General features: G+C 32.4%; 5 protein-coding genes across 13 annotated transcripts; 2 read left to right on the top strand and 3 right to left on the bottom strand.

The window, feature by feature from the left end:
- The first annotated feature begins 15,889 nt into the window (after nucleotides 1-15,889).
- On the top strand, nucleotides 15,890-17,641 carry LOC102601808 (cinnamate beta-D-glucosyltransferase-like). Its single transcript, XM_006346297.2, has one exon. The coding sequence runs from the start codon at nucleotides 16,019-16,021 to the stop codon at nucleotides 17,480-17,482; it is 1,464 nt and encodes a 487-aa protein (XP_006346359.1). The 5' UTR covers nucleotides 15,890-16,018; the 3' UTR covers nucleotides 17,483-17,641.
- Nucleotides 17,642-28,683: 11,042 nt separating this feature from the next.
- Nucleotides 28,684-33,291, top strand: LOC102601472 (methylthioribose kinase). Its single transcript, XM_006346296.2, has 6 exons — nucleotides 28,684-29,009; nucleotides 29,206-29,515; nucleotides 31,045-31,219; nucleotides 31,340-31,541; nucleotides 32,242-32,456; nucleotides 32,876-33,291. The coding sequence occupies exons 1-6, from the start codon at nucleotides 28,824-28,826 to the stop codon at nucleotides 33,048-33,050; spliced, it is 1,263 nt and encodes a 420-aa protein (XP_006346358.1). The 5' UTR covers nucleotides 28,684-28,823; the 3' UTR covers nucleotides 33,051-33,291.
- A 259-nt stretch (nucleotides 33,292-33,550) lies between these two features.
- Nucleotides 33,551-34,431, bottom strand: LOC102601131 (uncharacterized). The gene is made up of 2 exons (XM_006346295.2): nucleotides 34,123-34,431; nucleotides 33,551-34,038 (listed from the first exon to the last, which is right to left on the bottom strand). The coding sequence occupies exons 1-2, from the start codon at nucleotides 34,428-34,430 to the stop codon at nucleotides 33,633-33,635; spliced, it is 714 nt and encodes a 237-aa protein (XP_006346357.1). The 5' UTR covers nucleotide 34,431; the 3' UTR covers nucleotides 33,551-33,632.
- A 6,624-nt stretch (nucleotides 34,432-41,055) lies between these two features.
- LOC102599689 (DNA repair protein REV1) lies at nucleotides 41,056-61,291 on the bottom strand. Of its 9 annotated transcripts, none has more exons than XM_015308260.1 (27): nucleotides 60,972-61,290; nucleotides 60,629-60,773; nucleotides 60,146-60,261; nucleotides 59,972-60,048; nucleotides 59,372-59,871; nucleotides 58,115-58,258; nucleotides 57,794-57,926; nucleotides 57,618-57,706; nucleotides 57,463-57,513; nucleotides 57,183-57,386; nucleotides 56,298-56,417; nucleotides 54,780-54,872; nucleotides 54,219-54,278; nucleotides 54,052-54,138; nucleotides 53,835-53,918; nucleotides 53,674-53,746; nucleotides 52,979-53,047; nucleotides 52,777-52,875; nucleotides 52,044-52,274; nucleotides 51,860-51,930; nucleotides 51,139-51,731; nucleotides 49,016-49,076; nucleotides 45,963-46,260; nucleotides 42,366-42,467; nucleotides 42,045-42,259; nucleotides 41,828-41,913; nucleotides 41,056-41,720 (listed from the first exon to the last, which is right to left on the bottom strand). In XM_015308260.1, the coding sequence occupies exons 1-23, from the start codon at nucleotides 61,154-61,156 to the stop codon at nucleotides 46,204-46,206; spliced, it is 3,342 nt and encodes a 1,113-aa protein (XP_015163746.1). In that variant the 5' UTR covers nucleotides 61,157-61,290; the 3' UTR covers nucleotides 41,056-41,720; nucleotides 41,828-41,913; nucleotides 42,045-42,259; nucleotides 42,366-42,467; nucleotides 45,963-46,203. The 9 variants fall into 9 exon arrangements, with proteins under 9 accessions (XP_015163746.1, XP_015163748.1, XP_015163749.1 ...); XM_015308262.1 differs by lacking the exon at nucleotides 42,366-42,467 and having other exon boundaries at nucleotides 45,963-46,035; nucleotides 46,167-46,260; XM_015308263.1 differs by lacking the exon at nucleotides 42,366-42,467 and having other exon boundaries at nucleotides 42,045-42,208; nucleotides 45,963-46,035; nucleotides 46,167-46,260.
- A 3,827-nt stretch (nucleotides 61,292-65,118) lies between these two features.
- On the bottom strand, nucleotides 65,119-67,073 carry LOC102600345 (transcription factor bHLH113). Its single transcript, XM_006346454.2, has 5 exons — nucleotides 66,673-67,073; nucleotides 66,474-66,587; nucleotides 66,330-66,395; nucleotides 66,123-66,251; nucleotides 65,119-65,552 (listed from the first exon to the last, which is right to left on the bottom strand). The coding sequence occupies exons 1-5, from the start codon at nucleotides 66,937-66,939 to the stop codon at nucleotides 65,400-65,402; spliced, it is 729 nt and encodes a 242-aa protein (XP_006346516.1). The 5' UTR covers nucleotides 66,940-67,073; the 3' UTR covers nucleotides 65,119-65,399.
- Nucleotides 67,074-70,647: the final 3,574 nt, after the last annotated feature.

The following is a 70,647-nucleotide window of genomic DNA, read 5'->3' as shown; positions in this document are numbered from 1 at the left end:
TTAAAATAACAAATCAATTATGTAAAAATACATGTGTAATTCTTATAAAGTTATAATAACTAATTTCTTCAAATAAATAATTAAATGAAAGAAAAAAAAGTAATTAAGAAAATAATATAAATAACACTAATTATGAGATTAATAGCATTGATGAGGAAAGGAACTAAATATGATCATCTTTTTAAATTCTTTTTTAAGAAAATATATATAAACTTTAATTAAAGATAAATAAGAAAAAAAACCTTTAATTAAACATACAAAAAATCAAGACAAAATTAAAGAAGAAAGAAATTAGAAGAATAATGACATTGAAATAAATAATATCTAATTTTCTCTCTTTTTAAATCACAAAATAAATTTTTGCTTGTTCTCCTCCTAATTTGATACGAATTCCATAAATAGAATGATTTTTTCTCCGAATAATTTTTCTTACCCTTTCAAACACTAATCAGACTTCTTATAAATTTCTCAACCACAATGAATTTTCTCTCCTTGTAGGAGGAATAAACATTTTTTCAAAAAGTCTTTTATTTTGAAAATAATTTTTTGTTACATAATCTCTTTCTTTACATCAATGTCTTCACAAGAATAATGAGATATTCTCTCTTTCTCTTTTGTTAAAAAAGTCACATGACCTAGAAATTTGATGGACATCTTAGCGACAAAAGTTGATACCATATATTGATCATTATCGTCAGAAGAAGAAGAGCCAAAGTGAAGAAATTTGTTCTTATTTGTTACAAATGCTCAACTATTTTGTTTTTATTTTATAGGCTAAATAATTATAAACAGTTATAAAAAATGAATAGTTTTTATCTTTTCATCTTCCATTTTCATTTACTTAAATCTATATTAGTGTAATGGATGTTATAAAGGGCATAATTAATCGGGTATGACATAAATACTTTTTTTTTAAATACAAATAAAAAATACAAAACACAGATAAAATGTCAAAAAAAGGAAAAAAAAGATGAATACAAATACTGGTCATAGAGAGATGCCACATCAAATTGTCAATATTCAGCTTTATATATACATATATAGGTTCATGTCCTTAGATGTTATTTTATTACTTTAGCTGGCATCGACATTTTTGTAAATCTGATATCTACTTTGGAACATTTTATAATGTGGCATAGGCTGACAATTGAGATCATAAATTTAAAATAATAAAATTTAATTTATTATAATACTAATATCAATATCATAAAGATATATATATATCATTTAAAAAATATATAAAAAGTATTATAAATTATAATAATTAACCGCTTTTTAAAACAAATTCATATAACTAATTTGATTTACACTCCAAAATTCATAGGTGTCACATAATTTACACATTAATTCTTCATTACTTAATATATGTAATTATATCAATGACATATAAATTGAAATTAAAAAATACATATTTTATTTGAAAATCACGTAATAGTACTATAAGGTATAATAATTAACAACTCAACATATTTTAAAATTTTAGTTGACTCTCCGAATTCCATATGTCTCATGTAATTGAGACAGAGAAAAACATATATTGGTTTAAAATTAATAAAAATATTATAAATTATAATAATTAACAACTTAAAATTTATAAAAAAAAACCTTTAAAATTTTTTAGTTGGCTCTCCAAATTCAATCGGTATTACAATAATTAAAACATAGAAATTAACATAAATTGGACTCCTGCTGACATTTATGTTTCCTTTTTCTAAATTTTCTCTTTTATAATTTATATAAATATTGGACTCCTGCTGACATTTATGTTTCCTTTTTCTAAATTTTCTCTTTTATACTTTATATAAATAATTTTTTTATGTAAAAAGTATTATAAATCATAATAATTAATAGCTTAAAATATTTCAAAACATATAAACAGTTTTTGTTAACTTTCAAAATTTCATCTATGCCGCATAAATTGAGAGAAATATAGATATATAGATATTTTAAGTTGCTAATTATTCTGAGTTATAGTACGTTTTATGTAATTTTCATATATATTACTCGGTCCTGATTTATGTGATACAAATGAAATTTCAAAAGTCAATGAATTTTTTATAAGTTCTTTTTTATATTAACTTGTTAATTATTGTGATTTCTAATATATTTACGTAAAACATACTCTAAATACAAATAATTAGCAACTTAAAATATATAAAAACATACTAAAAAATTGATTCACTTCAAATTTCATATGTACCACATAAATTAAAACAGAAACAGTAACATATATTGGGCCCCGTGCTGGCACGGGGTCCTATATCTAGTTAATAAATACATCAAATGTTTGACATAATCCACAATAACGGTACAAGTAACACGTATACGTTTTTGTCTTCTTAAGAGTTAAGTTTTATTGACAACTTATGTACTTATAATTGCACTATAATAGTATAGTATATCGTATATTCCTTGACTTTTGCATGAAATGAACCACCGACAATAAGCTTCTTGAAACATAGGCTAAGTTTGAGTAATTTTATAATTACTTGTGTCCCTCATTAGGACTTGGACCAGAATTATGTCCAACATCAACATTAACATCAATAGGTTTCTCCAAATCTCCATAGTCATGATGGCCAATTCCAGGACTAGGACCGGAGTTTTTCACCACAACATGAAAATGTTTTTCTGAACTTTGCACCATTATAAATGGCCTAGCTTCCGTGGCGCGAAACAAAACTAAGCTCACCAAAAGGAGATGAAGAAAGAAGAATATTGTGACGTATTGAATAATAACTCGAGCCATGAAAAGGGTTTATATTCGATTTTTTATTACGTAGTTTTTCTCTCTTTGATATTGTAAGAATGGTGATGCTATAAAAAAAAATTATGCATGGGTATTTATACAAAAATATTGAATGAGGAATTTGCATGTAATCAATAGGGACATAAGTTTTGACTTAGAATATTGACAAGTAGCCAAATCTTGAGTATAGAAAAATGGTACATTACCCAAAGAGTGTATTTAAGAATGTGAAGTAAAAGATTATGTTTGGAAGATGACTACATCAATAAGGTAAGATCAAAAGGTATTAAAAAATTTCTGTGGAATATAATACTAGCTACTTTTAAATTGCATTATTTGTCAACGTTTTGTTAAATTTCAAGATTACGTGGAACCTAATTAGTTACTATGTTAAGCATGAAATATGTCATTTTCTGAGAGAATATTGATAAATTTTGGTAGCTAGAGATTACAATTATATCGGAGGAGCTCATTTCATTATTGTTTAAACAAAAAAAACAACAAGACGACTATCAAACACATCTGGAGAGAGGCAAATCAATATGTCGATTTTGTAAAAAAATGACACAAACATGATGAAGATTTGATAGTCTAGGAAAATGCATTCTAGGATATGACATTCTTCTCTCGACAGACCTAATTAGTAACATTGCCTTTTAAAGGATCGTAAATATATATTTTATTTTATTTTTTGGATGTAGCAGGAAAAAAAAAAAAAGCAATCGTAGCAAATTTTCCGGTGGCATGGCCAGGCGAACACACCAAAGCTGCCTATGTAATTTTTTTTATCTTTTCTTAATTCATATTGTTCAATTACCTATTTTTTTTACTTATTTCTTGTATCATTATAATTTTATACTAGTAATTTGATCAATTCAATCATGTGTTGTTAAACCACGTAAATAAATTCAATTGTGACGTTTTAGGGGTAAGGAGCTAGTCTAGTCTTTTTTTCTTAAGAAAAAAATATTATTATTACTCCCTAAAGAGTAGTGAATGATTGGTACTCGTTAATTCACAAAGAGGAAGTGATTTAATTAAGAAGCAATGTACCGGGCCATGTTATTGAAACTTGCAAGTCGTTAAAACTTAAAAGGAGAAATGACTTTAGAATATATAAATGGCAGACCAACTAATTATCACTGTTTTAACATGAAAATTGCAACCCCTTTAATTACCTTTTTGGCTGCTGAGATCTCATTTACGATTTAATAATCTTATAAGTTAGATAATTTATAAGGAAAAGGACCTAACTTATTTTATTGTGTGGTGAAGAGAATTGATTTTGATAGCAAATATTTTATAAAATGATTTAAGTTATATGCCTTCTATGAATGTTTAACGTGAATTAGTCAAATTAACTTACGTCAATTTTGATATATCTGATAAAAAAAAATTAAGTTATATGCCCTCTATGAATGTTTAACGTGAATTAGTTAAATTAAATTACTCCAACTTTGTTATTTCTCATGACAAACTTAATAACATAGCATTAAAAAATATAAACTAATATGCTGTATTTATCCATTTAAATAGCACCAGTTGTATAAAATATTTGCAATGTATCTATCTATTGAATAATCTTATTGGGATTATTTTACTTAATGAAGAAGATAAAAAAAATTAGTGTTTTTATTTTTAAAAAAATCTACATAATTGCATAGAAAGATTTTAATTACTTCTTTATACGTAAGAAAAAGGGATAAGGGTCTGAAAAATATCCCAACTTTGGCCGAAATTGTTGTTACGATACCAAACTTTATGGAGGACCTATTACCCCCTAAACCATTTAATAGTGAATTTTAAAAGTATATATGTGCCCACATGGACGCATTACTATTTATAATTTTGCATTATTTTTTATGTCCACGTGGGCAAATATATATGTTTAAAATACGGTACTAATAAATAGTCTAGGGGTAATAGGTCCTCATTAAAATTTGGTATCATAGTAACAATTTCGGCCAAAGTTGAGATATTTTTCAGACCCTTATCCATAAAAAAAATGAAAAAGATTCCGACGAACCATTTCATATTAATTAAGGTCAAGAAGGGTTCTCAATTAATCAATTTCATTGAATAGGGGAAGGGGGTATGAAACTACGAAAGTTAACAAAATAAGAAACTACATCGGACACATGAAACACAACTTATTTTTTTCCTTTTTAATATACGACACCTATTTGTTTATTTATTTTAAAAAGGAAAGTCACATGGTTAAACAAATATATACTAGTTAATTAGTTATCATAACTATAGTTTTAGCTAATTACAACTCGCGACCAACATTAAGTGATATTTACATGGGTTGGGCTTTTGAGTTTGTATAATTCGCACGTTTGTATAATTCAAATTTTTATAATATAATTTGTATAACTTTTGTATAGTGTAATTTTGTATAATATAATTTGTATAACTGTTTAAAGTTCGGGTGTTTGTATAAATTTGTTATTTCAAAATTATATAAAATAGCTCAATTATACCAATGTATCCGCGAATTATACAAATTCATCTGCAAATTATACAAACCACGAATTATACAAACGATGCAGCTTAAATTGTAGCTACAACCCGTAAATATGCAAACTATTGCGAAAATTCCCTTAAAAAATGTAACTCTTTTTACTCATTTGTTATAATCAATTTAGAGAGTTTTTTTTTTGTCAATATTAATCTTATTACTATAAGTATTTACACGTGTCCCTTTGTTATAATCTTTTTGCATGACCCATTAAACTTGAGGAATCAGTCGAACAAAGAGGTGCATGAATCGTCTAAACCAAAGGTTGCAAAAAATCCCCCAAAAAAGGGAAGAAAATCAGCACCCGCTATTTCCCAACCTTCATTGCTTAGAGTGTGTGTTTTTAATCTTTATTAAACTTGTTTGTGATTTGTATTGCGTTTGCTATGTTAGATTGAAATTAACTGATACATTAATTACATGTGTTATGCTATATTGTTTATTGGGGCAAAAAATGATACATACAAAAACCCCATCTTAGTTTGATACATACTGATTTTAGATTCGGTCGACACATATAAAACCCTTGTTTTATATGTGTATCGAAGAAGATGATACATGTAAAACCCCAATATGAAAAAAATATTGGTCAAATTTAACAAAAAAGTCGTTAATATATCAGACAAGTCATCCTTTTGTATAATGTATCAAGTTATACAATAAGTTCAACTAACATTGATGTATGAGACAGTTGAAGATTGGTAGCATGTATTTTTTTTATGAATCAAATTGTTTTTATTATGAATCATTTACTCTTAGTGGTAGTAAAGTGTAACTGTTAGTGTTAGTTAATTGTTGTTTAGTGTGAACTGGTGTTTTTATTTATGTATCATAAAACATCACTATAAATAGTATGATTTTTCTTTTCATTTTGCAGTCAATGAAATATGTTATAAAAAAGGTATCAGCACATGCCTTAAGGTTTTGTGTCCCTTTTAACACAAATTTCTTGGAGGAGTTTCAGAAGTCTATAGGGGATGATGTTATTGAAATGTTCAAAGCTACAATTTTTGGACCATATTTAGACATTCATAAATGTAATTTTCAGGATCAAATCACTAAATGTTTGTTGTTGTTAGAGTTGGAACAAGGCAACTCAAAGGTGTTGCATATTAGACATGCTAACGGGGGTATCTTGAATTTTGATATCATAATACTCTCATTTATATCTGATATAACACATATTTTTTCGCACTCGCCAAATGCATTTTTGAATTGTTCGAAGAACCATGTCCACGAATGGTCATTTTCAGTGTCCACAACACCATATGCCAATGGCAATATGCAACCTAATTACAGAACAACACACATTATTTCAGTTGATACATAACATTTTACAAACAGCTCATAACTAAAAAAATTACATACCTGCCCCATCAAGTGTGCTTGCTGATACAAATGTCCCTTTGTAAGCTCCATCAAGATGTGCACCATCGACAACAACTATTGGTCTGCAGTAATCGAACCCCCTCATCAATGGTCGTAAGGCTACGAACAGATACATAAATTCATCTTCCTCAGTTTTTTGCATCCTTATATAAGAATATGGATACACAATATTTAGCATGTATATGTATCTCATCATCTGCCTATATCCATCAGATGGTTTACCCCTTATCATTTCTAATGCACGTTCTTTAGCACGACATGCCTGCTGATACGATATTTGAACACCATAGAATTCTCTAATATCAGCAATTATATCTTTTGGAGTATGAATTCGTTTATGGTTGACCAATTTTGGAGCAGTCACACCACTTACCAACCCGACTGTTTCTTGGACTTTGGTTGGTACCCTATCCCTCATTGGACACGTAAGTTCGCTATTGAAGTATCTAACTTTGAAAACATCAGATTTTTTCCTGCAGGAGGCCTTCATAGTCCAGCCATATCCATCTGAAAAGTATACCAACACATAGTTGTACAATTTTTTTCATCATATTAATACATATAGCAGTTACATTTTATAATATATAAAACACTAATGTTCAAAGTAATCAAAGAATGATGTACATTAATGTATCAACAATTTTCAAAAACCAACACAATTAATTTAGTGTAGTTTTATGTATCAGATTCAAAAAATATATATTTATCCACGTATCACAAAATTTTCGAATGTTTCGACTACATGATTGTTGCGACTAAATAATTTAATGTTTCAACAATGTTATCTTAACGTATCAACAATATTAACTCAATGTATCAACAATATTAACGACCAACACAAAATAATTTGTATCAAATTCAAAACAAAAAAAAAATTCCACATATCACAAAATTTTGGAATGTATCGTCTACATAATTGTTGCAACTAAATTTTAAAATGTTTCAACAGTATTATCTTAACGTATCAATAGTTTTAACTTAATGTATCAACAAATAATGTATCATTATTAATCTACCACATATCATATTCAACAAACTAAATAAAAATCAACATCACCATCAAAGACTTTCTAAAAAAAATAATGTATCATACAATAAAATAAAATAAATGTATCACCATTTATAGATCTAAAAAAATCAAACACAGTTCTTCACAAAACATATCAAATACTCCCATACCTTTGTCTTTCAGACCTCTTTACTTTGCAATTGAAGTTGTTCTTTATCTTATATTTCGCCATCACATCTACGAGTGTTGCTTTATCCTTATATAGACTTGTCTTCACCTCTATACTTTTTGAATCAATTATGTAATTTGTAACTTTCAATTCTGGAATATAATACGAATCACAAATTCTTTATTAAACCACTGCAAGAGCTTTTGTATCAAGTGTTGTGCCTTTTACACACGTAATTTCTCCGCATGTTCCATCAACGTTATGTACATCACCGCCAATCTTCTCACTTGTGTCAATGCATAATGGATACATTGCAAATCCTGGCTCATTTTGTTTCACTTCTAAATATAGTTTAACACCCATGTCGTTCTTAATTTTCATCGGAGACGAGTTACCTTCTACGATATAACGAATCTCAATGTTTTTCCTTGATACATCGATATCTAACTAAGCTGAAATTGTTGCTTTGAGATTCAAAAATGAAATTGATTGTCCAACAACGATTTTGTCACTTTTATAACCTTCATAATTCACTTCGCTCACCCAAATTTTTGAATGCCTCAGTAGAATTGATATATTCATCATGTATCAACAAAATTTCAGAGTTTTATTCAAATTTCTAACTTTTTCGAAATCGATGAATTTTCAAAAATTGTTCTTCAATAGAGAAGATTTAATTTTGAAATTTGAAATTTGTAATATCTTAATCGATTACCTATTAGGATATGGATTGTTTAGAATCAGTTAGGTGTAAATCAAGCTAATTAAATTAACAGAATTAATTATTATATTTTTTTTCCTTTTTTAGCGCAACAATAATCTGTTTACCTTGTATCAGATATAATGTATCGAAATGTTAGCTATGTATCATTCGCCTAACTTTTTAAGGGATTTTTTGTAAAATGAAAATTAATTGGGATAAGATGTAATTTATATCTTACACTATGGGATTCCTTTAATTTTTACTAAGTAAGAAAAATTATTTAAACACACGTCTTATTTTATCATAATATCTAAAATTCTCTACCATTTAAAATTTTTTCAAAAGTCCCCTCTCGCTGATGCATCCTTATCCACCTCTTGGATACATCCCTCCCCTTTTTGAGATATATATCTCCCCTCTCTGATGCATCTCTCTTCTTTGTAAGACTAGGCACCAGACCGGAATGAACCGGTACTGGGATGGTTTGACCGGGTTGTTGATTGGTACCGAATGAATCGGAGCGAAATTATCAGGATGAAAACTCGATTCTGTCCTGTCCCACTATATACTAGGATAGAATCGGGACGGACCGGAATGGAACGGGATGGGATAAACGAAACGACGCATATAGCTATTTCAAAAAATAATAATTTTATTGAGTTATTTTGAATTATGAAAAGATGAATGTTTTTTTTTCTTTCTAAGTTTAATAGTTTATAAAGTATTTAAGTTTTGAAATTTATAATGTTTATTTGTAATTTTACTTAAATTTATTTTAAAGATATTTTTAAAAAAAAATTACTTATAAGTTTGTAAGTTAAGTTTAATAAAGTTATTTTAAAAAAAATATTTTGAGTGTATGTTATAATAATATTTTGAAGTTTATAAGTTATAACTCATAACTTGTAATTTAAATAACTTAAGTTTGTAATTTGTTAAATTTATAAATTTTAAAGTTTTTAGGTTTATATTATTTGAAATTATGAATTAAGTTTGTAATTTTAAAAAATTAAATAAACAAAAAAGAGAAATGCTAATAAAAGTTTAAAACAATGACAATTTTAAAAAAAAATATCAATCCAATTTATTCAAATTTGTATTACAATTACAAAGATTTCATGGACTGGATCGAAATGAACCGGTACCGGTATATCGATACCAAATCATGATACCGTCCCATTTCGAGTATCGGTTCAATGTATCCCATTCCATCCTGAATACTTTCGGGATGGAACAGACCGGAATGTAATCGAAACCAATCGGAATGGTACCAGTATAACCCGGTTTGGTGCCCAGTCTTACCTCTATGTATATGGATGTCATATTCCCTCTATGATCCATTCCTCCCCTATGTATATGAAAGTTTGTTGATGTATACGGAAGTCCAAGTGATGTATTCGGAATTCAAAAAATTTAAGAATTTTTTATAATTTTAAAAAGAGTAGATAAATAATGTAATTAGCTCTTAATATTATGATATTTAGGTAAATTATACCAAGTACTATGAACTCTAAGGACTCATTTGGTATGCGGTATTAAATAGAATAGTCCATGGATTAAAATTTAGTCCATCTAATACATTGTTTGGTTACTTTATTTTATTTAATCCACGGATTGCTTTTACACCATTTGTGGTCTTATTTTGTCCCTATTAAATGGAAGGATAACTAATCCAAGGTTAAACTTTGGATAAGACTCCTAAATGACAAAACTATCCCTTTATTCATTTTCCTAAATTTCTTTTGTAATTTAATTTTCTTTTTATTTATATTGAAATAATTATAAATGTTCTTTTTAATTATCCAAATTCGTTTAGTGTAATTAATTTATTTCACTAATATTTTTTTCTTCCTTTTTTTATTCAATATAGTTCGTCGATTAACCACTTGAACTATTTTTTAATAAGTTTTAGCTATTGAACAATATAAGTAGTCTTAAATCTATGTTAAGTTTAAGATATATTTGACCAATAAAAAATTAGAAAGGATCACCTTAGTGGTACATCATACCTCAAAATTATATATATAACTTAACTAGTTAAATGAAATAGAAAATCCTACAAAAAAATAATATTGTCCGGCGGTTATCTATCTTGACTCAATTACATGAAATAAACAATCCCATAAAAACAAAAGGGTATAATAGAAAATAAATTTTTTGTAGAGTTTTAAATTAAACACAAAATTAAATGGGAAGCAATGAACCAAACACTTGACAAAAAATTATCCCTGCACTACTAATTCCTGCATTACTAATCTCGGTATTACTAACTCCTGAATTACTAACTCCTGAATTACTAATCCCTACGTTATCAATGTTTGTACCAAACGACCCCTAAAGGTACAATACAACCGATCCATGTCTTAATGGGCTGGAAACGAAGACATGGATGGGTAGTGAGGAGCCCATAATACTAGTCTTCTTTTAGAAAAATCAATCATCAACAGAAAAGAAATTGATTATTTGACCGTACAAACAACTCATTGTGGGGAAATAACTATCTTTAGCACATAACTAAAAAGTCAAACTAATCCCTTTTAATTTCACATCCTTTACAAATTAGCAAAAGTCTACAAGATATAGATATGACAAACGTAGGATATTATAGTAAAAAAAATAAGATGCCTTGAACATGTGGGGAAAAGATATTTAAAGCGGAGGAAAAACTTTCTTTACCAAATTCATCAATCTAAAGTGAAGAAATGATTGATTCTCTATAATCTCCAAATTACACGAAAAATTATTAATGAAATGAATGTTTTATTGTCAATCCATCTCTTTCTTTTAGTCGGATATCATGTGTGAAGCATCTCTCAAGACTTCACTCTCCCAACTGAAGAAAGACCAATATTATGAAAATAGCTACACATTTATAACCTACAAAGAAATTACATAGTCATGTTTTGTCAACAACCGAAGTCATTCCAAATGAGTTTATTGCGGGGAATTGCACACCTTGATTTAATTTGAATTTAAATTTATTTTCCATGACAAGTTTTTATAGTGATATAAATATTACAAAATATTTAAAATTATAAATTTTAAAATCTCATAATCACGCAAAATTTGTAAAACTATAAGCTTTGAAAACTTTATAATTTTTTATCAGATATATAATATTTTTCTATAGCTTTGACATCTCAAAAAATCAAATTACAAGATAAAATCAGGTTGGAATCAAACTACACGATTCATTGATTTTTAAGTTATATACAGTCTACAATAATATGATTGTATTTTCTAGTTTTAGAACTCCTTATAATGAAACACACCTACCATTAAGGGTGTGCGTAATTAGATATATAAAAAAAAATTATATTTAAATTCATGAGTTACATGACTTATTAAGATTTAAGGGTATAAATGATATTTCAATTTTATGGGTTCTCGATTTTAAAACGATTACTTCAAGTGCTCACTATCATATTTGACTTAATTTTTTTTAAAATATAAATATTTTATTTAAATAAATTCGATTAAATTTGTATCCAAACTTCTAGCTCTGTCATTTCCGCCAAATTACCTTGCATGTTTTCCCACCGTGATATTTGTCCTGTTTTAGTTTGTTGTGGTCCATTTGTAATATAGTACCGAATATAATACTACTTCTAGATACTAGGCTCTAGCTAGTACTTCATAAAAAGACACCAAACTGATGACCATTTTATCAATCTACTGCACAAATTAATTGAATCTAAACTGAACACCTACCAAACACCCTTCCTATTGGATGTATTTTTTCTATTCGATGTTTGATACTCATATTAAATTTCGATTAAAATTAAATTCACGTATGGAAGTCTCACATTGGAAGGTAACTGAATAAATGATGAATGAGTACTTATCAGTCCATCACAACCTTAGTTGACGACAACCCTTATTAATGACGTGTTTATTTAGATCTTCTTAATTCACGCATGAAAGTTCCACATTGGAGGGTAACTGGATAAAGGATGAATGAGTACTTATCACTCCACCACAACCCTAGTTGACGACAACCCTTATTAATGACGTGTTTATTTAGATCTTCTTAAATTATACTCCCTCCGTCCCTTTTGGAGGGTAACTGGATAAAGGATGAATGAGTACTTATCACTCCACCACAACCCTAGTTGACGACAACCCTTATTAATGACGTGTTTATTTAGATCTTCTTAAATTATACTCCCTCCGTCCCTTTTTATGTCACATTTTTACTTTGCACTTGCATTAAAAACCTTTTTACTTTGTACTTGCATTAAGAAATGATGTAACTTTGCCCTTCTACCCTTATTTAATTTTTTTGAAACTCAAATTTTCAATCAATGAATATGAAATAATTTATTTTGATTAATTAATTTAACCAATGAACATGAATCATTTACTTAGCTTTTCTAAATGCTTCAAATGTCTATTTTCAAGGCTAATAACTCACAATGGTAAAAAAGGAACAATATGGTAATTAATGCATTGATTTTATGAAATGATAAGTATTATGTATCAACTATTTATAGAAAGGGATGACATATAAAAAGGGACGGAGGGAGTACTTTATTGGGAAAAAAGTCAAAAATATCCTTAAACTATGTGAAAGGAACAAAAATGTCTTCCGTTTATAGTTTGGCTAAAAAAATGCTCTTACCATCAATACTTTGGTTCAAAAATTACAAAAATTCTTTACAATTTGGTGGAATTTGTTACATCCCAAAATGTTTTGATACATCACGTTTCGATTTCGGATACATCCCGATATGTCTCGATATATCGAGTCTCGATTTCGAATACATCACTCAACATCCCGATACATCACGTACATCCCGATATATCGCATAAAGTGATGTATCCGAGAATATGAGAGAACACATTTTTTTGTAATTTTTTAAAATGATAGGAAACTTAGAGTATTAATAATAAAATAGATTGTGTATTTATGTAATTTTTCCAAAGTTAAAAGTCATAAGAGCCTGTTTGGATAAGTTGAAAAAAATAGTTTCTAAGTCAAAAAAATAAAAAGTCAAACTTTAAATGAATTTAAATAAAAAATAAAAAGTAGGAGAAGTCCTACTTTGGGTTATTGAACTTTTTCTTAATTCATTTTAAATTTATTTTAAGTTATTTTAAATTTTGTTAAACATTCTCAAAAGCTAAAAATGACTTAAAAGTAAGTTTGATCAATGTTTTAGTCAATCAAGTAGTCTCTAAGTGTATGATACCCTACTTTTGATTTTTGATTTATTTTAAAACTTTTTTTAACCTAAAAATGGGTGTTTAAAAACACTTATAGCCTTTGCAAACACTTTCAAAACAAAAAGATTACTTAAAAATTAAAAGCACTTAAGAATAAATTAATCCAAACGATACTATAACTTGATTGCGATCGATATCCAATAATAATCACTTTTCGAATGGCTAATTACTCAAGTTTGGAGAGTATATTTTTATTTTTATTTTTACTCTATACTAGAATAGGGAATATGAGAGGAGCTTGGGTCAAGACTCAAGAGGATAGTTTGATAATTTACTAAATTTTTGGGCCAACTGAATTCCTCTTGGTCATCATCCCTTCTAAACGGCACTTCAATATTTTTTTGGTCTTTTCAATGATGAAGACGTGGACACTTTCAATTTCATTTGTGCCATATAAATTAAAATAAATGAAGTAATATATATTGATCCCGTACTTATACAAGCTATTATATTTAATAGAAATATAGTAGAGAATATAATATGGGAAGATTTGTACCATATCAATGCACACTAATTTCATTGTATTGTATTTATATATGTATAGATATATAAATTAATGGAGGGCAGAAAATTCTTCTTCTAAATCCCAATAGCATTTCATTAATTAGTCATAGAAATTAATCCCTAGAGTATAAAGCATATTTTTCTCTAATAGGTCATGTGACTCGTGAATCTAAATCGATCATGTCAATAAGTATTGATTGATTATAAGAAATAAAATAAAAAAGTACACACTGCAAGTATTAAAGTTCCCAAAAGTGTTTTTCATTGTTTTCCCTCCGTGACTTTTGTCCAGATACATTTTTCTGTTTGTTAGTTATGGTCCATTCTTTTTTTTCCACTCGGTGTCCGATATTCACATTGGAGTCCGATTAAATTTAGATTCGCGCCAAAAAGATATAGTACTCTCCTAATTCTTTTTTAGTTGTGATTTATGTGTGTTAATTAAATTAATTTTTAAAATCAAATTAGCTTATATTAATTCAATATTTTAAAATAAAAGTTTAGATAATCAAAAACTATACGAAAAGTACTATAATTTGTAATATTTTCATATCAATATGATGAAAACACATCTTAAAGTATTAATAAAAATTCATATCATTTGTTTCTCTAAAAGAAAATTATGACAATTAAAAAAAACGGACGAAGTACTAATAAAATACTACCTTTAGATACTAGTATTTGATTATTATTTTTAAAAAGGAAAAAAACACCAAATTGAGCATGTATATATCTACTATGTACGACACAAATTAAATGTATATTTCTGCCACACAAATCAATTGAGTCTAAATTGAACACCTAGCAAACACCCTTCCTATTTGACGTGGTTTATTTTCATCTTCTTAAATTATATTTAATCTTAATTAGTTTTTGTATTTGATTTTTTAAAAATAGTTACCATTTCAAACAATAATTGATTCCTAATTATTTGAGATGGTAATGATTATTAAAAATAAAAGTAAAAAAATTGAATAAAATATGTTAAATTTAGAGCGATGGGATTCCTCCAATGACTTCTATTTTAGTAAGTAATGCTCAATGGTTAGTTTTTCCCTTTAATAAATGATACTCCCACCGTTTATATAATTTATATAGTACTCCCATGTTTACTTTTTAGTTGTCATAGTTTCCATTTTAAGAGTCACACGATATGAATATGACTAACATTTTAAGATGTATTTTTTCATCATATTGATATGAAAAAGTTGCAACTTATAATGTCTCTCTTATAGTTTTTGTTTGTTTTAAAATATCAAATTAATGTAATTTAATCTGATTTAGCTTTATAAATTAACCAAATTGACTCTCAAAAAGTGGAACAAACCAACTAAAAAGGACTAAAGGGTATACTTTTCATATATTTTTTGAATATCTAATTTAGCTTTTGAAAATTAGTCAACTTGACTTTTGAAAAATATAATATAATAATTAAATTAATGTAATCTAATTTAACTTTGAAAATGAGTCAAATTAACTTTTGAAAAATCCTATATAATAACTAAATTAATGTAATTTAATTTAACTTTAAAAATTAATCAACTAATTTTTTGATAAGCACCTATCAGTATCTAAAAGGCTAGATTATATTATGCTGCTTTTTGCTTTTTGAAGGCGGCTATGCCCTTTCTATTTTCTTTTTATTTAAACAGCTCTGTCTATTTACTTTGTGAACTCAGAAATTTTCTTTGTTCTTAAATTCCAAGAAACTTTCTACAAATATACCAAAAAAAAAGAAAAAAAGTATCATGGGTTCTCAAGGCAATAAGCCACCAATTCATGTCTTTATGGTTTCATTCCCAGGCCAAGGACATGTGAATCCTCTACTTCGACTGGGTAAACACCTAGCAGCCAAGGGTATTTTCGTCACATTTTCCACAGCTGAAAGTCATGGTGCTCAAATGAGAAAAGCTAATAAAAACTTAAGCGATGAGCCAACACCTTATGGTTCAGGTATGATAAGATTTCAGTTTATTGATGATGCTTGGGATTATTCGAAGCCCGAGGGTAATGACCTCGGGCTTTACATTCAGCATCTAGAGTCGGTAGGTAAACAACTCCTTCCTCAAATGATTGAGGAAGAAGAGAAACAGGGTCGCCCTGTTTCTTGTATTATTAACAATCCCTTTATCCCTTGGGTTTCAGATATTGCTGAAACCCTTGGAATTCCTAGTGCTGTCCTTTGGGTTCAATCTGCTGCCAGTTTTTCATGTTATTACCATTATACCCATCAATTAGCTCCTTTTCCTACTGAATCAAACCCCAAGCTCGAACTCCAACTTCCAGGTATGCCCTTGCTTAAACATGACGAAATTCCTAGTTTTTTGCATCCTGCTTCTTGTTACTCTATGTTGAAGAAGGCTATTTTAGGTCAATTTGAAAAATTGTCTAGTCCATTTTGTATACTAATGGATACATTCCAAGAACTCGAACTCGAGCTCGTTGATCAGCTTTCCAAAATTTGTCCAATTAAAACTGTTGGTCCATTATTCAAGTACCCTAAATTAATTTCCCCCAACGGAGAGGATTTTCGTGGCGATTATTTCACGTCTGATAGTGGCATAATACAGTGGCTCGATTCGAAATCAGCATCCTCTGTTGTATACATTTCATTTGGGAGCATAGTCATGTTGAAACAAGAACAAATTGATGAATTGGCCTATGGATTGTTAAATTCAGGGGTGAATTTTTTATGGGTATTAAAAGAACCTTCAGTAGGGACAGGTTATTTACCAGTAAAATTACCAGATGAATTTTTGGACAAAGCTGGTGACAGGGCTAAAATTGTCCAATGGTGTCCACAAGAACAAGTTTTAGCACACCCATCATTAGCCTGTTTTTTAACGCACTGTGGATGGAATTCGACAATGGAAGCAATATCAATTGGTACGCCAGTTATTGCGTTTCCACAATGGGGTGATCAAGTTCTTGATGCTAAGTACTTAGTGGATGTGTTTAAAGTTGGGATTCGATTGTGTAGAGGTGAGGATGAAAATAGAATCATTCCACGAGAGGAAGTGGAGAAGTGCGTGAGGGAGGCGACGAGTGGAGCAAAGGCCACGGAAATGAAAGAAAACGCGTTGAAGTGGAAGAAAGTGGCGGAGGATGCGGTGGCTGATGGTGGCTCCTCCCAGCAGAATCTCCAAGCATTCATCGATGATATCGTCACAAAGTGTACTGCCGAAAAGTTCAAGAAAGCTAGCTTGCAATAAGTGTTAATTTATTATAATTACGTCATTTAATAAGATTATACTCATATATTACTCTAGTAATTATTGTTAATCACGCAATGACAATTTATGTCAAGTCATGTATTTTTCATTTGCGTAAACATTGGCTATGGATATAATTTTTAGTCCTCACTGAGAAAATTGACAGAATATCTAAATTTAAGTATTTTAAGTCATCAGTCGAATTGTTTTGAAAAATAACCTCTCATAATAGGGTATTACAGCATATAGTTTGTTGTAGTGAATATTTCAAACATGGAGTAAGACTATTTTCTCTTATAATAAATCATCGGCCTACATTTGTCCACTTGCCTGCTAATTCTGAAGCAAACTCACGTGAAATTTCTATTTTTTCAGTAAATAAACATGTTAAGTTGGGTTATAGATTCTATCAGTCATTCGGTTAACATTTTTTCCCAAATCTATTCCAATCGTATTTAAAGGAGATTATGGGTTTTCAATCATTGGGTTAACATTTTTTTAATTTAGATTTATCTTGTTATTGGGAAGTACGATGAGACCAGAAAGATGCACATATCTTTTTGTTTTTTTTTGGTTGATTAGATTTCTAAGTATTACAAGTCATTTAAGTATTGAATATTCATAACATTAATAATAGGAATATAATAAATATAAAATAATAAATTATTTCTTGATTTTTAAAATTGAACAAATAAAACTTTTAGTATAATAGAGAAGTAAAAATTAACGGAGGGAGTAGTTCGGTAATTGTGTTCATGTACGTTAAAATTACATCTGAATAGTACTAGTTCCTAAATGCCTATCACTTTTTTTGGGTGGGTAAAAATATTCTCTTTTTTCTTCCAGTGAAGTTAAGGTTAATTGTAATTGTTTTCAATTAGTTACTATATTACATAAAATATGCATAGTGGTCATATATATTAGGAGGTAGGAACCTATACAACACATTAAAGAAAGGAAGGAGCTAGCATCCAAATACTAGAGTAGTTGATAAAATGATAAACAAGTTTCTGACGCTAGTGGCACCATAAACATTAATTACACGGTACCTATGTTCATGGAGTAATTGATGCAATCTAGAAATGTTGGGAACAATGAATCTAAAAATAGATCTGTCACGTATTTCCTCCGTCCATTTTTTATTGTTATAATTTTCATTTTTAGAGTCAAAATGATAAGAATTTTGATAAATAGTTTATGGTGTATTTCTTCATCATATTGATATTCAAAAGAATTACAATTTATAATACTTCTCGTATAGTTTTTGAATATCTATTTTTTTTTTGTATAAAATATCGAATTAATGTAATTTAATTTATTTTTAAAAATTAATTAAATTAACTTTTAAAAAGTGTAATATGATAAATAAAAGTGGACGAAGAGACTATCAAATTAGATATATATATATCCAAATGTGAACCTCACTAACTTTTTGTTTGTTTGTTTTTCGTCTACCGTTTGGTACTCCAATGAAATTTGCATGTATTCCATATTCATAGGATCACTCACCATAAATCTTGACCTCACTAACCTTTTCTTTGTTTGTTTCCCTTCAAACGTTTGGTATCCACGTTGGAGTTCCACGAAATTTGGATATATGTTTTATATGCTGCAGAGGAACATGCACCATTAATATGGAGTTTCCCTAACCTTTTCTTTGTTTGTTTCCCGATAACGTTTGATACCCACAAAGTGTTTGATATTTTGTAATATATAGAGGTTTTAAATTAAATAAACACATTTATTTGTAAAGGAACATGACTGTTTTGAAAAGTCATTTGTTCATGAAAGAACACTATCTTTATGAAAAGTTATATGTTCATGAAAGAACATGACTCTTACGAAGAGTCATCTCTTAAGTTCTATAAAGGGAAAAGGGTCAAGAATACCCCTAATCTATTGAAAATGGCTCAAAAATACTTTCTTTCCACCTTTTGATCTAAAAATACCCCTTCCCCTTTGTTTTTGGTTCAAAAATACCTCACCTTCTATCTTTTGGTCTAAGAACTCTTTACCCCAATTTAATAAATTTATTATTTTATTTTTCGACTTAAATATTTTTATATATATGGGATGACCTAAGAATTTAAATAAATAAAAATTATATTTTAGAACAAATAAAAGAATTAACTAATTAGTAAAGAAATCAATTTACTTAAATTAAGGTTAAGGGTATTCTTAGGCCAAAAAATGGAAGGAGGGGTATCTTTGAACCAAAAACAAAGATTCAAGTGGTATCTTTGATATTTTTAGACCAAAAGGTGGAAGAAAGTATTTTTGAGTCATTTCCAATAGGTTAGAGGTAGACTCTCTAAAAGTAACCTAAGAAAAATTTGCATGTATAAACAAAAACTTTGTTATATATATCTTTAAAGAGATTTGCTTGTATTTATCCCAATATATATATATATATATACGAGCAGTATCTCTTTGAAGAAAGTGATTACACGCCTCAAGGCCATCTTCTTCTTTAATTATATTTTTCCTACTATTATTTTTCTAACCCGAAATTCGATGAAATTTGGATTCGCACATTATAGGGTCATTTCTGAAGGCAATGCTTAACATGATTTTGTTCCATTTTTAAAGGTTCTAACCTGAAATCTCTGATTATGAATAAATGAAGAGATCTCATCCATTCCACCACGATGTATATGATCACTAACTTTACTAACTCACATGCTCTTCTCAAATTTGGAAACCTTATATATATCCATGCACTTTAGAAATTGCATACTTTTTAAAAACTCGACAAATTTAATCTTAAAGATTATTAGTAATGGCATTTATTATTTCTTTGAAACTTGTGTTCAAATTTAGTTGAAATTCTTGAAATTTCAGTACGTAAATCCTTGTGGATTTTTATATTCACGGTAACAAAAATAACTTTTAACGGTAATAATATTCACATTAAAAAAGAATTTTAAATTTTTTATCAGCATTAGTTATTATTATTAAATTCAATGTCGTTATGGATTTTAGGAATAATATTTACAAATAATATTAATTACCATTAAAAATATATAATTTACGATAATTAAGCTATTATTATTAATAAATTGACGCAAAATATTTTTTTGGTATAGTGATTAGATATACGTACTGAGTTTATATGGAACTTCTTTGCCATGTCAGTAGGATGTGTCGCAAGCAGTAACATGTGACAAGCGGTGACATGTGAGTTACGACGAGTAATGTCAAATGGGCCTAACAAGTCACAATAGACTCAATTTATTTAAATTACGACAAATTCATTCAAAACTCATAAATTATTACGTATGAAAATTGATTGATGCTGTATTGGTAACAACTTTTCTAACACATAAAAAAGAAAATAAGATCATTTATATCTTATCGTCTTATTATTATGATGATATAAATTATAAGTGTCTCTATCTAAAAATTATTAATACAATTTCTTTAGTACAATTACATTCAATGAAGTAATACTTAGAGAAGTCCCTAACCGAAATTAATTTTAAATTTCAGAAAGTACAGAGTTGTTAGACATACGTAAAGAGATTGAGAAGATCCATATAAATATTCTTTTGAAATTTAAATATATCAAAACTCACAAAAACTGGAATATTATTATTACAAATATGTTTTATCAGTAAATTCTCAGAAGACAATAAAACACAGCTAAGAGCCCTTTATTTCTGATCTATATATAAATAATAAATAATCCTTGACCTAATAAGAATGGAAATATGTAAGACGGACGAGAGGGAGTTGCTCGGTTGGTAAGCATTCCTCACTTCCAACTCGAAGGTTGCGAGTTCGAGTCACCAGGGAGTAAAAGGGGTGGGAGCTCCCAGGGAGGGTAAAAAAAAAGAAAAAAAAAGTTATATACATGACGAGAGGGAGTTGCTCAGATGGTAAACACCCCTCACTTCCAACTCGAAGGTTGTGAGTTCAAGTCACCAAGGGAGCAAAAGGGGGTTGCGAGTTCGAGTCACCAAGAAAGCAAAAGGGGTGGGCGCTCCTAGGGAGGGTAAAAAAAAATTAAAAATATGTAAGACGAAGAGGTCTAACTAAGATATATATGAACTTCCATGTTTTTTTAAATCAGGTGTGTAATAATACTTCATTATTATTATTATTTATTTTATTTATCTTTTATAAGATTCTTATTATAGCTTATACGGCGAACTTGTGACTTTCGGATTCGATGGATACTATGTTTTGAGTTTTGACCGCTTAAAATAATTGAAATATTCTATTGTTATCATTCATTTTTATTTGTCCATAAATTTAAAACACTTTTTTTCTATTGGGAGGTTGACAAAAAAAGTGTTTTCAATTGGGAGGTTGACAACTTAATCAAGTTACGTTTTTTGATCTTGCGTCTTATCGTTACAAAATATTATTAATTTGTGTGACTAAGCTTTTAAAATTTGTTTATTTGAACAAATTTTTTTTGTTGAAAATGTTTATAAAAAAGTACTTATAAAGAATAATAATTTATGTTTAATTAATCAATTTTTAAAATAATTTTCTTGATATTGAAATAATGATTTATGCTTGATCAAAATTTCAAAAATAATTATGTGATTTTTTTTAATTTCTAAAAAACAGCTCATGTTACTAAGCTACTCAAAAGTATTTATTTTGTCAATAAACATTTGGTCAAACACTCCAACTCTCCAAAATAAATATTTTACTTTAATAATAATAATTAAAGTAACACTTTTAACTTTCCATGAATTTGATCAAGCGGGTCATATGTGTCCATGGATGATGAGGTGGATCTAGCCTTACAATTAGTGGTGGCAAATGGGCGGATTGGGTCAAATTTGGACGGGTTGAAACTAAGTTAATATAAAATGGGTAATAATTCAACCCGTTCATATTTGATATGGGTAAAAAAGGATTGGGTAACAAATGGGTTGGGCAAAATACTAGTTTATCCATATTTTTATTTGTAAATAATACTATATTTAAGAATTCAACGTGGAGAAAATATTTTAGTCTTCTTTTAGATGAAAAATATTGAAAATGCTTCATTTAATTTTATTGCATCATAAAAGTAAAAAAAAAACCCAACTTTTCAATATAAAATAAATTTATGTAATAACAAGGGGAAAATATTTTTAATTTCAAAGTAAATGAATAGTTGCATTTTAGGACTAAAACATGCTTAATGCACTTTAAGCAATGTCAATACTAATGCATGATTTGCTTATTTTACACCATTATTTATTATCCAATATAAAATTTAACAAAAAAAAAAATATAATTATAATTAACAAAAAAAACGTACATTTAAAATATTTTTTTTTGGAGGGGCAAAGATTTCACCTTTTCAATTATAGAGAAAAATAATTAGTTCTATAGAAGAATATAAAAAGGAAGAGAAGTTACAAATTTTTTTAGTGATATCATGAATTTTGAGCGAATAAAAGTTAGAAGTTTAATCCATTTGGCTAATCCATACTTTACCCATATTTTTATGGATTGAATATGGATATCAACCCATATTTTACCCATGTAAAAAGTCACTCACCCAACCCATTAAAATATGGACGGGTTGGGCGGGTTACCAAAATATGGGCTCATTTTACCGGCACTACTTACAATCAATAAAACTTTTGTTTAAGCTCTGTAATTATTCTGAAAATATACTAAATATTCGTAAAAAGATAATTATAAAATTAATTATTATTTTATATTAATTTAAGAACCTAGTAGAGTTTCATAAATTTAAATTCTGGATTAAGATTAGCTTTGGATGTGACTCATATGGGCATTTTCCATTGTATTTGTAGGCACCAATTTCAGTGGAATGGACCACTGCATTCATTTTCAATAGACACTTTTTTTTAACGAGTTATCTCGAGATAAATTATTTCATAATAAGTTATTTTGGAACTAGTTATTTCATCATGCATATGAAATAATTTATCACATCACTAAAACATAAATGGTGGATAAATAACCCAGGACTGCCAAATATTTCCAACCAAACACATTATAAAATAATTTTTCATTTTATCCATTAAATTAGTATACCTTATAATTCACACCAAACGACTTCTTAGTACTAGTTTCTGTAGAAATCTCACGTCTAGGATTAGAGAAATCAAGGATTGTATTGATGATTAAAATTGTTAAGTACATACTCCTTATATAGGGAGAGTATTGTAGAGTCCTAAGTTGGTTATACTTAGAGTCCTACTACAATACCTATTACTACTAAAATAATAATAATGCAATTATAAATAATATAATCCTAGTTGTACTATAATCCTAATCGTAATATAATCCTAGTCGTAATATAATCCTAATAGATATAAGTAGTCTAATCCTAATGTGACTCTAATTCTACAGCAATGTTGTAAACTCGTCAAACAACTTTGTTGGACCTGTTCCTTTGACATGTTCCAATCATCAGCTTCCTTCATCTTCAACACTTGTTGTAGATTCGCCAGTCAGCTTCGTTGGGCTTGTTCCTTTGACATGTTCCAATCATGAGCTTCCTTCATCTTCAACACTTCCCCTCAAGCTAGAGAGTAGAGGAACGGCTACTCCTAGCTTGCTTCGAATACCCAGCAAAAACTTTGAATACCCAGCAAAAACTTGTTTTGTCAATGCTTCAGTATGAATGTGATGTCTAGTCGTTGCTTGTGATAGTTAATTCATCTGCAGATTGATACGAGTAGTCCCACCAGTAAAAACACTTAAGAGCGGTATGATTATTCCTACCACATATTTGACATGACTTATTACTATTCTTATCCTTATTTTCACTTCTGAAACTTTTATTGTTCGGAGAACCTAGTTCATATTGACTATTCTGAGAACCCGTTTCCTGTCCAGTAGGCTTGAAACATGTTTCTCTGGAGTTGATGTTGTTATTTCCTCTTCCCTTACCTTTTGGGGCAGAGAATACCATGTTATGGTTTTGTTGTGACACCTCTTCTTTATCTTCCCTTATATCAAAACTCGTGAGAGCATAAACAAATTGATTAAGGGTGGGATATGGTGTCTTACCTAATATGACAGCCCTAAAGGTCTTGTATTTGAGACCTAAACCCCTAGCAAAATTAATTACTTTTGTTGCTTGATTAAAAGCTTTTTCCAAGCATTCCCACATTTCCTTGGCAGTTGAGAAGCCCACAATTAGGTTCATGTTTTCTTCGATCAAGGTGCTTGAGATCCAACTTCTTAGTAACACATTTTTCTCCTTCCAATCATCAATGGTGCCACTATCTTTTGCATCCATCTTAACCGCTACAACTTTCCCAACAGTCTGTCCAGTGGAACAACTGTTTTTACTTGTTCATTTTCTGTGATAAGATAGGTTAGTCTTATCACATGAATCAATTGGGATATTTGTGTCCTCCATATGAGGTAATTTGTTGGCTTAAGTTTAATGGAGCAAGCGTCAATGAGTTGGTGAGGTGAGGAAGTCAACATAGTGTTGGTACAAGTGGTCATTGCAATTTAATGTGTTTTTATTTTTTAATTTTTATCAATACTCAGAGAGAGGAAGAGCTTTTATGCCCTGATACTATGTAGAAATCTCACGTCTAGGATTAGAGAAATCAAATATTGTATTGATGATTAAAATTGTTGAGTACATACTCATTATATAGGGAGAGAATTGTAGAATCCTAAGTTAACTATACTTGGAGTCCTACTACAATACCTATTACTACTAAAATAATAATAATGCAATTATAAATAATCTAATCCTAGTTGTACTATAATCCTAATCGCAATATAATCCTAATAGATATAAATAGTCTAATCGTAGTGCGACTCTAATTTTACAGCAGTGTTGTAAACTCGTCAGACGGCTTCGTTGGACCTGTTCCTTTGACATGTTTCAATCATAAGCTTCTTTCATCTTCAACACTTATTGTAAACTCGTCAGTCAGCTTTGTTGGACCTGTTCCAATCATCAGCCTCCTTCATCTTCGACAGTTTCTTGGTTATATTAAATAAGGGTAAAATTATTAGAACAATATTTATATTATTTCAATTATGTAAAAAATCACTCATCGTAAAACAGAATAAAAAAAGGTAAAAATACCACTTGCTTTGAAATGAAGAGAGTTTTATTGAGCCATAAATACGTAATTAAAGTTCATAGTCCCTCAATTTCAAAATAAGTTATGTATTCTCTCTTTGTCCCTAATTACTTGTCCATATTTGAATTGACACACTTATTAAGAAAATAATGATTGACATAGTGAGTTTACCATTTTACCCATATGAATTATGAAATGGATGAATTAAAAACTTAGGATTTTCAAGAAGTTCTACCTTTTTCAAAGTAATTAATTGAGGGTATAATAGGTTAAAAAATTGTTCTTTCTTGATTTGTCAAAATGGACAACTAACTAGGGACAACTAAAAAATGAAAAGTAATTAGGGACTGAGGGAGTACTCCCTTTGTCCCTAATTACTTGTCTACTTTTGAATTGACACATATATTAAGAAAATAATGATTGACATAGTGAGTTTATTTCACCCCTATTAATTATGAAGTAGATGAATTAAAAACTTAAGATTTTCAAGAAGTTCTACCTTTTTCAGAGTAATTAATTGAGGGCATAATAAGTAAAAAAAAAGTTGTCCTTTCTTGATTTGTCAAAATAGATAAGTAATTAGGGACAAATAAAAAGAAAAAGTGGACAAGTAATTAGGGACAAAGGGAGTATTTGATCACACCTCTTAAAAAAGAAACTACTCAATTTTGAAAAATAAAATCTCTACTAACTTATTTTTAACAAACACTTTGAAAAATCCTCCATAATGTTGATAACTAATACGAGGAACTTTCACATATAGCCACTCAAAAATAGCCTAATTACTCTACATAACTATAGTTTGATAATTACAATTCGTAGCTACATGTTATAGAGAGAGAGAGGCGAGCGAGACTGGGAGAGAGGCGAGAGAGAAGGCAAAGAGTGGGAGAGAGGTGAATTGTATATGTATATTAGTTAGATAATTCTATATTATACATATGTATTTGTATATATGGAAAGCGGATTGGGAGAGGGAGGAGAGAGGTGAGCGAGATTGGGAGAGGGAGGACAGAGGCGAGCGAGATTGTGAGATGGAGGATAGAGGCGAGCGAGAGAGGGCAGAGAGTGGGAGAGAGGTGAATTGTATATGTATATCGGTTAGATAATTGTATATCATACAAATGCATTTGTATATATGGCAAGCGAGATTGGGAGAGGAAGGAGAGAAGCTAGTGAGATTGGGAGAGGGAGGAGAGAGGCAAGCGAGAGAGTGGGAGAGAGGTGAATTGTATATGTATATCAGTTAGATAATTGTATATTATACATATGCATTTGGATATATGGCAAGTGAGATTGGGAGAGTAAGGAGATAGGCGAGTGAGATTGAGAGAGGGAGGAGAGAGGCGAGCGAGAGAGAGCAGAGAGTGGGAGAGTAGGTGAATTGTATATGTATATCGGTTAGATAATTGTATATTATACATATGTATTTGTATATTCTGGCGAATTATAAATATATAAACATGACTAATTATACAAACTCGAAGTCAGCCCACGTAATTAATATATAATGTTAGTCGCGAGTGGTAATTATAGAAAATTATAGCTATGATGAGTAATTAAATAGTATAAGTTTGCTTAACCGCGTAATTTTCCCAACTAATATTAGGTTTAAGACCATTTTTTTTATAATCCTCTATTTTTAAATTTAAATATAAATAGAGACACGAGTGATATGTGATGCACTTGTTAACATAAGAAAGGTTATATTTGGAAAAATATTAGTCCTATAAATATCAACAGGGGCGGATCTATGAAGGGGTGTGGGGGTGCCACGCACCCCCCGAACTTCGACGGAAACTCTATGTATACATAGGTATATATATAATATTTATATAAATATAAAGCGTGCCACCCAGAGAACAAAACTGGCTTGTGGTGCCACGGTAGGAGGGCAACTTTAGAAGGTTGATGTTGCGGGTTTGAATCCCATTTGTACCTATATTTTTGAGAAATTTGCTGCAGACGTTTTTTAAGGAAAAAAAAAGGCTTCAAGCATGCTTTTTTAAGGAAAAACAGCTGGCACATTTTTATTTTATTTTTATAATTGTTAATCGATAAGTCTATTTGGCACCCACGGATTCTAAATCCTAGATCCGCCACTGAATATCAATTATAAAATTTTCACTTTCTCTTTCCCTCTAGCCTATGGCCTCATAGAGCTAGGCTGAATTGGGCCGGTCCATTTTGAAAAGATGAGTGTAATGTCAATTTCATTTTCTGTGGCAATAATGGCTTTCCACATCTTACAAAGTTAAAAGTAAAATCTCGCTGTGAATAATTTGCTCGAGAAAAAAAATCAAAATTTATCGGTAACGAATATTTATATCAAGTCATACTAGCATACTATAATTAAGTGATAAATTAAGGTCAAAATATATATAAGTTAACTATGATGTACTGATAATCATGTTTGTAAAGACCTATCATGTATTTGAATTGATTGGTTGTATGCTTGGAATCATGCTAAACAACTAACTGATCTTTGAGCACTAATTTAATAAATTCAACCCTTATAATGTGTTAATAGTAACAGGAAAAAATTAAAATAATTATTCTCTAAACTTATAAAACTACATTGATCATAATAATACTACTCCTATTTAATAGCTAAGAAGTAAATAAACAGTTAATACACAAAACATTACAATTGATATGTCAATTTCTCCGATCAAATAACATTTTACAAATGAAAGCCAAAGAAATACATAAGCTTGGATAGATTTGTAGAGCCTGGAGCCTAAGCCCTAAGGAACCACTTTTTCCAAGCTAAAAGATCAAGGGAAAATGAAATTTGAAATACAACAGAAAAATTAATCGGTAGAATAGCAACAACAAATGAATTAGTTAACGTCTTAGACCAAACAAATGGATTAACCCAACTTATTTTTAATTGAAAGTCGCCTCCTTATCCAAAACGTTTGAATTTGGATAATTCTATTCTTTAGGCTTATTTGAAATTGAATTACAAGTAATTCTTCTGATAAGCACTAAGTAATACATATTGGAAAATAACTAAATATACTACCACAAGTTAAAATTAGTTAAATTTAAATAGTCATATATAAAACTTAATTTCTTTGTGAGAAAGCTTAGAAATTAAGCTAAGAGTTGGGAATCTCCTATATTTATACGAAAGATGACCAGGTACAATGTAACTACAAAAACTCAATATAGCCAATAGCTAGGCATGGTACATGCGTCGTTGATATTCAGGTCAACCTAAATACTTTCCAACTATTAATGACACAAAAATAAAAAAAAGCAGCATTTTACTCGTGCCTCCCCTTTGCCCCAAATCAACAATGGCATCTGATGGGTTCAGGCCGTTGGACGAGAAGTCACTAGTGGAGTACATAAAATCGACTCCTTCTTTGGTTTCAATTTTGGGAAAACAGTTCGATAAACTTGAAATCAAGGAAGTTGGTGATGGAAATCTCAACTTTGTCTATATTGTTGTTGCCCCATCTGGTTCGATTGTCATCAAACAGGTGCCCTTCATCCTTTTCTGATAGGATAATTATTCTTCATCGTTTAGTCCACTCGTAGTCAATGCTGGGCTATGGAGTTTTCAAGTTATTCAATATTTTTCCCCCCAAATTAACTTAGGGATTCCCCTATTGAATGGCAACTAAACACTTTTCCTATTATGTTGTTTATGTTTCTAAATGGGGATTGTGTATGCAGGCTCTTCCTTATATTCGATGCATAGGAGAGTCATGGCCAATGGCAAAAGAACGTGCTTACTTTGAAGCCACTGCACTAAAAGAGCATGCTCGTCTGTCTCCTGAGCATGTACCTGAAGTTTACCATTTTGACAGGACTATGTGTTTGATTGGTATGCGCTACCTTGAACCTCCTCATATTATATTGAGGAAGGGATTGATTGCTGGGGTTGAGTATCCATTGCTTGCACAACACATTTCAGACTATATGGCAAAGACTCTTTTTTTCACCTCCCTGCTTTATCTTACGACAACGGATCACAAACGTGCAGGTGAGCCATATTAATATCAATGACACTGCATATTAATCTCAATGGCACCTGTGTTGTTTATGCATTAGGCTTTATGAAGTTGTTCACAAAAGTTTCAGTTTAGATGGATAGATGTCAGTTGTGTGAATTTACATGATTGGTTGTTCTATAATCATACTTCTTACAATGGTTGAGCTATATTAGTGAAGGTAAGCGACATTACTGAAAGTTATCTAAACTTCTGGTAAAAATGGTAGATATTGGTTGTGAAGCATGTGCTCTGGTTTCTCCTTGTTTAGTAAAAGTTGTATCCTTGGGGCCACTTATCAGCTAAGTTGCGTGGACTCTTCATTTTTTCGATGCTGCACTCATGTCGGATTCTTCAAAAATAAGCTACTTTTGGAGAATCCGACCATTTTTGTAGAGTCCGAGCAACATGGCTTATTAGAAATCAGAGTTTGACCAGGAGAGCTTTTGCACTTTAATCAACAAAGTTCATCTGGTGATTAACAGTTTATCTATTTCTGATTTAAACTTGCGGTGATGAGCTCTGTGTCAGCCAGCTTTTTGTCACTGTCATTTATAGCCATGATAATAGACATTGCCAATTCAAAATCTGGATCTTTTAGCTCATTAATACATCTTAACTTGCTCATCTCATCCTCCATGTTAAGGAAAGGGAAACATCGGTGTGGCATTGCTGCACTTGTCATCAATAATAACTTGCATTTGTGGTGCATTCCGACTGATACTTTGTCATTGTTACTGTCCCTGTCTTTTAGTGAGGCAGTACTTTTATTGAGGATGAATATAGTTAGTCAAAAGATCAGAAACCACTTCATGATCAAATCTGAAAGTTGGTCGAGCTATCTATTTGCCTATATATTCTTTTTGACAACGATGGTGTCCGGCCTGCTTGGATGCACCTCAACTACTGCACTGGGTACCTGCTAAGTTGGTTTAGCTATCTTACAGAATTGGTTCAAGTCCTTGCAAGTGTTTACAGTTCTACAAGTTCAAGTGTATGGTCTTTTGTACTGTTACAGTTCTTGAGCTTCAGAGATTTGTAATGGCGGACAAGAAAAAGGAGAACAAAAGGGAAAATGCGAATCTTTGGCCAAAATATCTGAGATTCTGATTCAATGACTTGTGGATTAGAATTACAATTATCTATACAAGTTCAGCTAACCACCTAATTGTCACTAACATCCATACTAATGTATGGAATTCAGTTAGTAAGTGCCAGGTCCAAAGTGTTATTCCTAAAACTTTTCCCTCTCATTCATTTTAAAACAGCCACATGCCCTTTTCATTTCAAATGCAGTACAACACCTCAAGCCTCACCTACACTCACTCATAGCATTTACACATATCTTCAGCCTTATAAGGGTGTATGTATATGATGAGTGGCTTCTGTTGGCACATTCCAGAGCCAATTCATTATTATGGATTAGAACTATTTACTTTTGGTTTTTGATGGCCACTGGCGAGCTATATCATGGCCATGACTATTATTTCTATTTGATTTTGACTTCTATTCATTTTTGCAGTTGCTGAGTTTTGTGGAAACGTCGAGTTGTGTAGGCTCACTGAGCAGGTTGTCTTCTCGGACCCCTACAAAGTGTCAGAATATAATCGCTGTACATCTCCTTATCTTGATGCCGATGCTGAGGCAGTTCGCAACGATAATGGTTTGAAGATTGAAGTTGCTGAGCTTAAATCCAAGTACGTTTGTGATTCTTTGAAGATGTTGCTTTAGTGCATCTAACTGATTTGTTTGACTTTTTTCTGTTTTTGATTTCTTTAGCTGGAAAATCACAACAATCTTTATTTAATACTTTACAGGTTTTGTGAGAGAGCCCAAGCTCTTATACATGGTGATCTCCATACTGGTTCTTTGATGGTCACTCACGATTCAACCCAAGTAATTGACCCAGAATTTTCTTTCTATGGGCCAATGGGTTTTGATATTGGAGCATTTATTGGAAATCTAATTCTGGCGTACTTTTCCCAAGATGGACATGCAGATCAGGCCAATGACCGCAAGGTATATCTGTTGCAACATTTGCCTTTTTGTTCTCTGTTTTTACGACTGCAATCTCCTTGATTCATAGAAAAGGCCTTTGTATGCCAGAAACCAGTTTTTTTTTTTAAAAAAAGATACATGTCCTAATGTCATCACGAGAAATTGAGGCTTGTCTTTAGGCTACTCTTCCAAAGATATGATTATAAATTTAAATATTCATCTAGAGATTTCAACGAGTTCATAATAAGTGTTCTGAATATGTAATCTTTTCAAGTGTGGTTTCTTGACTTTTAAATTCTTTAAACATGTTCAAATTAACTTCCTGTGAGATGAAAGATCCTTATATAACCTTCATATGCTCTGATGAATTCTGCAATGATTGAGTATGAAAAGAAACTATCTGCGTTGTGAACAAAAGTTAGCAGGTCACACCCTAGTCTCCCTACAGATAAGGTCTTAAATTAGAGGGATGGACAAAAGTGAGAGATCAGACCACCTTTATTTTCCTTTCACGTCTGCTGTCCATTGCTTCTTGCTTAAATTTTAGTGATGCATTCCTCATCTTATTGGTTTTTGTATTAGATTTTTTATCCGGTGAGGACATGTTGATGTGATTATGGATTTGGTAGATTTGACATTTGTTTCTTTCTTCAATATTTGAGAAGTCAAGAATGCACTGACATATAAAGTTTTTGGCACTTGTGAACTTGTTTGTTTTCAGTCATATAAACTTTGGATTTTGAAGACAATAACAGAGACTTGGAACCTCTTTCACCAAAAGTTTCTTGCACTCTGGGATGAGCACAAGGATGGTCCTGGTGAGGCATATCTTCCTGAAATATACAATAATACTGAGCTTCGACAACTGGTAAAGCAGAAATATATGAAAGAACTCTTTGAGGACACCCTTGGATTTGGTGCTGCTAAAATGATAAGGTGATTGGTGAATTCTTGTTTTCTAATCTTGCTTCTATGCATTTTCTCTCTCTATGCCTTTTTTAGAATAAAAATAATAATTAAATTTAACAACCCCTTGCACAGGGAAGAAAGCAAGTAGCTTGATTCCCACGACAATTTTGGTAACTCAGACGGCACAAAGGTGCTCAATGAACAATTATATACGTGTCATGTGTGTGTGCGTATGTATACAGATGTATGTGTGTGTTTCTTTATGAAGGTGGACAAGATGCAATGCTAAATATAATGCCAAATAAGTTCTTTTAGGAATAACATACATTCATGTCAAGCAATAAGTCTTGTTCCGCAACTCAAGACCAATGTTCTTCTTAATCCCAAGAAAGTTCTGAAGTCTTGGTGCATGTGATTGAATGTCTTATTTTCTTAATAATACACAGGAGAATAGTTGGAGTGGCTCATGTAGAAGATTTTGAATCAATCAAGGATGTTGCCAAACGAGCTGATTGTGAACGACAAGCGCTCAGCTGTGCAAAGAAGCTTCTGAAAGAAAGACGAAACATCAAGAGTATTGAGGAAGTTGTTTCCACAATTGAGCAAGTTCAGTTGCAGTAATGTCTTAAGTTAAAATGGATGATCATGTAACATGTTGGCCTTTTGACTAAGCGTTGATATGTTTGCTTTATGACTAAGCATTTTGGAGTCTATTAAGATATATAAAATGCATATTGACAATAAATAATCCCCTTTTAGGTATACATTATGCATAAAATGGTGAGTTTTCTTTGCTCAATTGTCATTCTATTGGTGGAGGAACATTATCATTTCCAGTTTATTTCAGCACCAACTTCATATATTTTCACATTCTGTTCTATTTAGTCGATCTTGGTAACTCACTCCAGCTAGCATGACTTTGCTTTTATGGTGACATGCTTCTACTTATTTGCTATGGATATCTGAAGGCATGGAAATAATCCTATAATCTTTTGAAGGCATGGAGAAGTACCAGGCAACATTATTTTGTGGACATTTAACTAAACATATAAAAGAGGAAACAATAGTTGGATAAATTATATTGTAGCTTCATAATTAAGTCATATGAGTGAGATAACTTGTAGTTAATCCTTTGTGCTTATTATTATTATTCAACAACACATATAGCCTTGAATTTGTACAAAGACATTTAGATAATATTTTTCATATTTGGTCTAATAAAACAAGTTCATTCATTGTGGGGAATTTAGCTTTGTAATCCCTCCAAAGTTGATCAACCGTCTTTCCCATCAAGTCAACAAAGTACTGATTACTATATCCAGTTCTCATCTTCTTGTTAAGCTGTGCTACGAACCCACTTTTCAAGCTGTTACAATAATCAAGAAATCGAGCAGTCACATCGTATCCCTGGTCCCATCGATCACCCTGCCCTGGTTTCACCCAGTGGCTAGGTGCATAACCAGCTTTGAGCCTCACATAATCAGCAATCCCTTCAATCAATCCACCTGGAGCCCGTCCATTCCCGTTCCACTGCCAAATGTGAGTATTCTCGTGGTATAGTACTCCAGTAATCTCTCTTTTGACGTTACCAGAGTAACTCTGAATGTACCTACAAAACATGAATTTATGTGGCACAGTTGAAATTTCATCACGTGCATCAGTTCTTATTTATTGAATCAACTTTTAAGCATACCTGGCGCTAACATGAATCTCGTTGCCGCTAGTATAAGCTACTCCACCCATGTCATCGACGTACATATTAATTATTTGCACGTTTTTGCGGTCAGCAGGAGAGTTCTGCTGGAAAATGTTCCATATGAAGGAAGTGGCTGCTGCCAATGTTTGTTTGCTATATTGTGCACCAATATCTCGGTTGAAACGGGCACCGCCAGGGGTGTTTACGGCCCTGTTGGTCACCGTGTAATCGACAGCATTGATTTTTTGGGTAAATATTGCAAGGATAATTATCAGAGAAGCAAGAAAAGAAATTATTTTAGCCATATTTTTGCTCAAAGTTTATAAAAAAAACAATCACTTATATAAGTTTTTCTATAAACATAAAATATTTATACTGGGACTAAGTCAGTTGAGTATTCACAATTTTTTTTTCTTTTAAAAGGAGAAGACAGAGTCAGTTGAGTGTGATATGAGGTTTTTCATTCCTTATTCCCATTTATATATTACAGTTTCTTTCCTGTTTTAGCAACCTTTTTTTATTTTATTTTTCGATGAGATATTTATTTAAGAATTAAGATAGACAGAAGTTCTTAATAGATATACTATGAAAAAGAAGAAAAGTGGGGAAAATATAATTTTTAAATTTTAATAAATTATTCTTCGTCGGGTCCTTTACAAATATGTTTTTGAATTTTTGGTATACTCAATAAAGAAATTATATAATAATAATCATCATACGGATTATTACTAAATTATCTTATATCTTTCTTCAAGAAATAGTAGTATAAATCATTTATTGAACAAAATTAAAATGAACTAATTAATATCTTTTTTATTTCCCAAAATTGACATTTGGTTTAGATCAATTTTTGCTTGGCTAAAGGTGTAAAATATGAAAATATATAAAAGGCTTGCTTCAGATGCTGGTGAACATACGTATCGAATTTGACCATGGAACCAATGGAATTTCTCTTCTTTTTTTTTTAATAAAAAAGAATAAATATATAAAATTGTCGTTAAAAGCCGCCGAGTAAGAGAAATGGAAAATTCAAACTGCTTTTTAAATAATAAAGCTTAAAGTTTTTAATGATTTGCTAAGTTTGGCAGATTTGACCAAATAGTGTATCTACGAGATGACACGGTTAGAAATCACCTATGTGAGTGTGACGTGTAAGCCGCTTCAAAGAGAATTTTATGTTAAAAGCCTATTCTCTATACACTCATGAAACCAGGAGGTGTTCATGGCTGAAACGATCACAACCGTAAGAACCATAAACGGTAAAAAGGGTTAATTGTGTGACATATGGTTGTCTAGGTATACACCAAAGCTCGACGGTTCAAAGAATATCGCAACTATCGATTGACCGAGTATATCCGACATATGTTCACTACGGAAAAGTCCAAGGGGAAACCTACTTATCCAGATGCAATTTATCCTTGCTTGTAAAGTACACACTCGTCCGTGCATTCCTTATGTTATAACCATTCCCCATTCATGTGGGGGATTGTTGGGTATGTAGCAAGAATTAATGGGAAATGGAGGAAAGATGAAAAGAGTGGAACTTGGAAAGTTGGGAACTTGAAAAGTCCTCTTATGCTTCAGTGAAAAGGCATTTCTCCCTCATCGGTGGTGGAAAGAAAAATAGAAGAGTTTAAATATAGAAACACTCATATTAATTGTTAAAAGGGTTGGAAAGAGGGACCCCCCTCGAGCCGTCATCGCTCGCTCAGCTTTGGCTTTGGAAAATGATCTGAGAGATTATTTTTTGGACAAAGTTTGTTTTAATTAGTTAATTCACCGAAACGTTTCGATTATTCAGTTAATTGACCGATCCGACTCGGATCCGCGCGCGACCCATTTTATTTAAATTTTCCGTCGTTAGAAGTGATTGTTCTGAAAGGGTGCAACTTTCAGGAACAGTCATGACCATTTGAAATGTTGCAAACTTTCATGAATGGTCGTGTGGATTCTGAAAGAATTGCAACCTTTTCAGAACCAGTTCCTCTTGCCTATAAATACATTGATTCTTCAGATTTGTTCCTTACGAATTTTTCTGATTTCTTCTTCTTCTTCTGCACAAAGTTTCTTCGTGTACTTTACTGTTGTTGAGTGGTTTGCTGACACTAGAGTTTTGGGTATCAATACACTGGTGATTGAGATCATTCTATCCTAGGAGGACATATTCCAAATCAAACCTCGGATACTAGAGGAGAATAATTTCCTTAAGGGGACACTGTGCATTCAATGGGCTTGATTTTTTTCGTTCTATCTTTTTCCAGATTCTGGTATGTTTTACAGATTTTAGTTGTTCTTAATTAATTTATGTTCTTCTGTTCTTACTGATTCATTAAAACTTTGGTTACTTTGTGTTTCTGCAAAGTTTATTGGAATCAGTAATTTTGTTTTAAACACAAATTGCTAACAAACAATTGAATTCCATTCACCGTTCAATATTATTATGTTTATCACTTCCCTAATTGAATTCCAGTTAACTAAGTAGTGGGAAAAATATATGTATGTACGGTATAATTTACTTGAATAACAAATGATATTAAAGGGATCAATAGGATTTCGATCCTAAAAATGTGAACACACATAAATTTTGTACTAAGAGATTAAACTAAACAACCCAACGATCATTTCATGAAATATTATTGAACTAATTCATGGACCAGATCCAACTGGTACTTGCATTTATATTTGTTTTTGTACTTTATTTTTTTGGTCAAAATGGCATCCAAAAGATCCAATTCCATAGCCATTTTATTTTTCCTTTTCCTTGTAAACTTTTCCATAGTTGATTCATGGAATAAAATTCGTGCACGTCGCCCTGTAAAACTTCAATTTCTTACTTCCATGACATAATCTATAACGGTGAACGTAAAAAAGGCAACATCTGGGAGCTCCAGCTAGCAGGGAAAGTTTTTGCAACATTGGCTGGTCAAAATTATTTTGGAGATTTAGTTGTATTTGATGATCCAATTACTTTGGATAATTAATACTAATATTCATTCAAATCCAGTTGGAAGAGCATAAGTTCTATAAGCCGTATATACTTTTAATAATAAATTTAGTTGAATGATTTTATTAATATAAAGACCTAAATTGAGTGATTTTATTGATATAAAACAAAGTTTAATAATTTTACTAGATAAATTATTAAAGTTGAGTGACCTTTTGAGATATTAACTCGTCAAAATGAGATGTATCGTTACAGTTATCTATTCCACAATTTATTACAGTTATCTATTCCACAATTTAATGGTGGGCTATTCTTAGGTGATTGGTTTGGTCCCTCAAAGTTACTTGACCTCATGTTTTGGTCCTTAATAACACAAAGTAGTAGGGCTAACTTTACAAGTGGATTAATGGTCCAATTTCAAATCAGACAAAAATATAATTAAGAAATAGCCATCTTTTAAAGCTGAAATAAGTTTAGATAAAAATATCGTTAGTTAAATACGAAAATATTTGTTCGAAGTTTGACAAGTGAAAATAGTTTAAACTCCAAACTCTAGCCACAAGAAGCTTTTTGGATAAATTTTAGGAATCACGTAGTTTTAATATAAAATTACAATCTATTCCTCTTTAGTTTGTAATTACATTAATCCCTTAAAAAGTAACACAAACCGGATACATAGTATGTAGTTCGAATACATTAAAGAGTATCTCGGATACATTATAACATAAATCGGATACATAATATGTAGCTCGAATATATTAAAGAAATAAGGGATTTTAGAGGTTTTTAGAAATAGAAGGGGATATTGAAAATAAAGGAAACATAAGATGTATATTTCAGTAATTTTTCCAAACTTTTGTTTCTCATTAATCATTCACTTTTCTTGCATGGACCAACTGATTCCGATCCGTGAAAAGCTTAAATGTTTCGTTAGGCCCAAGTCCAAGTAACATATATCTGAGGCCCAAATCCCAAGCTTGCTTCTAAAGGAAATACTATATGATCATCTTTGACAACCTTTTTTAGTTATCATTTTATTTATTTTTTTGTCTATGATATTAAAGATATGTATTTTATTTTTACTTGTCACTTTTAACACATCAAGAGAAAATTATATTTATTTTCTCTATTTTACTCTCAACATTAATTGTTTATTCCCCAAGTCATTTTTTAATACGAATATTGTAGTAAAATATTCATGTCAATCATTAGTTCTTTAAGAAATATGCAAAAATCCAAGTAAAAACGGCCATAAGTTTACTGCACTGATACTGTAAGTGACATTGCCTTCTTTTATGCCCAACTAAGTTTTTCTGGACACTTTAACATATATATTGTATTTTTTTTATAAGATGCTTTAGCATATTTTTAGTAAGATCAAAAAGTTAAATGTCATTATATATAACCTTTATCATATTCTCTTTTTTGAGTTTTTAATTAAGACAGGTCTAGAGCGAGTAAGAAATGAGATAAGAAAAGTACTTTTTTAGATTATATTTGAGTATCTATGTTTTATATAAATTACAAAAAAGAATGAAATAACTATTAAAAAGAAAAATCATCCAGCAACACGCGAGATGTTCTGTGCATCGGACTTTATCAAAATCTTTTAATGCTAAGTTAAGTTGCAACAACAACAAATATAGCTCTCGTACATCAAACCTGATATATGGTAATCTAAAAAATCAAGTAATTTCATCAAAACTCAATATGACAATCTCTCTTTTTTCCACTAGGATCACAAAATTATGACATAAAAGAAGATTAAAAAGAATGAAACAAACTTGAAGCTTGCTAGCTAACTAGTGACCTTTACCCCTATGACTTGGCCCAGAATATGCTTTTTGTTTAACTAAACTCTCTACCACTGAAGTAATCAAAGAGTGTTCCTCCTTAAGGTTTCTTAACCCCTCCACTTTGATGCAACTTGAAAGCCACACAAAAAGGAGTATCATTGCAAAGGCATTTAGAAAAGACTTGAAAGTACTCTTGTTCATTTTGCGGTCGTTGTATTTTTTTTGGTAGACGAACACTTGCAAGAGAGCGATCGACCCGAAAATGCTAAAATTCTAATTCTTGTTGTTTGATTTGTGTTTCAGAAAGAAGGATTTGTCAATATATAAAGGTGACAAAAAGTAGCATGGGGGTTGGTGTAACAAAGGTATGTTTCTTGGACTTTGGATGTCCTTGTACTTTGACTAATATTTAAGAAGAATTGAACGTCTCTTTTTCAAAGATTGGAATAATTTTTGGTTTGAAAACGTTAAATCATACAGGTATATTAAAATGTGGTGCATGTTATGAAAGAATTTTACAAAAGTCAAACAAAGGAACATTCAGTATAATTATATTCCTCCATCAGCTCCAAAGGAATGACGGAAAATACGTACCATAGTCAAAACTCAAATATTAAACTCTTTTGTGCAACACCGCCCATGGATGTCTCTTTTTTATTTTTAAAAAACATATTTTTTAAAAAAAAAAAGGAATATTTCAAAATTGTAACTATAAAACAATGATAAGCAACAAGTTAAGCACTTACGCTACTGTTTTAATGGTGAATAATATATTAATAAAAATGATTGTTCTGTGATCACGGATATATAGTTTATACAGTAACTTTTTATGTGAAAACTAATTAGTCTAAAGGATTTTTTTTTTATCTTTTATAGATGCGTCTATCCATATTCTATCGATCACGTAAAGAATAACACGCAAATTTCCGAAATTTAATAAAGTCAACCATTAAGTTATGTCACAGTTATAATTATTTTTATCACCGCAACAAACCAAATAAACGCTACTTTGTTCTTTTCCTTGACGCACCCACCTGGGAGCTACGGTACAAAATTATTTAAAAGGTATTACAATGATCTCCGTTTATAGATAGACTAGTCATTTTGTAACACATCGCCGCTCTTTTTATTTATTCTTTTCGCTTTTTTTCTTTCTTTTTTTATGACAAGGGAAACCCGCAGCCGCTACCCTTTTGGGTGCGCACAGGGTAAAACCCCGCTCCTATGCAATAGCTCGCAAACCGCATAGGAGAGGTAACCCGCACTAGGCAAGCCTGGTGTGACGAGCTCGACCCAGAAGGCAAACCCTTTGCTTTCGCTGGCAAGGGGTTTTGAACTTGAGACCTCCAACATGGAAGTTTCAAGCCCAAATCACTGGGCCACCCCAAATGAGTCTTTCACATTGCGATCGAGTGAGTCTTTCACATTGCGATCAAATAAGAAGAGTCTACCAAGACTTCCCCCACAAACACATTGGTCGAAAACATGCCTCCCTTCCTCCAACCCACACACAAATTGGTGTTCTCACAAATGTACACGTTCCCCTACAAAAGTTTCTTTCTTGTTGTACAAAGTCCATGTTGTATGAGCTGGTTTGATACGACAATTTTGACCAAAGATTAGTTGCCTCAGTTATCTACCTTTCACCCAAGTGTCGAATATAAATTGGACTAAAAGTTAGATATACCGACTACATTGCAAATGTTAATTTTTTAGTATAAAGTCTATTATCCTTTTACCAACACAAACTATCAAAATGTGTATATATCCATTTACTACCATCAGATTTACCAAGTTATTAATTACTGTAATTTTTTTTCAATTTGACAGCACGAATATTAACTCTTTAGTCTTCACACGTTCTTTCCGTCTAGAAATTTCTCTCCACGGATTTTTAAACCACCATGAAACACATAATAGTTAATGAAATGTGAACATTACAACAGAATTCCTTCGACGGCATGTTAGGACACAATCCAAAATTCAATCAAAACGACTACCAAATCCATGTGACTATTTAATAAGAAGAGAAAATTATGCAGAATAACAAACATTTACCTTAAGTACTATAGCTACAGTTTAAGAAAATTGTAAATCGCAGCTACAATTTCCCCAATTCTTGCTATTCACTTAATTTGTATAAATACGAAATTTGCATAATTCAATTTCTGATGGTATAAATACAAAATATTGGATATGTTAACCCCCGCTATTTGTTTACAATTTATGAAAAATACATAATAAATTACCATGTTTGGCAAGTAAAATATACAAACGAGACTCTAAAAAAATCCTTAAATGTATAAATACAAAATTTGTATATACTTACCCCTATTTGTATATTCACAAGCGAAATACACAAATCGCAACCTCCATAGCAAACGGAACTATATCTATGAGGCACAATTATCGAAACTATAGTTATAGAAGTCTTATTATGTCTTTATGTTTGCTATTTCTAAAAGGTTCACAATTATCGAAACTATAGCTATAGAAGTCTTATTATGTCTAGTACGTTTGCTATTTCTAAAATTCTCTTTGAACTATATGTTGGGCTGCCACCAAGGAGGAGGTAGAAGCTCAGATACGAATTCATTTGAACCCAATAACTTCTCGACAAATGTAATGGAATCAAAAAATTTGAAAAGCAACCGTACGGTTTCAATGGGTCAACAGTCCCAACATATGCTGCACGCTGTTCGAAAAATGCAATGGCAAAACGTGAAGAGTAATATGAGAGCACGAGCAGGTATTCTTTAATTTTCATGGTCAAACCAGGTGATGGATTACCCTTGCATATAAGCTTCAATTATGAACGTGACAGGCCACCGTTTTTCATGTAAACAAAGTTTCACCTGAGTCGGCACAAAATAGCTACCCAAAATTCAGAAAATTATCTACCTGACTCGGCACAAAACAAACAGTGCTCAGTATAAAAGATATATTCCAAAAAACGACATACCTTCTGAAAATTTCTCGAACAGTAAAGATGGATAATAACGTTTATGTGTTGACTGTAGCAGTGCTATGAGTCAAAAAGTTACGTACCTACGAAGAAGAATAACTTCAGTCGAAAAGAGAGAAAAGTCATTTTCTAATATCTTATGACATGCAAACACAATAAAAATGACTTATTATACCAAAGTTTGGTATAGTCATATCAGATCATAAGATATTACCGTCCAAGAAGTCTAATGAACTCTAAAGCGTTCCTTCTAGGACTTAATTTGGGTTAACCATGAACTTAGCACCAACCATTAGTCTGCCTCAACACTGCATCTTAGCAATCCACAACCATGGAAACTGCTCCTCACTCCAATCAGCAGTTGCAGTGTAGTGAGGCCTGACCAATAACGCCAAAGTACAGATAAATGCAGACTACTACAATTCCTTTCTGTAATAATAAAATAAAAGATGAGCACTATCATCACTGGCACAATTAAACTAGAAAAGAAGAGAAGTGGGAAGAGCATAGCATACATAAAGGCAGATAAATATACCCTTAAACAGAAGAATCAAGCAAGTCGAGAACAAACAGGCACTGCTTTCCATCAAACCACCTTTCTTGACAGCATACCAAAATAGAAGTTTTAACAACCAAGCTGTTGTGAAAACAGATGTAATCAAACTGGTGAAAGCATTTTTTGTAGTACAGGAGCTCCCTAGATACATCACCCACACTAATTTCTCAGTTTTGGAGATGTAAGACCTACTAGTTTGAGCAGTGTTATTAATAAAGTTGTTTCAAAAGTCTTACATAAAAGGATACCAATAGTGACCCTGTTATTTTACCCTTTCCCCCCAAAATATAATAGTTAGGATTTATTATTTGAACGTCACTGTTTGAATTTTTTTAAAGCATAGTGCTAGCTGAAAAAGTTCAAGGTGATAGTGTACTGAGTTAAGGGATGATGTAATAGAGGTTGTCCAAGAAAATATAGTGGGTGAGGTAGAGGATGATAATTTCAATGATCCCGATCACGTTTTTAGTGGGTCGGGCTAAGTGGGCGGGTCATTAAATGGTTTAGATGGACATTTTTTTATTTTTTGAAATTTTGGTTAGAAATAAAAATTTCATGTAAGCGAATTTTAATTTAAAAAAATCAATTAAATAGGTAGAGTGACTTAGTAAGTAAAAACTCATAGTTGAGTGACTTTTGAGTTAAAAATCAAATTGAGTGGCTTTCTGATAAAAGAGACCACAGTTGAATGACCATCTGGACCTCCACAAAGTAAGCCTAAGACAAAAATGAATAGATTGTTTAACTGATTCAAGCAGTTCATGACTTCATTTCACCTAACGTTATCCATCCAAAGAATGAAGCCCCGCTTGACTTCAAGCAAGAGAGAAGACAAATGTATACATAACACAAATTGGAAATAACACTTCTGGAACACACAGGTACCACCTACCATGATGATCTCAAGCTCTATCACTTTAACCTGGTCCTCCACACTACATGAGATTTCAACTTAAAGAGGAAATAAGTGAAAGATGCGAGAACTACAAGTAACATATGAAAATAAAAAGAAGATACAAAAAATCACAAATGGAATGTGGATTAAAAATACCCTCTATGACTCTATCACCCTCTTGGTTTACAATGACCACTTGAAGGTTACAAAATCTTCAACAAAACAAAAGCAGCAATTAACAGCTTCAGAAATCAGGAAATATCTCCTAAAGTTAAGGACAGATCTAGGTACTTCTGAGACCATGAGCAGAGGGGAAGAAGAGAAATCAAGAAGAAGGAGAACTTACATATTCAATAAATTTCTCAAGAATAGGCAGTGTACAAGATAATTGCAAAACTTTTGGCCGAAAGACTGAAAAAAGTGATACATAAGCTAGTGGATAGACAACAAATGGCTTTCATCAAGAATAGGCAGATCATGGATGCAGTATTGATAGCCAATGAAAGTGTAGACTCCAGAGAGAGAGACAAGAAACCAGGGATCCTATGTAAACTGGATATCCAGAAGGCATATGATCATTTGAATTGGAACTTTTTGATGAATCTGTTACAAAGGATGGGATTTGGAACAAAATGGCTAAAATGGATTAGACAGTGCATAAGCTCAGTGAAATTCTCTATTTTGATCAATAGAAGCCCATGTGGCTTCTTCTCGTCATACAGAGGTCTGAGACAAGGGGACCCCTTATCCCCTTTTCTCTTTATCTTGGCCATGGAAGGACTAAACAACCTATTTCAGACAGCAAAAGTAAAGGGCTGGATCAGAGGTTTCCAAGTGGGAAATAATACAAGAAATAATCTAGAGATTACTCATCTACAATATGCAGATGACACTCTAGTTTTTTGTGATGCAGTAGAGGAGCAGATGCTGATTTTGAGGGTCATTTTCAATATTTTTGAGGCTGTTTCAGGTCTGCACATAAACTGGAGCAAGAGTTTCATCTATCCAGTCAACACAGTGATAAATATTGAAGACCTAGCCAATACACTAGGAGGGAAAGTGGGTGAATTACCAACAACCTACTTGGGAATGCCTTTGGGGTCTAAGAGCAAGTCAAAAGAAATATGGAGTGGAGTAATTGAGAAATGTGAAAGGAAGCTTGCAAACTGGAAGTGTCAATATTTATCGTCAGGTGGCAGACTAACTCTAGTTAACAGTGTCCTGGATGCCCTTCCCTCGTACATGATGTCATTATTCCCTATACCAGCCAAGGTAACCAAGAGGTTGGATGCGATTAGGAGGAACTTCTTATGGCAGGGAAGCAAAGATAAGAGAAAGTACCATTTGGTCAAATGGGAGGAATTGCTGGTAAGTAAGAGAGGCGGTGGACTCAATATCATAGAGCTGAAAACCCAAAACAAGAGTTTGATGATGAAATGGTTGTGGAAATTTGTCTCACCAGAAGTATCTCTATGGAAGGAAGTAATAATAGAAAAATATGGCATGGAGGATAAATGGATGACAGAGGTGATCACCAACCCTTACAATTGTAGTGTATGGAGGTCTATCAGGAACCTATGGCAGCTGGTCAAAGAGAGAACAAGCTGCAAGGTGGGCAATGGAGAAAAAGTAGCTTTTTGGAATGACATTTGGTGTGGACAGGAAGCACTCAAACATACTTTCCCTGTACTACATAGTCTGAGCCAAGGACAAGAAGCAACAGTGGCAGAGTTATGGACAGGACAAGGGTGGAACCTGTTTCTAAGAAGGGGACTAAATGATTGGGAGATGACAACCATAGCAAGATTTCATGATACAATGCAAATGGCTACCAATCTGACAGGGGAGGAAGATAGACTAGTATGGAAGGGGGAGAGACTGTAAAATCAGCATACAGAGAACTCAGGTCTACGGAGGAGCAGCATGCAGGATGGCCCTGGAGGATGATCTGGAGAACAGAAATTCCCTACAAGGTGAATTACTTCACATGGCTCTTGGCAAAGTAGGCAGTCTTGACACATGAGAACCCAATCTACTTAAACAAGAGGAAACCCAATCTACGCTCTAGTTGCTATCTATGTGAAGAACAGGTGGAGACAGTCAACCATCTCTTTTTACACTGCAAATGGACTGATCAATTGTGGCAGATGTTTATCCAAAAGAGGAAGATTAAGTGGACAAAGCCTGGGAGTATTATAGAAGTCCTACAATGCTGGAACAGGGATGGAAATGCAGGAAAAAATGAGAAGAGATGGAGGATTGTCCCAGCTTGCATTTGGTGGACAATTTGGAAGGAAAGGAATCAAAGATGCTTTGAAGGAAAACAGAACAATATCCAGAAGATAAAGACTAATTGCCTAGGGCTTTATTATTTTTGGTGTAAGCAAGTAGTGATAGGAGATGCTGAAAATGTGTTTAATATTATTGACTGGTTGTAACTAGAAGATCCTAGGAATGATGTAAGTAAAACTTTTTGGAGGGGGACTACACTTTGATGTAGTATACCTATGGATATATAGAAGTAATGTTACCTTTCTCAAAAATATTCAATAAATTTCTCAAGGAATCAAAAGCAAGATTGATGATATAGAGTTTTCACATTTTTTAGTAAATGCTCATTAAGAAACTAGTTCCAGGAAGTTCAAAGAAAGATTGCTAGTGTAGAATGAAGAAGCACTCACATGCATAACCAAAGGCACTATCTTGGGAGACTGGACGTCTAAGATAACAGGGCTCGTCTAACATCATGTGGTACTGTCAAAAGTTCACAAGATCTTCTGTTAAACCAGGTGTGAGTTCTTGTACAAGAGGTCCTTTGCATCGATACACAGTTTACAAGTAGAACAAGTGAGCAGGCAGAATGTGGACTTGTAGGCATAGAGCACCTGACACTTTTTCTTGGCAAAGAAGGTATGCCACACATCATTCCGTCACAGAAGCAATGTAAAAGCTGCCACCATAGTTCTCACTAACCGATGCCTACAAAGTTGATCAGGTTAGGTCACAAATTCACTGTTAAAGTAGATTCTAAACTTGAATTTGTTATTGTAAAGAAAAGATTGCTATTTATCTAAACCAATAGTTTCAAATTCAAAGACATTCTAAGATGTCACACTCATTTTATTTTATTGCTACTTCACATTTTCTCATCCAGATATTTTTTTTTTGATAACCGAGAAATCCGTCTGTGACCCGCCCTTTGGACCAATCACAGCCTTCTAAACTCGGTGGATAATGGGCCCGCCCCTCTACCCTTCTCCACTTAAATACCGGGCTTCGCTTTGCATGGTGTGGGCCTTGAACCTGTGACCTAAGCCACAAATCCTCCACCTTTTGCCACTTGAGCTAGGCCTTGGGGGCTCTCTCATCCAGATATAATAACAATATATCCGAAAAGATGCCCTAACTTTATACTTTTACCTTTTTAAGCAAGTCTTCTTAACCACTATCAAAAAATAGATTTTAACTACAATTAAAATTTTAAGTATCATCTAAAGTTTAACTGGGTTTGCAACTAAAAGACTGCAGTTACTAATTAAAAAGGAGGACCAAAGGAAGCTATTTAGCTGCAAAGACAACTCCAACCAGAACAGCCCTGGAATCCTATCAATGCAGTATTTAACTACTTAACTTGACACCAGTGTTTTGGACGGCGAAAGGCGACAAGGGCGAGGCGAGCGGCGAGGCGCTCGCCTTTTTGAATTAAGGCACCAATTAATACCAAAAAATTAAAATTTTAATTGCATATATAAATATCCAAAATCTTAATAGCAATAACATATATTAGCAAATATTTCAATTCAAAAACTAATAGTAGATACTAAAAGTGTAGAACTTGAATGACTCAATAATTCACAAGACAACAATTGACAAGCAATACTAGAACTCTAAATACTATATTAATTAGTATAAAGCTAAATTAAGTAGGGAAGAAACAATTATAGAAGGATTAAATTATTTTTTTTTAAAAATATAGGCAGATTTCAGTGAGCAGTGAGCACTGCAACAGAACAGAGCACTCAGTTCACTACAACTGAAAACAGGGGACTCAGGTCACTACTACATTACCACTGGAAAACAGAGCACAGTGAAAAGGAGGTCACGAAGAAGAAGAGAAGAAGAGAAGAACTGAAGAAGAAGAAAAGAGGAGGTCTCGTCTCGTACCTGGCAGCAGTCGCGAAGAAACTCGACTCTCAACTCGAAGGGGTCGCGACTGAGGAGAAGAAGAGCGAAGGTCGCGAGGTGAAAGTTTGCAAAAATACCCAAAAAAAACCCTAATTTTGGCTTTTAATTATTAAATAAGACCTTAAAAAATAATTTTAAAAAAAGGCGAAGCCAGTCGCCTCGCCTCGCCATCACCTTTTCGTCGCCATAGATCGCCATTTTCAAATCGCCTCGCCTTGCTGTAGATAGGCGAGGGCCTTTCACAACATTGCTTGACACCCTTATATTACAAAGGGAAAAGGAATAAACTAATTGACGTACACAGTGAGACCATAACATACTTAAGAAGAACAGAAACACCTGTTCAACCGCTTTGATAATGAACTTTGGGCCTAGCTCTACCCCAAAATCAAGCTCGTGAGGTGAGGATTGCCTAAGACCATATAACGAGATTTTTTCCTCACACAACCGATGTGGGACTTCCACACCCCCTCGCATGCCCAGGATTGAACATTTGGAGAGTGGACAATACAAGTTGGGGGCCTAACATCGGGTAAACCAAAAATTAGGATGGGCGATCTACTACCATGATGTAGTATGTTATCATCTCATCTTAAAGCTAAGTTGTTACACAGAGCACATTTTTATTTACTTAATTCTTTCTGCTCCGATACCTTGGCAAAACTCAACTTAAAAAAGTTAGCTCATGAGGTGAGGATTGCCCCAGACCATATAAAGAGACCAACTTTCCCTCCGCACAGCCAATGTGGACTTCAACACACTTGTTAACTGAAAGATTGGAACAATTTTCCATGCAACATATGTCAGCAGACCAACAGATTGGGTACTCCCTATTTGCAGACTTGAATGAGTTTTTGATGGGTTTGGCAAAAAAGAGGATAGTCAACATCCAACACCAGTACCAGATATGGTGGGGAATTGGCCACCCATATAACAATCTAGATGGGTAGACTTCAATAACATTTTCCAATATTCATAAATGAAGTATCACAATGTATTGTAACTACTGCAGTCTGCAAGATTGTAATCCCGCACACAGCATTCTTACGCAATATCATCACCCTCATGTATTGTTAAAAAGTTAAACAACTCTTAAGAAGTAAAACTCCCTAGAACGATAGAAAGAATCTAGAAGAAACCATATCAATTAATGGGTTAACAAGAACAGCAGGACAGCCTGCCCCGTTTTCTGCAAATATGGTTAAATCAATATCTAGTAGAAATTCTTTCAACAATGCATACGAGTCATATCATCCTTTTGGTAACATGCCATAAACAAGGGAAAACAGTTTACAATGTGATACCATTGCAGACTGTAACTATAAGCAAAAACCATAAAGGGACCTAAACCAGTATCATGTGCTTAATCTTGCAAGGCCGACAGCCAGCAAACATATTTGCTTCCAGTATAGCTAAATTTCATGATTTCCACTAAGAGTCGGAAAGACAAGTTTGAGAAGAAGATCATCCGAACAATATTTTTCTTTATAAAACATTATATATGGATACACATCTCAACAAGAAAATAAATGAAACAACTTATTGTTACCTGAAAATGTGGAAGCAAGTTGTTGTAAACTTCTACGAAAACTTTTGACCTTGCAGTTAACCTGATATCACAATCTCAATAATGTCAGACCCAGTCTTCATTCATAACAAATCACAAATGCATTTTCCCTGTTACACTTCCCATATTTATTTGTGCTACTGATTGCAGTAAAAGAGGTAAATAGTATTATTTTAATTTTTTTTTTAAAAACAATGCAAAAGGAATCCAAAATATCCAAACAATAAAAATATTGATGAGATGTCATCATTGTGCTAGACAAGGTATTTACCAAAAGCACCACAAAAAATGACAAAAAAGAGGAAGAAGTTGGAAAGACAGTTTTCAAGAGTCCCTCCAGTTAATCTTCCTCACCAGCTGTTGTGGGGAATGTCCCCCTGTTTGAAGGTAAACGACAGGAGAAGCCCTGTCTCCTGTGTTAATACTTACATTTAAAAACATACTTCTTTTTATTTATTTATTTATTGTGGAAGGAGCAAGCATATGACAAGAGTACCACAAAAGGTCCTTCGATGGGTGAGGGAAAAGAAAGGTATTTCACATTAAATATATCAATGTCATAAAGGACATGTATTAAGGAGTCATCACTTACATGAGAATAATAGTAGGAGATACAAATACAAAAGAGTTCCTCGGAACAGTGGGTCTACACTAGGGATCAACATTGAGCCCCGATTTGTTTATCCTAGTTATGGTTGAGCTAACCCACACAATAAAAGATGAGGTCCCATGGTGGATGCTATTTGCTGATGATAGTGTGAATCAACAAAACCAGCGAGAGCGTCAACCAAAAGCATGAACTATGGAGAAGCCTTTTAGAGAGTAAGGATCTTCGGTAAAATAGAAATAAAAGTGAATATATGCACCAAGTTTAGTTAGAAGAGTAAAATTGAGGTGAGACTCGACGAAATTGCGGTGCCCAAATACAAACAATTTAGACACCAAGGCTTGTTGTTTCAAGAGAACGGAATAATAAATGAAGATGTTACTCATAAAAATAAAACTGGATGGTTGAAATGGAAATGTGTTACTGAGGTGTTATGTTGTAAAAGGATGGCTGCCAAAGTGAAAGGTAAGTTCTACTGAACAACTATAAGACCGAAAATGTTATATGATAATTGCTTAAGTCCAACATATCCATGGGATGAATGTCGCACAGATGCAGATTCTAAAAATGAATGTGCAGTCAATATTCGATAAGATTAAAAATGGTCACTTGCCAAAAGGTGAAAATAGCATGCAATGAAGATAAAAAGAGAGGTCGCTCGAGATGATGTCATGGTAGTACGTAGGTGTGCAATTATGATGCACTTGTACGTAGGTGTGCAATTATGTTGAGTGAGGATGTTAAAACGGATGACAGGGTAGACCTAAATCACATGGAAGGAAGTTGTCGTGAAAGACCTACAATTTCTTGGAATCAATGGAGATTTAGCTAAAGATAGGATACAATTGAAGAAAAAATCCATATAGATGATATCTACTAGATGAGAATAGGCTTTAGACTTGTTAGGGAACTTCTAATACCATTGATTGTTATTGTTATATATATTTAATTTATTTTTTCCTTAAATCAAGCTGAGTCAAGTCACCCTATAAAGAGAAAGCCGCGCAACCAAAGTAGCCCTTACTATACAAGGGGGGCGGAGCGCTAAGAAAGAGAAAGTGTTATCACTATACGAAATGAATTTTTATTTGGTATGATGATGACATGAGTTGAGCTTAAATAGAAAGGTGAGGATTCATATAGCCGACCCGAAGTTGTTTCAGATTGAGGTGTAGTCGTTGTGTAATACAGCAAAGACCGCAAGTCTGCCAGTATGTGTCCTTCAAAATTTTACTTGAGAAATCTTATCAAAATATTTACTTGGAAAACTACACTTCGTGGCAGTCTAATTTCCTCATCACCTTGGGTTCTGCATGTTTAAATAACACCACATTGAGTTTCTACTTCAAGATTCCAAGGATGAAAGGAATACAATAGCATCAAGAAAGAAATTGAAGATCGCAAAGAGGATTAGAAATACAGAAGCAAGTGCCAAGAAAATAGATGTGCAGAAGAAAATGAACACATACTGCAGATACGTGTAGTCTCATGTACATACCTTCTTAAAAGACAAGAACATATGTAAACCTCTTCAATATCAGTTGAAATTTTTAATTTTAGATACTGCTTGATAAGCTCGCACAAGCAACTAACAGCCTCATCCCATCCATCAGTACCGACATCAGGGAGAATGTAAATCTGATACATAGTCCTCTGCAGTACAGAAGATAACTGTTTCTTTGCCCCTGCTCTTTGATACATCTCTGCCAAAACGCACAAAATCTGACAATTGCTGGCTTTGAATATGTCAATCCATTCAGGTGGATTTCCAACCCACAAATCAATGCTTGAAATAGAAGGACTACAGTTCTGATTATTAGCACAGACCAAGGAAGCATCTAGTGAAGCTTCAGTGTTCCTGTGTGCAGGGAGGAGTTCAAGTATATCTGTCCTCAACTCCTCAGGCAATTCTTGAAAAACTGAGGTGTCTACTTGACTTAGAGAAGAAGGCATTAGACTGATGCCTCCTGAGACAGGAGCATTAATAACCACGTCCATATTTGGTACACTAGCTTCAGACAGTGTCTCACTTTTCATATCAGCAAAAAGCTTATTAGGATAAGAGACCACTTGGATTTCCTCTTCATTATACTGATGCTCCAATTATATCCACCAGAATCAACACCATGAGGTTGTAGAAACAAGATAAACATCATCACCAATATTAAACCACGACAAATACTAAGCTCTCCCAAGAAGAGGAGAAAAACTAAAGATACCTCATGAGCAGCAAAAGCTTCACCAGGTGCAGCAGGGCAAACAGAAGATATGTTTTCTTTTCCTGATACGCCTAATTTAAAAGATATGAGAAGTGAGGCAAAATCTTGTAACAAAATGGTATATATGTATAAGCTAATTGGGTTAACCAACTGCCTTCTGCAAATTAAAGGAATGCATCCTCACCTTTGCTTCTCTTTTCATTAATAAAATGAGCCAATTTTCCATTATACATGTCATTAATTTCTGAAAAGACCTCAAGAGGAAGAGACTCTATAACTCCTATATCAAGTTCGTTCATAGGAGGCAGAGTTCCAGCAGTACCAGAGGGCGACGCTGCAGTCATTTCAATGAAAGGTGTACTTGAATCACCCTGCAACTGAGCCTGGCGTTCATCAACACTGCTTTTACTGTTAGCTGCAATATCAGAGAAGCATATCGAATTCAGACTCATCCAGCATGTCTTCAGTGGAAAATGAACTCAATACAAGTTCAGATGATACTTTTTAGGTAAGAACTTGTTGAAAACACAGAATCGATGTTGGAATAAATTGACATGAAGAAACAACACAAGACCATCATACTAACTTTTTAACAGAAGCATTAAAAAATATATTTCATATCCATCAGTGCTGCTGCAATAAAAATCCCATTGAGTTTCTCGTGTTGTACAGAGAAAGGAAACAATCTAAGATAAACAATTATGATGTCCTCAAGTATTTTTAGGACACACAAATTCAAGAGATTCCTTTAAAAGGTCTACCACTTTTCATGAGCTAGAACACAGCCAGTGGAAGGAACCACAATAGAGTTTCAGTACCAGTTTAAGTGTGTTGGAAATATTTCTATCAAGCAATAGGCATGACTAGAGACAATAAATATTTGGACAAGCCAATGAAATTAAGTGAAGAAGTCAAACCAGCATCAGCACCTTTCTCATGACTACTGCTTCTGTTTTGGTTATTGGTCTTAGTAGAGGGAGCAGTGAGCCAAGATCTGATGGAGTATATCTCTTTGCCTGGATTTATGTCAATGAAATTAGTAGAAAAGCCAGTTCATAAATGATATACTGTCGTCATCATAACTGGAATAGAGAGATATATGAAGCGCAAAGAAAAGACCTTGCTTGGAACTATCTGCAGTTTCAAGCTTTGAGACCTGCAATCCCATGCCTCGTATGTCCTCCACATCTGCACAGCAATAGTCAAAACAGCATTTATATTAGAAGAAGAAAACAGGGTAGACTACAAGTCATACTGAGATCACACTGTGTATGTTTTTGTTGTTGTGGAACAAAGAAATGGTTGCTGTGGAAGAAAAATCTAAGTTTCTTACTCTAAATTCACTTGATCCAAAGGGAATTCTAACATCCTTAGAGAAAATCTTTGGTCTGTAATGTTCAAAATTCACCATGACTTGATTGATTCTGATTCGTCTAAAAATTAAGTGAAAAGAGAAATGCCACTAATGCAGAAACCAAAGAACACCAAAGTTGCACTTAAATGTTTCATCAGCATCAGAGCTGCACCAGTATATTTTTAGTTTCCTTTCAGGCTATACATAAGGTTTTTGAAGTTTCATGCAAATAGCATTCTCTGCCAGATCATTGAGATCGGCTAAAATTTCTAAAGATGATCCATTTCCATTTTGGCATTCACCCTAGAAATAAATCACCTAGTGTTTTTTTGTCTTTGCTGGAATTTGAACCTGATCTCCAAGGTTTGCACCCAGTTCATTGAACCACTAGGCCACACTCTTGGGTGCGGATTTGAACCCTTATTGTAAAGTGTATCATTCACATAGGGAAAGCAATTACCCACGTGTGAAGTCGTAAAAAGCTGTGAAACAATTCTCTCAAGCACATCAACACTATCTGTAGCCAATGGCACCTACAAGTGGCATAATGCAATTAAAGGAAATAGAAATTTCTTCAGTTAGAACACACGGAGCACAAGGTTATCACAGAAAATATAATACCGTGACAGAATGGCTCAAGTTATCACAAACACCACAGCCCAAATACTTTACTGGCTCCCCTGCATCACCCTTTCTTTTCTTTATCTGTATTGATAAATATAGGTGCAAAAGCAGCATAAGAACCAACTATACAACTAGTTTATGCTAAAAGTTCTCAGTAATGAACTATAATCTCAATAAAAAAATAGTGGCTTCATAAGACAAAAAACAGAGAGACCTTTAAGGTAAACTTCCTCCCTATCACTCCACACCCCTGCAAACGTAATGAAACCTCCTTGCAAAGGTTTAACAGAAAATGTTGTACCTGAATTGAGAAGGTGTTTACTGTCAATAAGCATTAGTACAAAGGGACAAAACAACAATGATATTTAGTGGAGATCTAACGTCTTTCAGATCCTTGAACCTCACGCCCCAGTTAACATCTGCACCTATGGATTTGCTTTCCTGCAAACGTTATCGAGAAGTTTATATATTTGGCTTGAACCTGCATGACTGATTATAAACAAAATGACAAACTTCATGATGCAGATTCACGAAACATGTAACTAGTATCTGCTTCATTTTGACAGGTACTAGAACAGCTTTTTAAGACCTCTACAGAAATACGATGCAAGTGTATATGTACTACTTACTACATTTGAAACAGAACGAAAACTTGCTCTGAAAATATCATAAATATATAAGCACACACACAATACCACTTGAGAGACATACTTATATCGGCACCAGAATCAATGACGCAGGTTAGAAGCAACAAGCAGCACAGGAGGCAAAATAAACACTCATCAATCATTAAGCAAGTCTCCAATATTCAAAACAATAAGAAACAGTGAAATAAAGGAGTCAATGGGAGTTCGTGAGTCAGTTATGTGACTATGACAAAAATCCAAAAGAAAAGCCTACAAATAAAAGCAATAAAGTAAGACATTCTGTGTTGGTCCTAACCTGTATCATGCCAACCAACCGGTCATCTATCCCTCTACTGTAGTTCCATAGCATACTGCCAGTTTTAGAACCAAAGTCCTTCTGGAGAGTTTCCTGGAAACACAACAAATGAGTGGGAGATATATATAGTCCAATATTGAGTATAATGCATGTCATCCCCAAAACATGGCATGCCCATATATAAAGCATTCTTTGTGCCACCACAATTGGTGTATCGATAAGTATCATATGAAGGAGAAAAGCATCCCACTTGACCAGCTGAATAACAGCAAAAAAATTATGAAAGTATTCACCAATAAAAAAATCGCTTCTTTAATCAATAAGACAAGTCTTGAGCAATTCTAAGAAAAGATAACCAATCAACGAACAAACAAGTGCTGTAATGTGTTCGACACACTTCGTTCTCAAAAGAAACAACCCCCATGCCAATAAGGAATTTCTTAAGCACTGATTAATCTTAGTTTCCACTAGACAAGATATTCTCACTTTATTGAATGATCATACATTTGGGAACATTTTAACCATGAATTTAACAAAACATCACTAGTTGAAATAAACTCCAGGAGCTGAGTAAGCCAAATAGGTGTAAATGCTATCTTAAATAAACAATGTACCTTTTCATCAGCTCTAGTAAATGAAGGTTCCAAGGATGCTAGACTTAACATGGGCCCATGAAACTAGGGAACAAGTGGCAGAGAGGACTCTGACTCGAGCAGACAGCATGAAAATAACAAACCTCATTTTTTAGCTATAGTTGAGATTACCTGTTAAACTTGAAACCTTTTTTCACAAGAAATGGAAAATATAGTTTCATGGAGAGCTTTGGATGGAGAAGGCATCTAAACAAGAAGATTAATCCACTGAATACCTGCAACCCCCACTGGCCTAGGTATCAAACAACACTACACCACCACAACCCCTTCCTCCTCCTTCCATAGTGTAGGAAGGTCGGAATAATTCAACTAGTGTCGTCCATGCTAGACTGCAATCCTTGGTTTCCAAGGTTGTCACTCCTTCTCCTAAATGCTAGGCCACCCGGCTTGGGAGAAATTCTGCTTATGAACTCTTACAAACATATCCCTTGATACAATTTTTTTTGATTTGCACCGGGTGTCCGAGTCTCTTTGAGCCCCGACTAATCCCGGGGGTGCACAGGCCCTCGGCAAGGAGTTTCCCGCAAGTGCACCACGGTTAATTCAGGTTTTACCCAGCCCTTGATACAATTTTGCAGTACCTTCCAGCTACTAGTTTTAATAAATACCATTATCTTATTATTTTTATAAACAATATACTAGCAAACATACAATGAACAAGAAGATCTCTGTAGCAAGAGATTCAATGATTCATGAAATACTCTTGTAGTGGTTCTTCAAGCATGAAACATATCTCAGGGAAACCAGATCAAAAGAGATGCAGAACAGTGCTTGTTGTAAAAAACTATAACTAGATAGAAAATCAAAACCGCGAGAGCAATTACCAATATATTGCAGAAGGAAACAAATACTAAACAATGAGAACCTTGGAAATCATACGCAGCTGCCCACAAGTTGTGATTTGTCTCCTGTTCAACTTCTCTTCCAACACGTGACCGATTCCAGGAAGTGCTTTTACTGGAAGTTCACACAGGTGCTCCTCCACCTAATATAGCCAACAAGATAAATCAGCACAATAATTATTTCACTTCTCTAAAATGATCTTCAAGTCTTTGTTTTCCTCTTCTGCCACTACATACAGTAGACACTAAAATATAAGATGATCAAAAAGGAAGTAGTAAATCAACAAAGATGTAAAAACAAGAGAAATGTGTTTGATATAGAATAGTATCTGTGATGGGACAAAACTAAGTTATCAAAATAGCCCAATTCTGGGACTTATCCTTCATAAAATATTCGCAGATTGTTTTACATTTTTATATGGTAATAAGAAAGTTGTAATTTATTTTCAAAAATTAGTAAAATAATTCAAGAATTCATGTTGATTTCCATCTAACTCCAGATTCTTGCAGCGGAAAAGGTAATCATACTTGAACAGGATGGACATAAACAAAGTGAACCAAAAAAAGCCTCATGTGGCAATGGAGAAACAGCTCACATGGCAAGGGCATGGAGAAGCCCTGGCAGAAACTTCGCTTTATGACAGTGGAGCCAATAAAATCTGATTTGACTTGCAGACATGTCCTTTCTAGAAGTACGTGCAAATTTACAATGCCTAGCGGACTATCGGGTAAGAAGAGATTAACTACAAATAGTTAAAGAGAAAGCAATGACATGTAACCGATAAAGATGTAGCAGCAAAATTGTATTTTGTAATACAATAGAAGATACACATATTTAGATGACAAAGATCAAAACATAAGTTCTCCCCCCTCTCCATACATCAAAAAGACAGCTCGAAATAAGCTACCTTCTCAGCAGGGATGTAACACTGCCCATCTGGTTTTGCAATCCTAGTAGCAAGACGCGCCATAAGCATATTCCCAGCAATACCAGCACTAGCAGTACAGCCTGTCGCATCAAGAATCTCCTCTCTGATCACTGAGACAAAAGTTTGAATGTCCTCTACTCCAGAATCAGTGGCATCTAAAAATGCTTCATCACAACTTACGGCCTGCATTCAGTAGCAATTATCAATCAAGAGAAAAGAACATCACGAAGTTGTTCAACAAGCAGTTTTGAGGCCATACCTGCACTTTGTTGCAGTACTTGTGCAATATGTTATAAAAGCGATCAGCAACCTGCAAATGAAATCAGATTTTATAGGACTCGATATCCAAATACAAAAGAATTCAATTGAAAGGGGAAAAAGAACAAGATGAATAAACTGAAATATCATGACCACCTCCTCATAAGCCTCGAAGTCATAAGAAAGAATTACTAGGTGAGGGCAACATGACTTGGCATCTCTGACAAACATTCCAGCCTTGACTCCTATGAGAAATAAGCTTGAATGACGATCAAATTTCGAACACAGGATAATATTTAAGAAAAGATTGAATTACTGACTGAAAGACTGACCATAACCCCTAGCAGGATAATTCGCTGAAGATATTTCAGCTGTTCCGCGTGGATTATCTGAATGGCAAATGGCAACAGGTTTATCCTTCAACTCGGGACGATTCCTAATGACCACAGACACAAAAAAGCAATCCTGAACAAGTAAAGTTGAACTGATTGTTTTAGTACAGAGAATAATCTACAGAGACAGGTAGTATAACATATATATGAGATTCCTTTAGATCAAGGAGAGTGAGAAGGGAGGAGAGCCAGAACATAGACGCAGTCACAACAACATAAAGAGGACAAGTCAAGTTTCTAGACCATCGAAGCAGAAATTACCATATCCACATGAATAATCATTGTCTTATTTGCTGTTGCTGAAGAACTAGGGCCTGAACTTGTGCATCTAAACCCACCAGGGGAGCTAGGAAATCGTTTACGATACCGGTTTCTCCAGGTGCCAATGAAATGCAACCTCGAATGCTGAAGGCAAAAGCACACGAGGAATACGTCAACCACTTTGTCACAAGGTGCTTTTAGTATTTGATATGCAATTACTTATCAATGTGCACATACATTTATATATATATTAGTTATACAATGCAATAGCTGCAAATAAACAAATTCAAAATAACAGATCCACAAGCAAAAGCAAGTAGTCTCATCGCATCAGAAGGCCCAAGAAAATCTGGATGCCAAGAATTTAATAGTAGTAATATAAGCAACACAATATCTAGGTATGATGAGTTGGCTGTTGATTCTTGGTATTCGGTTTTTTCTCAACTAAAAAAAAAAAAAGAATTAAGATTAGATCTTCCACAATCTTGAAAGGTCCATCATTTTGTCATCCCATATCCAGCAACAGCAGAAGCAAAAGCATAAAGTAAGTTGATAATGGTCAGTAGTTAAAGGGAATTTTAACCCAAAAAGAGACGGTTGCTATGTGCATGTGGATACTGTTTTGGCAATTGTTGTGAAAAAGAATACCAATGTCATATCACCCTTTAACATGTTTTTCTTTATGAGCTCAGCCTTGTCTATCCTTTGAGCAAAAGCTTTTTGCACATGAAAGGCCCCTCTTTGGTGCCCTATTAGGATAACATAACATGCGCTGGCATTTCACCTATCAAAGGTGTTGGAGATACATAACATCCCATATATATATTGTGTGTGTACTATATCCCACGTCGTTTGTGTAAAGGGCATCCTGGGGAGTTCATCCTAAGTTACTTGACCCATTGCCTCAAAGTCCAGGTTGGATGTTTAGTCTTAACACATCTTTCAAAATCGACTTCGTAAGCCCATTTTCAGACTTATTAGTCCGCATTGAAATTTACATGTGAGCTCCAAAATCCAGGCTATATTTGCAGAGAGGTGTTGTAATATGTGATGATAATTAACTTAACAATGATAACAATATAAACTAACTTTTCAGCGCCTCTAGCAATAAGGAAAAAAGAAAAATGAACTTGAGAGTAGATATTGTTCATTACAATCATTTTTTTGTTGTTTTTTCTTTTTTTGCTTCTTTGGGGGAGATAAATACAAGATGTTCTAGCAAGAGCAAAGCCAATATCAAGATAGCAACATATGTACCTTAAAGTAATTTTCCACAAAATTAGCATCAACTAAAGTTGAATGTTGCTGATTAGGAGACCTAGGAATCTTTAAATTTGATGGGCCCGCGTTAACGGGATAACTCATCCATTCGCTACAAACTGATGCATCGTTATGAGGACTGGAAGGTGCTGAAAATGGAGCTTGGCTTCCATCTCCACTTGCAGCATCACTCAGTTCTTGCATTGCTATGCTACAACTTGACTCCTCAACTCTATCTACATTGTAGTTTGTTTGCACTAGATCTTTAGATTGTAGAGCACAAGGCTCCAAATCTTCTGCAGATTGCCACTCTTCAAATGATAAAGGATCTTCAATTGGTCCAGAATATGACAATGGGCTCCCAACTCTAGATGTGGCTTGGATAGTTGAACATGTTGTTGTATCATCATTACAAGCAATGTTTTTTGTGAAGAAAGCAGATAGCTTAGGCTGGTTATTAACTTCACTTGCAAGCTGATCAAGCTGATAAGGAACCCCTGAAAACAACAAAACAATGATAGAAGAGCTCATAAGAGTAAACAAGTGGACAACTTGCTGGTTTGCATTAAAAATCAAGTCATAGAAATATAAACTGACAATTCAGAAGCTTATTTGCAGCAACAGAATCCAACACCCATGTGGCTTTGACAACTGGAAGTCCCCTGCTAAAGGACCTATATCAAATTCAAACCAATCTTAAAATAATCACAACTTCTATTTTCAGCAGAGATACAAAATAAGAAACTGATTGAACTTGGTTTTACAGCTGACCTTAAATTCTTGACCTTACTGTCAGGAAGATTACTACATATTATATGAGTAACACGACGCCTAGAAAAATAATTTTCAAAATGGCCTCCATGCTTCAACATAAATCCTCGAAGTTCCTGGAAAGATATTGTTGAAATCAATAAACTACAAGAGAAGCAACCTAATCTTCCATCTGAGAAAATCCAGTGACGTACAGAAAAGAATATGATAGCTATATAGTCAAGGTATTGATTACAATGAAGATGGATGTTTGAATACGGGTTTACATGCAGACTGAAATGAACTCCTTACAGGAATACAAGTAATCGTAGTCTCCCAATTCAAAAGTTAGAGAAGTTTTTTATTGATGAAACAGTATTTGACATCATTCATAGTTCCATTCAGGATGTTTTAAGTCGTAAATCTTGAAGCAACCATAACATATTAATCCCCGGCAAGAAAATCACATGAAATAGACCAGAAAGAAACCATAATGTAATAAACCTGACTGGAAGGAACCGTGTATCCATCAACAAAAATGGATACGCCCTGAAATATAGGTTTTGAAGAATTTGAACCACTGATAGAAGTGCTTGATGCCTCCGCCTCAAACTGCTCGTGAAGCTTCTGATTCTTGACGGCCATGTAACTACATCAAAGTTTTCAAAAGCCACAATAAGAAGATCAACACGAACTTTCTTTATTGATGAAAGTCTATTCAAAATCAATTGAAAACTAATTAATTTTCAAGATCGTGTATAAATATTCAAGATTGTATACAAAAATTCAAGATAATGTACAAAACTTTGCAAAATTAGTGCAAATAAAGAAATAAGTAATATTTTGCCTGCCAAAATTGGAGAAAGGTGAATTATTGAAGGCGGGACGAGAAGCAGAGCGAGAACTGGCACCCCAGGCCATGCCTAGGGTATTTTGACTCGTCTTCTTCTTCTTGTTGCTTTGATTGGAATTTGAGGTTCGTTTTGAATTGGAGCCGGAGTTGGCAGAGCGTGAGGGTTCCTCCATGCTCATCTCCGATTTCTGAGAATTGAAATTGAATTGAAACGCTGATAATAGAAACTTAGAATTATTATGAGTTAACTATACTGTTTTATACTAAAGAAATTGCGCATTAAAACGCGTCTCCCTCAAGCTTTAGTTTTACGCTAATCGAATTTAGAATGTCTTCTTGTTAGAATTATTTATTTTTACGCTAAAAGGTTAAAGATTGAGGCGTCTCCCTCAAGTTTGTTTTTTTTATACGCTGTGTTTTTTTTTAATTATATTATAATTATAATAATATGTAGAAAAATTATAGAAAAAATTACTTATATCTTTTTTGAAATCTATATATTATAATAATTACAATAATATTAATATATAGAAAATTTATTTCCAATTGATAATTGATACAATATTATGGAATTTTTAAAAAAATTATATTATAATTACAATAATATATAGGAAAATTATTTTCAATTGATAAACATTGCACAAGTAATCATTAGAGCTAATGAATGTGATACCGTAACCACATTAAAACTTTGTTACGTTATATTTTACTTTTCAAGACAATTCATTTCTAAATTAAATTTTCTCTCACTTTTTTCTTCAATATATTACTTTATAATTTGTTTCAAATGTTTATACAATATCAATGTGTCATTTACCGTTTGACTTGGGAAACCTGAATTTCAAGAAATTCTATGCAGAAAGAAAATTGAAAATTGCATTAGATTATGGTGAGTTAGCACATTTAATGTCAGATGAATATATAAATTGTTGATATCTTTTAAAAAAATCATTGATTTTTATATATTTTCGAAAGGGATATCTATTTTCCACGATGTAGTTATATATATATATAAAAAAAAAAAATTGCATCTGCTAATATACAAATTCTTGATCAACCAATTCATATAGCTTGTTTCAAAGCCTTTCAAATTTCTGTCACTTCAACTCAAATATAATTTGTTTGTGGTTTGCTTTGTTGTAGTAGAAATATTTTTATTTATTTTGATTTTAATATTGAAAGTATTTATTAAAAAGTTGATTTCTAATTCCACAACAATAAAAACAACGGATCATGAAAGCAATTTTATTTATGCATATAATAACAATTATCTTAATGTTAAATTCTAAATTACATTAATAAAAAATATTGATACTGAACTCAAAATATCATGCCATAAAAGTAGAGTTGTTTAAAATCGAATCAAAACCAATAATTCAAATCGGGAAAAAAATATTGATCTATCAATAATGAGTTATTGGTTTATTAATTTCGGTAATAGTTTTGATTTTATTTTTTTATTGGTTTATCCATTCTTAACGGCTTGAGGTTTTTTCTTGATTGGTTAACTGATAACTCGATAGTAAATTAATAAATTAATTTAATATCATTCGATATATAGAGTTCGTGACTTAGGGTTTAGTTTCATTCTTTTATTTTTTATTGTCTCATACTCTCGATTATTTTACAATATGTCGGTGTTTACTTTTGAGCAAAATGCAATTTGTCAACTCATGTGCATGGTTCATTTGGTTTGTCACCTTGTTTTTAAGTGATTATCAATGATTTTTTGTGTGTGTCAAACTCAAATCTCAATGTTAAATCGATAACGATCAATAATTGATTAATTGATACCCGATAAGTTCATATATTAATTGTTCTATAACGATTTAGCATGTCTACGAATCAATAATCGATAACCAATAAGTCGAACCGATATACTTTAAAATCGAACCGAATCGACCAATATACAATTCTACCTAAGAGAAAACTTTGAATCTTACCCCCACAAAATAACCAATATACTTGTTTTTCTTTTTCCTATTTTTTTCCCTTTATTTTTTTTCTAATTTTTTTTCTTCCTTCATATTTCTCAACATAGCCCCTTGTCGTTTGACTCCTCATTTTTCTTTAGTTTGTTTTTAATATTCTTCAGAATTTGAATATTATGCTTTTTTTTTCTTCAATTTATCTCTGTTAAATAGTTTATCATATTTGATATTTAAAAAATGCCCCATTGTACATGGAAACGAAAAATTAATATTTTTTAATCGTTCGATGAATATATTATCAAATTAATAATTTCTTGATAGTCAAACATCGCTTTCCTTTTTAGTCATTAAATTTGAAATTTTCTTTAAATTAAATAAAAAAATATCGATACATCATTTTTAAGACTATTTTAATCAAGATACAACTTAATAGTGGTCATATATTTATATAACATAATACTAAAAATATGTTTAATCTTTAAAAGTATTTTTGTAGGAACAACTCAAGTATATTTTATTTTAAATTAGTTCAAAATTTTCTTTCTAAAACATGTCCAACAAGCTTAACATTTATTATTGTATGTCAGAAGTTAACCAATAGACATACTTCATTTTAACACAATAACAAAAATATTCTTATGGACTTGATTTGTATTTTAACCTTCATTGTTTGTTAGAAGTTAACCAAAAAAAGTAAGAAAAAATATGGAGTTTTCTAGATTTTCATTTTGACCATTAATTATACAATTATTATTTTATTCATAAATGAAGTTAAACTTACTAAAATGAAATTGATCGTCCTTTTATTGGTCTTTTATATTATATAATAGAAATTACATATATACACCTTCTCAAAAATGAAACTAGTACAACCTTGATTTTAGATCCTAACGCATTTGAGGCCCAAGAAAGAATTTAAGAACAATTTTTTTTCACATAGATAATATTGAAGATTATGAGGGGAAAGAAGTAAAAATAAATAAATTATATTAGAATGTAATATACTTTTTAACCGAAGTTTAGAACTTTGAGTTAAAATGCGCAAATCTCTATACCGTTAAAATTATTTTTTTATAATAATATCTAAGATAATATATCACAAATATATGATTAACATTTTTATTAAATTCTTATGATTGTGAATAATATCATTATTATATAAAGATAAATGCATGTCTTTAAGAATATTACGCTAAAAATTAATATAAAAACCCCACAAAAATCAAATCGTATAATTCAAACCACCATTTTTCTTTTTCCTTTTTGGAAAAGGACATATTTAAGGCATACTCGCTGAGCTCTTTATATAAATATTATATATTCGTTCCATACTATGTGCACTCATTTCATTCCAAAAATTAACGTGGTAACAAGAATTATATTTCTGGATGATCAATGCATAATCCACCAATGATCCATCTTAAACCTTTTTGATTATCCTATGTTCGAAATGAACTCAAAATATATAACATTATAGTTAATATATTTTGTGCTCGAAATTAACTCAAAAAATATTACATTCTAATTAATATATCTTCTATTCAAAATTAACTCAAAAGATATTTACATTATGGTTAATGTACATAGTGCGTTGAAAACACATCGATTCAACCATTCTCCAAAAATCACGGTTTAGAAATTTATATCATGATTTGGAATTTTTAAATATAAAAATTGGCCCATAAGTTTATATTTTATTAAAACAACCCCATGTTATTTCATATATAAATAAAATTTATAATCATATCATTACTTTTAAAATTTTATTATTTATTACTTTAAATCAATTCCTACTTTATCATTTATATTCATCAAATTCATTATTTTTTATCAAATTTATTTATCAACCAAATTTATTACGACTACTTTAATGCTTAATAAAAAAATGGTTTTTCATCTATATTGAGGTGGGTGCTATATTTCCTAATTGTGATTTTATCATTCTAAACTCGATTCTGAACGATTTTCATTAGATTTCTACCCGGGCACCTTCTAATTACGTTTTTCCCATTAATTCATCATTTAATTAGTGATTTTATGAAACTAAGGAGTAATATGATAGGAATAATTTATCTTACCCCTGGTGTTTATAGAAAAAATGATATCTTATGACCTAAGAAACTTTCAAGTGAAAATAAAAACATTTCTTATAGAAATGACTTAAAATTAAAACTGAATTTATTAAGCACTACAAAATCATTCATCCATGATGTTATAGGATTAATTATACCACTTTTAACATTATAACTAGGGAAACAAGAATTAATTAAAGACAAGAGGAATGGAGTCCACGAAGCCCCTTCGAACTGAAAAGAGCAACACTTTTCCATTTCCCCAGAAGTTGTACAATTTCCAACACCCAGCAGTGTTACGTTTCAAACCTGCTGCTACCTACTGGTTTTGATCATGTCTTTTTAGTTTTTACATCCAAAAATGGGGGCTACAATACATCAACCCACCAAAACAAGAAAAAGGAGAGCAAAGGGATTGTTCATTGGGTAATATTATTGTTCATCATGGCGGCAGGTGACCAAAAATCAGCGCCGTTAAGAGTAGTATCAGCTACATGGACAGTCAGCTCTACTGGGACTAGACAAAGTCCTTTGCTCCTCAGCAACACCTCATTTTCCGTTTCTCGGCCCTCCTGTGTCACATTAATTTATAACATGTTAAAAAATAACTACATATGTATTTATCTGTTGTTATGATCAGGGTGTCTAGACTGAGCTCGGGTGCACCTTAACTATTTTTGCAAGGTACATGTTACCTCTTCTCATCATGATATGTATTATTGAGTAATAAAGAAAAATAAAAAGAAATTAACTCATGGCTACCTCTACCATAAGAGGTCATGGTCGCAATTCATTTTATTTACTACTAGGTTACACCGTAAATATATATTATTACAAGTTTAATTGTGGTCATGTCAATTGAAAGTTAGTTAAGAGCATAGCAAGTAGCAAACTTAATTTTACGTAAAACACCCTCGTCACTTGGTACAAGTTTGGCCAAAAAAAGTTACTCCTACTATTCACTTTTTTTGTGAAATAATTTCATTCTATTTAAAAATGATGAAAATTTCACATTCTTAACTCTAAGACAATAAAAAGGGAGGCCCGAAAGGAAAGGGAGGTTGTTGTACTAGTAACTAGTCCAGTAGTAAAAGAGAGGACTTTTTAGTGAAAAGTGAATTGGTCAAAATGAAAGTACTTACACGTAAAGAGGGAGGCTGTCTCTGTCTCTGGCTCTGGCGCTGCAAGTAAGGAGAACACAAGACGTGAACCTGATCGTGCAAAAACCTGATATATCCCATCGCTTCATGTAGCACTGATGCTGTATCTGTCTGCACTTTCACATCCATTTTAATGTCACCATATTAATATTACTTGCCACAATTAATTACACAGGAATTCAAATGAACCTTGCCAAAGGGAGATACAAGTTGTTGTAATGCTGTGATTCTTTCACCAAGCTTCTCTTTCTTAACCTGCAATTATTTTATTATTGTTTAAAATTACAAAGAAGAAATTGAGATGCAAAATTTGTGACTCATCTGTTTTCTGACCTTTGCATGAGTTGTCACATTTGAATTTTCTACCATCTTTGTCCTCTTGCAATTTCTCTGATTTCCACCTTTTGTTTTTTCAACCGATTCTTTCTCTGCCCCATTTCGCTTTTTCTGCACAAAGGACAAATAATCCACAAACCCAAAAAACCAACTCTCTCACACTTAAAAAATAAACAAAATTAAAATGCTTACATACAATGGTGTTGTTAGGCTTGCTGATGTTGCTACTTGAACAAGCAGATGGTGAATCTCCACTGCATGTGAGTTCAGATTTTGGGGCTTTTTGTTCTGGTGTTTGTACAGAACAAGTTTCAAGTACAGGAGTATCAGTACCAAAACAGAGCATTTTTGGGGAAGATGGAGTAGTGAAATTGAAACATCCTGCTAGGCCATCATCGTCGTCGGCAAATAGTAGTTCTGAATAGGTTCCTCCGTCCAGTGAACTCTCTTCTTCACCCGCCATTGCTCTATCTGACACTAGCTCTGCTGGATTTTCTAATGGAGAAAAATAGGGGATTTGTTTATGGGAGTAAACGACGGAAGCTTCTTTTAAAGTTATTTTTTACTAACATGGACGGGGACAAACATAGATATATGCACTCTGTTGTTTTCTTTCTTCTTTTTTTTGGTACATTTTACATATTTTTTAAATTATAATATCAAAATATATATTCAAATAAATTAAAAAAATTTAAATATAAATAAATCAAAAGGAAAATAAAGAGGGAGTTCCACGTAACAAGAATAATGAGTTTTGAAACAAGGACGTGTCTGTCGTGTAAAATTGAGTGGAGACGTTACGGCCGTTGCAAAAATGAATGGGGACTTTAGCTTTGGTAGTATCGTCGCTACTGTATTGTATTGTCTCAGTCAAACAATTCACCCGAGAAACCGTGCTAACCTTCTGTCGTCCACACTCCCAAAGTTTTTGTTTTGGGAACGCAACAAAACAAAACTTTGCTGGTTTTTATTTGATCATCAACCCTCAATATGAATGAAGGGGGTAGTCATCAATAGTCCTTATTATTACTCTCACCGTCCATTTTTAGTTATTATGATTTCCTTTTTTAAAATCAAACGATAAAAAATTTGATAATATTTTTTTTATTATATTATTTTGTAAAACAAATGCAATTTATAATATTTTTTGTATAATTTTTTAATATCTTATTTAAAAAAAAATAAAAAATGAACGAAAGTACTTATAGTGGTTTGGTGTTTGGCCATTTTATTTTAAAAAAATACATACTTTTGAACAATAGCAAATGAAACATTGGTCAAGCACAAATGTTGTTTTATTTATCAATAAAAATAAATAAATTGATTAGTCAAATATTAAATTGCTATTTTCCAATATTTCTAATTTAAACATTTGACTAAACAAGTTACTAGGATAGAAAGATATAGAGGTCGAAAATTAGGTATATGATTAATAAACAGTCAAGTATATATTGTCATACTTCTGGTAATATGATTTAGGTATCACCTACTATTTTATATCTCTTTTTCTTTCTTATCATTAATTACATTTCTTCTTAATAGGAGGTCTACCGAAATCTCCCTACCCCATATAAATTAATTACAGGGTAAACCAGTCCATTTCTTGGAAAAGTAATAGGATGGAAAACCTTCAGATAGCATAAACTCTTTACTGTTTGATACTCGAACCCCAAGAATGGAAAGGACATTATTAACATTTGGCCTAAGTTTTTAAATATTCTTGGCAAATTATATTTGACCCCAAATTTTTCAAAAAATATTTCACTATTTTACAAAATATGATTTATACCCATAAGTTTTAAAAATTATTAAAAATATCCATAAATTTATATTATTATTTTATAATAAATATGTTCAGTTAAAAAATAATCTTATAATATAATTGATAACAATCAACAATAACAAAATAACAATATAGGCAAGACAATACATTAATCACATACTAAAACTTGTCACTGATTCAGTTATAATTATAACTCATTAAACACAAATTGTTCTTTTTTCTTAATTTTATCACTCAAACTTTTTAAGAGGAGATAGTAACAAATATTAGTTGAAATTAATAAATAATGGGTATTTTTTATAAAATATAAAAGTTTGAGGTAATTTTTAATTTTTTTAAAATTTTCCAAATAGTAGAACTTGACCTAAATACTAGAACCAGATACTAGTTTTTCTAGTATTTGGAAACTTGGCAAATATATTTGTCAAGTTATATGACCAAACACCACTTCCCAAATGTTTTCCCAAGTATTCTTGGGGACAAACATATTAAGAAAACAATTATTGACATATTGAAATTATCATTTACCCCTATTAATTATGAAATAGATGAATTAAAATTTAAAATTTTCACAAATTCTATTTTTTTCAAAATTAATTAATTGAGGGTATAATAGGTAAAAAAAAAATCTTGATTTGTCAAAATAGACAAGTAAAAAGAGAAAGGGTAATGCTAAATGGCCAGAAAATTTGGCCAAAATTTTAAAAAATTTATAATTTTTTTTTTAATTTTAAAATAAATTGATCTTTTTTCCATTTTTTAATTAAAATGTATTAAAGTTAAAAGGGTAAAAATGTTCAAAAAGGTAAAATAATATAACTAAACGACCATCCTGGCCAAATTCTAGCCAAATTTTCTGGCCAGAAGGATTTTTCCAAAAAGAAAAATTAGACAAGTAATTAAGGACAAAAGGAGTAATAGTAGAAGTACTATCAATTGAGTATTAAAATCGCATAGAATTACGTTGAGAACGGTGATTTTTGCACGTAGACAAGATTATAGAAGTCTGAGGCAAATCTAAGACAATGTTTGACAAGTGCGAGAAAGGGTTCAATACTTCAATTATACCGTATATTTTAAGGGAAGTGCAATTTGTGAATGACTATCCATAAATTGTTCATATTTTATGATGGATAATATGGTTAAACCCTTCGGGGTGGCCCAGTGGTTTGAGCTTGGGACTTCCATGTTGGAGGTCTCAAGTTCGAAACCCCTTGCCAGCGAAAGCAAGGGGTTTGCCTTTTGGGTCGAGCTCGTCGCACCAGGCTTGCCTAGTGCGGTTTACCTCTCCTATGTGGTTTGTGAGCTATTGCATAGGAGTGGGGGTTTTACCCTGTGCGCACCCAAAGGGTAGCGGCTGCGGGTTTTCCCTTGTCATCAAAAAAAATATGGTTAATCTATATTTGACCCACTAGGATAACTCATCTATTTAAAATGGGTTGGTTCAAGCCACTCACGAGTCACAGGATAACCGTAAATTTTACTCATTTTACCACCCCTAAATATACAGTGAGAAAACGTAAGAGTTACGCAGATTGCTACCATACACATAGCGCATAGGGCTATGTACCAACTACACGAGGAAACTAAAACCAGACATTTTAGCTCCTTTGGACGATGCAAAATTGGTCAATCTCTAAGTTCGATTAACTTCTACTCTCTGCTGGTCCAAAACCCAAGCACTTGACCTTGTGTTTAGTGCATGTAAATGAGCAAGATTATAATACTAAAAAGTATATTTGTTTGATACTCATGCTCTAAAGGCTGCAATAGATTCGAATACAACTAAAGGCAGCTAATTAAGGATCCAAAAAGATATCATTACTCTTTTTCGACCTTACTTTAGTCATTCCTGTTGCAGCTATTTGATCTTTGGAACAGATTACTACATTATGCGATCAAGAAGTCATAATTAAAAGCAGGCGCGGTTAAATACATTCAACTCAAACCTTGATAGAGTTGTAAATTTTTCACCCATTGTCACCACTTACCGCCTCCATATTGCCTTCAGTTGTCCATGGAAGCAAGGCGCTAGAGCAGGAACTAACTAATACATATACAGACACGAACTTCACTTCTACAAATCACCCGAAACCTCTTCATCCGACTTGTAGAAATGACTGCTCAACAGACACTACATATGCATACATTGAAAAGAAAGAAGAAACATAATGATAGAGATGTAAAATCACACTTTTCTAATCAGGGAACTGGGAAGTAAGGCTACAAGTGCTTTTCCATTTCCCATGGCATTCACACATCCCTATATTTCTTCATTTTAGAACATACCATCTTTAATAAAATAAATTACATCAAAGTGATAGAAATAAAGCCACCTGTTCTTCCTGAAGAGAGACAGAGATAGAGAGGAGGGAGGGAGGGGGGTGG

Source organism: Solanum tuberosum, unplaced genomic scaffold (genome assembly GCF_000226075.1).
Source record: "Solanum tuberosum cultivar DM 1-3 516 R44 unplaced genomic scaffold, SolTub_3.0 scf00073, whole genome shotgun sequence".
NCBI lineage: Eukaryota > Viridiplantae > Streptophyta > Magnoliopsida > Solanales > Solanaceae > Solanum > Solanum tuberosum.
The sequence above is the reverse complement of the archived record's forward strand: the minus strand, read 5'-3'. Positions and strand labels throughout refer to the sequence as shown.

Bases quoted from the DNA above. Each gene is read 5' to 3' on its own strand.
- LOC102601808 (XM_006346297.2), top strand. From the start codon at position 16,019: ATGGGTTCTCAAGGCAATAAGCCACCAATTCATGTCTTTATGGTTTCA.
- LOC102601472 (XM_006346296.2), top strand. From the start codon at position 28,824: ATGGCATCTGATGGGTTCAGGCCGTTGGACGAGAAGTCACTAGTGGAG. The intron at 31,542-32,241 runs GTATATCTGTTG...GTTTGTTTTCAG, and splicing joins ATCAGGCCAATGACCGCAAG to TCATATAAACTTTGGATTTT. The intron at 32,457-32,875 runs GTGATTGGTGAA...AATAATACACAG, and splicing joins GGTGCTGCTAAAATGATAAG to GAGAATAGTTGGAGTGGCTC.
- LOC102601131 (XM_006346295.2), bottom strand. From the start codon at position 34,430: ATGGCTAAAATAATTTCTTTTCTTGCTTCTCTGATAATTATCCTTGCA. The intron at 34,039-34,122 runs GTATGCTTAAAA...CATGTTTTGTAG, and splicing joins GAGATTCATGTTAGCGCCAG to GTACATTCAGAGTTACTCTG.
- LOC102599689 (XM_015308260.1), bottom strand. From the start codon at position 61,156: ATGAGCATGGAGGAACCCTCACGCTCTGCCAACTCCGGCTCCAATTCA. The intron at 59,872-59,971 runs GTCAGTTTATAT...TGTTGTTTTCAG, and splicing joins TGCAAATAAGCTTCTGAATT to GGGTTCCTTATCAGCTTGAT. The intron at 51,931-52,043 runs GTGAGGATGCAT...CTTTTAAATTAG, and splicing joins TAATGAAAAGAGAAGCAAAG to GCGTATCAGGAAAAGAAAAC.
- LOC102600345 (XM_006346454.2), bottom strand. From the start codon at position 66,939: ATGGCGGGTGAAGAAGAGAGTTCACTGGACGGAGGAACCTATTCAGAA. The intron at 66,588-66,672 runs GTATGTAAGCAT...TCCTTTGTGCAG, and splicing joins GCAAGCCTAACAACACCATT to AAAAAGCGAAATGGGGCAGA. The intron at 66,252-66,329 runs GTTCATTTGAAT...GTGAAAGTGCAG, and splicing joins TTGTATCTCCCTTTGGCAAG to ACAGATACAGCATCAGTGCT.